The following is a 60,948-nucleotide window of genomic DNA, read 5'->3' on the forward strand; positions in this document are numbered from 1 at the left end:
GCTGGGGCTGGCTTTGAGCTTCAATGATCAGATCTCAGCCTCTTGAGTCACTAGCATTACAGATGTGAGCCACAAGTGTCCAGCCAAATTAAACTTTTTAAAATTGAGATTAAGTAACTACATATATTTCACAGTAAACATTTTAACTTTCACAGTGATTAAAATCATCATTCTAATCTATAAAGCTTACAAACTCTTTGAACTTTAACAATAAAACTGTTGTGGGGTCCGGGGGAGGTACCCCAAGTGGGACTCAAACCTACAACCCTCCAGAGTTCACCCCGCAGAGATAGACTTGGGTCTGTGATCAAAGGAATGAAACTGACCCAATGCAAAAGTATAACAAAGTTTATTTCACATCAAGCATCGAGATCACTAGCTGACCAGTCAGGGCCGCCTCCTTGGAGAACGGTTAATGTAGGGGGTAGAGCAAATCACAAATGGGTTAAGCAAGCCATTCACAGAAGCAGAATTTTGCAGTCAGGCTGACCAAGTACCAACTTTATTTTAACAATTGCTACCATGTTTCCCATTACCATTAAGCAAGCATGAGCGGGCTAGAACAATCCAGTACTCAATCATAAGTAAACCAACCCAAGAGTCACCAGTAGTAGTTACCTACTACTATTATGGTTATTTCTATAGTCTATGACTATGATCATTTTTTACTGTCTGTTGCTACCTAGGTACAGAGGGGAACAAGGGCTCCCTACATTTTTAAATGTCAAACTACAAGAAACTAGTCTCACAGATGGAGTCATCACCAAGGTTTAGGAGCTGTTATAATTTGAACACTAAAACTTACTATATTTAGTCACTCAGGTTTTCAGGTTAGTCCTTACAATAGTCTCAAGCAAAGGTGGATTTATTGGGGAAGTAAAAAGCAAAGTGACCGGCCAGGGACGCAGCACAGACTCAGAAGCAAACACTGTGGCAGTAAAAAGCGGTCTGACTGACCAGGGACACAGTGCAGACACTGGAGCTAACACTGTGTGTGACCCCTAACAGTCCTCGAGCTAAGGTTTATAAAGGTAAAAGCGTGGCACAGATGTAGGGGGTTGATGCAGGAGGTAGAGCAAGCAACAAACAAGTTAAGCAAGCCATTTACAGAAGCAGAATTTTGCAGTCAGAGTGGCCTAATATTTAACTTCATTTTAACAATTGCTACCACGTTTCCCTAACCAAGATGGAGTCAGCTCTACTCCCCCCAACAAAAACCATTTCTTTCAGATTGGGTGATATGTACATTTCTTTTTGTTTAGTATCATCTGTTCCCTCTTTCTCTAATTTCCGCCCCCCTCCCATCACTGCCCTTGAGTTGCTTAGTTCACTTTCATCAATGTCCAATGTAGCTGATGGGCCCCTCTGCTGTACTTTTTCACCTGCTTTCCTGTTCTGTGCCCTCCTCCCAGCTTCCCTCAGATGTGCACACGTATACACCATACATAAGGCAAAGAATATAGTCATTTAAAAATAAGACCATTTCAGAAGAGTAAACTTGTTTTTGCTAGAAAAAAAATTTAGTAACATACATTCTTAGGTAAAAGATAACCCATTTGTCATTGCAACATACCAGGAAGAGATTTGGAGCCCAATAGGTGGGATCCTTACGCTTCCATTTTCAAGGAAGAGTTTAAGTCTCTTTGCCTGAGAATGAGAATGATGCTTCCTCTTAAAAGGATCACTGTGAAAATTTAGTAATGTAATAGACAGGGCCTACACAGTAAAAACTGATTAAAATATAAGTAAATGATTTCCTAGAACACAACAGAAACACTAGGTCATCTATTTTCAGGTACACCTTGTTAGTTCACTCTCAAAGGCAATGTAAAACCACTTCACAAGAAGAAAATGCATATGAATCTTATTTATACTATTAATAATGCTTGGGCTGGGAATGTGGCTTAGTAGTAGAGTGCTTGCCTAGTATGCATGAGGGTTCGATTCCTCAGCACCCCATAAACGGAAAAAAGAAGTAGCGCTGTGGCTCAAGTGGTAGAGTACTAGCCTTGAGCAAAAGGAAGCCAGGGACAGTGCTCAGGCCCTGAGTTCAAGTCCCAGGACTGGCAAAATAAAATGTTAAAAAAAATAATGCTTGCCTAGAGTTATAAAAATATCTAATAGAAAGCTGGGTGCTGGTGGCTCATGCCTATAATCCTAGCTACTCAGAAAGTTGAGATCTGATGATTGCAGTTCAAAGCCAGCCTGGGCAGAATAGTCCCTGTGCGACTCTCTAATTTTCAGTTAACTACTCAAAAACCGGAAGTAGCACTGTGGCTCAAGTGGTAGAGCACTAGCCTTGAGCACAAAGAGTCAAAGGGACAGCACCCAGGCCTGGAGTTCAAGCCCCATGGCTAACCAAAAAAAAAAAATTAATAAACTGAACACATAAAAAGAAATTATAAGAGCTGAGCACTTGTAGCTTACAACTGTAATCCCAGCTACTTAGGAAGCTAAGATCTAGAAGACTGCAGTTCAAAGCCAGCTGAGGCACTAAAGTCTAAGAGACTCCATCTCCAAAAGAACCACAAAAATGTTGGGCTGGAGGTATGGCTCAAGTGGTAGATTGCAAAATGGAGAAAACGAGGTCATAAGTTTGAACACCAATATTGGCAAAAAAAAAAAAAGTAAAGACCAGGAGTGTCATTTAGGAGTCTCAGGCAGGAGGATTTACAATTCAAGGTCCAACATGGGCTAATTGCAAAACCTTACAAAAGAAAGAAAGAAGAAAGGAAGGGAAAGAAGGAGGGAGGGAGGGAAAGAGGGAGAGAGAGAGAGAAAGAGCGAACGAGAGAGTGAGAGAGCGAGCTGGGGGCTCACACCTGTAATCCTAGCTACTCTGGAGGCTGAGATCTGAGGATCTGCATTCAAAGCCAGCCCTGGAAGGAAAGTCATGAGACTCTTACCTCCAATTAATCACCAAAAAGCTGGAAGTGGAGCTGTGGCTCAAGTGGTAGAACACTAATCTGGAGCAAAAAACAGCTCAGGTATAGCACCCAGACCCTGAGTTCAAGCCCCAGGATCAGCACAAACAACAAAATATACAGAGACAGGCTTCTGGTTGCCCCAAGGTCAAGTCCCATGCCAGGAGGAAGGAGGGAAAGGAGGAAGGAAGAGAGGGAGGGAGGCAGGGAGGGAAGATGAATTGGGCATTTCTAAATAAGACTGTGAAAGTCAGAGTATGTACAAAGAAATACTTATTGCAGTTTATGAAAAGATATTTTTATTTCTTTACTATATACCCTATTAGTAAGTACACGAGATTGTATTCCCTCAAATGGCAAATGAAGCACAGGATAATCTCTCTCTCTGATTCTTCTTAGAACCTTGATATATCATCTGTCTTTTGGAGGATTCACTTTCTTACGACGTCTGTGGTACCTGGAAAAGAAAATAATGAAATAGGATTATTTTGACCAAAGTTAGTTACTCTTGAAATAATTCTTAAATTTTGAGGCTGGATCTTGCTGTTTGGATTAGAAATACTTGAAAAACTAAAATTTTATAACTATACTGTTGTAGATAGCAGATATTTATTAACATTAATCCACATTCCCCATTATGAAAACTATTTCTATGAGTAAAGCTTCTTGGGAAATTTTCCTTTATGTCATGATGATAATCTCAAAACAATCTGGATGACTGAGGTAAAAGGAATGTGTAAGAGAAGCCAGAATGAGCACAGATAAGAAAAGTAGGAAATGAGAAAGAAAGATAATGCAGAGTCATAGGATCTTGCAGGCCCATAGCTTTTCTGAACAAGATAATAAAAAAAAAAAAAGAAGAGAAATTCCAAGAGCTAATAACAGATTTAATAAGGATACTTTGGCTACTTGGTATAAACAAAATACAAGGAAGCAAAGCAAAAGCAAAGAAACTATTTCAATGAACCAGGCAAAGGATAGTGGCTTTTAGAACAGTAGCAGAAGAAATGGTAGTAAGTAGTGGAATCTGGGTAAATTTAGAGCTAATGGGCTTGCTGACCATGCTGGGGGTGAGACAAAAAGAAAAGTCATGAATGATATCAGAGGGTTTGGCCTATGCAGCAAGAAGAATAAAGCTGAGATTAACAGATACCGCAAAGGTTGCAGAAGATGGTTTACAGTGGAATATCAGAAAAGAGGTTAGAAACATAGTGAAGCCCTTGGTACAATTTTAATTTTTAAAAAAATGACAAGAGACGCTTATCTCTAATTAACCACCAAAAAGCTAGAAGTGGAGTTGTGGATCAAGCAGTAGAATGGGAGCCTTGAGCAAAACAAGGGACGGCACCCAGATCCTGAGTTCAAGCCTCAGGACCAGCACAAAAACAAACAAACAACAACAACAAAAAGAATAGGGGCTGGGAATATGGCCTAGTGGTAGAGTGCTTGCCTAGCATGCATGAAGCTCGGGGTTCAATTCTTCTGTACCACATACACAGGGGAAAAAAAAGCTGGAAGTGGTGCTGTGGTTCAAGAAGAAGAATGCTAGCCTTGAGCAGAGAGAGGGGCAGGGGCAATGCCCAGGACTGGTAAAAAAAAAAAAAAAAGAATAGTAATAGAGTGTTCAATTACTTGCTCCAACCCAACTCTTTTTTGCACTAACTCAAAATTTACTAAAGACAAAAAAGTTGATAAGATGATCATTACTTATCAGAAATATGAATAAAAACATAATAAATCACTATCACAAAATACAAGAATTTCTGAAGAAGCCTTATAAAACTCTTTAAAAGCTTTGGAGAGCCGGGCACCCATGTCTCAAGCCTATAAACCTAGTTATTCAGGAGGCTGAGATCTGACAATCATGGTTCAAAACCACCAAGAAAGTCCATGAGACTCTTATCTCCAATAAACCATCACCAGGAAATCAGAAGTAGCAGTGTCTCAAAGTGGTAGAGTGCTAGCCTTGAGCTAAAGAGCAGGGACAGCGCTCAGACCCAGAGTTCAAGCCCCACAACTGACCAAAAAAAAAGAAAAAAAAAAAAGCTTTGACTAAATCTAATTAAAATAAGGGGAAGGGGCTGGGGATATGGCCTAGTGGCAACAGTGCTTGACTTGTATACATGAGGCCCTGGGTTTGATTCCCCAGCACCACATATACAGAAAACGGCCAGAAGTGGTGCTGTGGCTCAAGTGGCAGAGTGCTAGCCTTGAGCAAAAGGAAGCCAGGGACAGTGCTCAGGCCCTGAGTTCAAGGCCCAGGACTGGTAAAAATAAATAAATAAATAAAATAAGGAGAAAACTAAGTATTATTTCATTGTAGGTATAGTACATGTAGATTAAAAATATGCTATAGTAGGGCTGAGAAGGTGGCTTAGTGGTAGAGTCCTTGGCTAGCATGTCCTGGGTTTGATTCCTCAGTACCACATACACAGAAAAAGCCAGAAGTGGCGCTGTGCCTCAAGTGGTAGAGTGGTAGCCTTGAGCAAAAGAAGCTCAGGGACAGTTTCCAGGCCATGAGTTGACTGGCCCCAGGACTGGCAAAAAAAAATTTTTTAAACATAAACAAAAACAATACGTGTGTATTAGTATGTAATCATACTTGTGGTGGTTTTTATCATGCACAATACCAATATGGACACTGTTAGCGAAAGGAAAGCTGTATGTTCTTTGAGTGTGTATAGTGAGCTGAATAAAGAAAATAAAACTTACTGTCCATATGGATACCAGCGATGCTTAGTAGTAAAGAACATTTTGCTAAGTTGTTCTATCATGGGTCCTTGCTCCAGGGGTTTATCTTTCTCTTCCAATCTGGTTTTTAGCACTTGATCATGTGTTTCTTCATTATTATGCACAGGATCTGGTCTAGGGATGGGCTATAAAATAATTCATAATAAATAACACACAAATGTAGCAACAATAGACAGGATTTGATGGACTCTAAAATAAGACAATTAACAGATGCAGTAATTCATTACAGTACATCAGCGTAAGTTATCAGGACAGTTTCACTTAGTTATATTAATAAAGTCAGAAATATTTTTCTTCCTACAACCAATTTTTGGTTTCTTTTCCAATAATAATTATTCAAGGGCTGGGGATATAGCCTAGTGGCAAGAGTGCCTGCCTCGGATACACGAGGCCCTAGGTTCGATTCCCCAGCACCACATATACAGAAAACAGCCAGAAGCGGCACTGTGGCTCAAGTGGCAGAGTGCTAGTCTTGAGCGGGAAGAAGCCAGGGACAGTGCTCAAGCCCTGAGTCCAAGGCCCAGGACTGGCAAAAAAAAAAAAAAATTATTCAAATAATTTTCCCAGTGATAAAGTCCTTGCAACTTTAGATTCATGTTTAAAAAGTACGAATTGTTAGGGTGGGAATGTGGCTCAGTGGTAGAGTGCTTGCCTAGCATGCATGAAGCCCTGGGTTCAATTCCTCAGCACTACATATATTTAAAAAAGCCAGAAGTGGCGCTGCGGCTCAATTGGCAGAGTGCTAGCCTTGAGCAAAAAGAAGCCAGGGACAGTGCTCAGGCCCTGAGTCCAAGCCCCAGGACTGGCAACAAAAACAAGACAAATAAACAAAATACATGGCAGTAACACAATTAAGTACTTCAGAAATGCAAAGTAAGGGCTGGGAATGTGGCTTAGCCATAGAGTGCTTGCCTGGCACAGCAAGCAAAAGAAAAACTGAATGAAAATAAAGAAACCGAGCAGTAATTTTGGAAGGCTTTAATGTGGCAAAATAATAATGGATCTCAAGTTCAATGACTCTATCACTATATATCTCTATCACTACATCCAAAACCAAACAATGTCATCGTATACCAACTGATGACATTCTAGTACACAGCATAAATCTAGCAAATTTCATAGACTTACTCAATTTCTCATGTGTTACTAGAAGTTTCCTATTTCATCTACTTTATGGATATTTACAGAAATGAATATTTTCAGGAGAATAGATCTCAGTTCAAGGTCAGTCTAGGCAGAAAAGTTTGAGAGAGCCTTTCTTAACCCAGGCACAATCCTGTTATCCTGAGGTTTAAGGGAGGGTGAGCTTGGGAGAACAGAAGTTTCAGGCCAGTCTGAGAAGCAAATTTCTGAGGCTCCATTTCAGTGGAAGAAACCGGATATGGTGGTGTTTATCATCCCAGCTATGACAAGAACCAAATATAGGCACTCTAGGCCTGCACCTGAGCAAAAAGTGAGTCACTAACTCAATCTTAACCAGTGCAGAAAAGAGCTGAAGGTGTGGGTGAGTGGTAGAGTGCATACTGAATTCAAAACACTAGTACTACCGAATGAATAATGAACTTAGTAAGTGAATAATGAACTTAGGTAAGAATGAATGAATAATGAACTTAGGTAAGAACACCAATAATGAAGTAATTTTTTAAAAAGAATCAGGGGAAGCCAGAAATGAAAAGTTTTAAATTTAGCAGTAAGGAAGTTAAGCAGTTAAGGAAGCACTTACTTATTAGTAGAGTAGGACTCCCTCCTAGTTCAGGAAAGAATGAGCAGGGAGTATAATGAGATATAAACATGCACTGTGGTCTCTGATTCAATTACTTAGTAGCTCTGTAGTTTGGGGAAAGTTATTTAAACTCTCAGCTTCACTGGCTATAAAATCAAAGAGGTGGGGAATATGGTCTAGTGGTAGAGTGCTTGCCTCCTATACATGAAGCCCTGGGTTCGATTCCTCAGCCACATATATAGGAAAAGCCAGAAGTGGTGCTGTGGCTCAAGTGGTAGAGTGCTAGCCTTGAGCAAAAAGAAGCCAGGGACAGTGCTCAGGCCCTGAGTCCAAGCCCCAGGACTGGCAAAAACCAAAACAAAACAAAAACAATCAAAGGGGTGAGAGGGCTTAACGAGGATTAAGTAAAATAACATTTAGTGTGCCTGGCTGTCTGTCATACACTTAAAAGATTATCTAAGTGGTAGGTAGCTATCTATATTTCTTTTAAGGCCCCAGACAGGAAAAAAGTGATAAGAATGTATTTTAAAGAAGTGCTCCTTAGACATTTAAAATAATTTTAAAAGATCATCTCTTTAGTAGGAAGTAACATGTTAAGCTAGGTGCTGGTGGTTACTCGGGAAGCTGAGATCTGAAGACTGAGATTCTAAGCATGGGCAGAAAAGTCTATCAGACTCCAATTAACCAGCAGAAAGCAGAAAGTGAAGGTGTGGATCAAATGGTAGAATGCCATCCTTGAACAAAAAAAGCTAAGCAACAGCATGAGACCCTGGGTTCAAGCCCCAGTACTGGCACAAAGCTAAAATGTTAGGTAAAATGTCTTTGCAATTGCTGTTATACCCTGTACTATACACAGGGTTAAAGCTGTAAAAGTTGTTATAATAGAACCACTTGTATCACTATTTAACAATAAATAAAGCTGGTAGGTATTGAAGGAGATTCCATATACATGTGCCTGATTTAGCAAGAACTAACACAGAGACTGCCAGAACTACAACCTTGCACAAAGGCCACTGGAACCTTCCACCAAAATTTACGTCATGAGTATGTCCATAAACTGTCTGATCAACCTTGAGCTAGTGCCACATTTATTGATTCTTATAGCCAAAGATTATTGCTGCAAAACAACATATGTAGTCCTTTTCACTTTGCCTTGAGAAATTTTCTCTTGCCCCAACCTCTTGAATATACTCTGTTTTCGCACTGCAACCCTCTGCAATACTCCTGAATCGATGAATAATCTTTTCTTGTTGTTATTTCGGTTGACTGAGCCTACAAACAAGTATGCTCACTTTTAGATTTTTATACTTGTCAGTCTTAATTAACAAAAGGTTATGGCAAGTGTTAACGAAAGTTGCCTCTTCATATTTCCTAGAAGACCTAGTTCTAATGTATCACAAATTCTCTGCTTTATATAGTTTAAATTTTTTCCAGGTGCATAGATAAAAAGACAGATAAAAAAGAAGCTGGGCACCAGTGGTTCATGCCTATAATCCTAGCTACTCAAGAACCTGAGATCTGAGGATCCTGGTTGGAAGCCAGCGCGGGCAGAAAAGTCCAGATATTCTTATCTACAATTAACCACCAAACAGCGAGAAGTAGAGGGATGGCTCAAATGGTAGAGTGTTAGCCTTGAGCACAAAAGCTCAGAAACGGTGCCCAGGCCCTGAGTTCAAGCCCCAGCACTGATATGCATGCGCACATACTCACACATACTTGCATGATGCACATGCACAAACACACACAGAGAGATATCATTGGAATTAACAGACTTGTTCAAATCTATCCCAAGAGCCCATAAAAGACTCAGAGCTTTTCTTTGAAAAACCAAAATACTGAATGGTTTTGTTTTTTTGTCTGTCCCTGAGCTCTTCAGCTCAAGGCTAGTACTCTACCACTTGAGCCACAGTGCCATTTCTGGTTTTCTGGTGTTTAATTGGAGATAAGAGTCTCATGGACTTTCCTGCCTGGGCTGGCTTTGAACTGCAATCCTCAGATCTCAGCCTCCTGAGTAGCTAGGATAACAGGTATGAGCCACCTACCGGCTTGCAAGACTCTTAACTCCAATAAAATACCAAAAAAGCAGTAAAGTAGGTCTTTCCCTTTGAGAGTACCCAAACTGTTGAGTGTGCCTCTGCCTTTCTGCTTGTCTATTTGTCTACTTCTTATCTGCTTGACTGCTTGCTTACTTACTCAATAAAGCTCAGCCAAGTTTTCTTGACATTTAAAAAAAAAAAAAGCTGAATGTGGCAATGTGGCTCAAGTAGTACAGAGCTAGCCTTGAGCAAAAAGAGCTCAGGGACAGTGCTTGGGGCTTGAGTTCAAGCCCCATGGCTGACAAGAAAAAAGTTATTCCCCAAACAAAAAAAATGATCAGAGTCAATAGAAATTATGAAACAGTGATCTAAAATTACAAGTTTTCATAATTTGCTGAAATTTTTTTGGCCAGTCCTGGGGCTTGGACTCAGGGCCTGAGCACTGTCCCTGGCTTCTTTTTGCTCAAGGCTAGCACTCTGCCACTTGAGCCACAGCACCACTTCTGGCCATTTTCTGTATATGTGGTGCTGGCGACTCGAACCTAGGGCCTCATGTATACGAGGCAAGCACTCTTGCCACTAGGCCATATCCCCAGCCCCAATTTGCTGAATTTTAATACATGGTAGTAGGGAAAATATATTTTCTAATTTTACAATAGATATATCTGATCTTTAGAAGTTACTAAACATTTTAGACCAGAAGTTACCTCTTAATTGCTTTTAAATGCTTTACTTTGTATACTGAGAAAAGTCTTTAAGGAAAGAAGATGGAAAAGAAATAAAAGAAGCAGGGTGCTGGTAGCTCATGCCTGTAGTGCTAGCTACTCAGGAGGCTGAGCTCTAAGGAGTGAAGTTCAAAGCCAGCCCAGGCAGGAAAGTCCAGGAGACTCTTATCTCCAATCAACCACCAGAAAACCTGAAAAGGCTCTGTGGCTTAAAGTGGTAGAGTACTAGCATTGAGCACAAAAGCTCAGAGACAGTGCCAAGGTCCAGAGTTTAAGCCCATGACTGACAAAAACAAGAAAAAGAAAAATCACAACAATGAAATAAAAAAGCCCAAAGAGGACATAGAAGGCTGAGATCTGAGAATAGCAAACCAGATAATTCCGTTATTTGTTTCTTTTTGGTTACTATAACAAAATATGAACATTTCCTTGGGGGGAGGGGGCGAGGGGGGAGTGGGAGAATAGAATTTGAACTGAGGGCTTCAAACTTGCTAGATAACACTCTACTACTGAGCCAAGACTCAAGCTCAGCAGTATAAATATTTCTAAATACTTCTAATAGCAAATTTAAAACTACAAGATAATTTTTTTTACATACTTTAGTGTGTTCATATGGGATGTCCACAGAAGGGTGGTAGCATACTATCGTCCTGCCATCAGATGTCAAAGCAAGCTCCACTTTGCTAAAAGAGAATGTTCCAGAAATATTATTCAAGATAAAAGTTACCCTTACAGCTAAAATTATTTTACGAATTGATTTTATAAAAAGATACTCTATTACTACATCAGCAAACCTGAGACCTATAAGACAGAAGACAAGTCAACACAATCTCACAGAGTAAGCTTCACTACCACACAGAACAACTGTTACATTACAAAATGCATTTTGTTTGGGAGGATAAAGCTTTAGCTTGTTTCACCATAATTGTATGATTTGAATACTGTATCACAACTGCAATGAACATTTCAACTGTCAAATAATCTTTTTGATAAAGGATGAAGTTTTACATAATGCTTTTAAAACACTTCTATGACTCAACATGTTCAGGTTCAGTCAATGTTGCCTAGTCTAACTCATCACTATCTACTTACCTTTGCACTCATTAAATATACAGTTAAAACCAGTATCAAAAGAAAAGAAAATGTATATTTTACTAAAATTTGCAGTAGAAATCATATGGCTCAAGAAAATATGTTACATCCAGGTGCTAGTGGCTCATGCCTACAATCCTAGCTACTCAGGAGGCTGAGATGTGAAGATAACGTTCCAAAGCCAATCCTGGGTAGGAAAATACATTAGACTCTTATCATCAATTAACTACCAAAAAAACCCCAGCCAGAACTGGAGCTGTGGCTCAGTGGTAGAACACTAGCTTTAAGCAGAAAAGCTCAAGGACAGCATGCAGGCCCAGAACCAAGAAGAAAGGAAGAAATTAGAGAGAGACAGAGAAAGAGAGAGACAGAGAGAGAGACAGAGAGAGAGAGAAATAGAGGAGAAAAGGAGAAAATGTGTTATGGTTTCAAGCACACTGACTCTGTTATAAAGAAAAACACATTGTCATAGGTTATACCTAGTTCTTAGGATACCGACAAGAACTGAATAAATACCAAGCAAATAGTACTGAATTCAGTATTTGTCATTTACAATCATTCAATATCAAACAAAAGATAAATAACTACTTAAGCTAATAGATATGAACACTAAAAGAAAACTATAAAAAAAAGAATTAACATTTCCCAAAAGCTAAAGCCTCAGAAAGAAAAGATAGGACTTCTAACTGCATGTATGTCTTATAACAAATTAAGCATTAACTGAAACACAATGGTAATGATTTTCATTTAAAACGTTTATAATTCCAGACACTGGGTAAATAAAATCATCAAAGTAAAATTAAAAACAAAATTAAAGAAACAATAACCTAAAAAGCAAGCAGAAAATAAAATTAAATTATTTCAAAAATAGCTAAGGTTGTTACTTTTCCAATTGAATTTTAATACATACCAATTATAGTCATCTGGAAGAGAAGAATAGGTAGATTTATGACAAACACAAGATAAAGCTCCATCTGCAAAAACCCAAGAGAATAAAAACGATTTAACCTGAGCATATGTTCTAACATAAATTTAAAGCTAATTTTACTCATCCAAACAATGTTTACTGTTTGCTCTAAAACAGGTCTGTATCAACTTCATGGACTCAACAACAAATGAGATTGAGTTCCCATTCTCAAGGGGTACAGTCTACTGATGCAAGAGACAATAAGAAATAATTCCATTAAAGAATATCTGTGCTATTAGGATTGGAGAGAGAAGGGTACACAGTCAGACTACCAGACAACACTGTATAAGTTCAAGAAAAGCCTTTCCAGTGGAGATGAAGATGTCTAAGGTTCTCTGAAGGAGGAGAAAATGAGCAGAAGTGATAAGGCGTGAGTAACAAGTAAGGAGCAGAGGTTAAAAAAGAAAAGAAAATGAAGTATATGGGTAGTCCAATCTTTCTAAGAAAAAACATGAAGTGTTTAGGCATTTCAAGATGCACAGTTTAGAAAGAAGGCATGCTAAGTAATTAAATTAAAATTATCTTGTTAACCAGGTGCCAGTGACTCACACCTGCAATCCTAGCTACTCAGGAGGCTGAGATCCAAGGATCTCTGTTCAAAGCTAGCCCAGGCAGGAAAGTCTGTGAGACTCTTACATCCAATAAACTACAAAATAGCCAGAAGTGGAGTACTGGCTCTCAAGTGTTAGAGCACTAGCCTAAAGCAAAAGAAGTTCAGGGACGCTGCCCAGGCCCTAATTTCAAATCCCATGACCAACATAAAAAAATTTTTTTTTAAATAATCTGGTTCAAAATTCACTATTCATATTCAAAATGCTCACTTCAAAACACATTTTTAAAAAATCTTTCATGAGTCTTGAACTCTGGACCTGAGCACTGTCCCTGAGCTCTTGAGCTCAAGGCTAGGGCTCTACCACTAGAGCCACAGCCCCACTTCCAGTTTTCTGGTGATTAATTGGAGATAAGAGTCTTATGGACTTTCCTGCCCTGGCTGGGTTCAGACTGGCTTTGAACCGATCCTCAAATCCTCCTCCAGCTGGCTCCTGGCAAAACACATTTTTAATTGTTACAAATTCAAGACCTGGGGCTGGGAACATAGCCTAGTGATAAAGTGCTCGCCTCCTATACATGAAGCCCTGGGTTCGATTCCTCAGCACCACATATATAGAAAAAGCCAGAAGTGGCACTGTGGCTCAAGAGGTAGAGTGCTAGCCTTGAGCAAAAAGAAGCCAGGGATGGTGCTCAGGCCCAGAGTTCAAGCCCCAGAACTGGCAAAAAACAAAACAAACAAATTCAAGACCTGTAATTGTTTAAAAAGTTTGCAAAAGGTCCTTTCATGTTAAAGAAAGAACATTTCTTTTAAATTCAAAGGGAATATATGTTGGGGTAGTTCATATACTTAAATGTAAATTAAGCATATGAGTTTCTCCTGTCTTTTCTTTTTTTTTTTTTTTGCCAGTCCCGGGCCTTGGACTCAAGGCCTGAGCACTGTCCCTGGCTTCTTTTTGCTCAAGGCTAGCACTCTGCCACTTGAGCCACAGCGCCCCTTCTGGCCGTTTTCTGTATATGTGGTGCTTGGGAATCGAACCCAGGGCTTTGTGTATAGGAGTCAAGCACTCTTGCCACTAGGCCATATTCCCAGCCTCTCCTGTCTTTTCTTTTCTTTTCTTTTCTTTTTTGGTGCCAGTCTTAGGGCTTGAATGTAGAGCCTGGGCAATATTCTTGAGGGTTTTTTTGGTTGTTATTGTTCAGGGCTAGCACTCTACCACTTGAACCACATTTCCACTTCCAGCATTTCTGGTGGTTAATTGGAGAAAAGAGTCTCATAGACTCCTTGCCTAGGCTGGATTTGAACCTTGATCCTCAGATCTCAGCCTCCTGAGTAGTCAGAATTACAGAAATGAGCCACTGGTACCAGCTTCAGGGAGGCCTTTTTATTTTCGTTCACTGTACTTTGTCCCTAAATCATGGGTTTAAATCATAGGTTTATCCATTCTCCTCCCTCTCCCATCCCCCCCACCTTTTTTTGGTTGGTCACTAATCTTGAACTTGGAGCCTAGGCACTGCACCTGAGCTCTTCTGCTCAAGGCTACCACTCTGAGCCAGAGCACTTCTGGTTTTCACACACTATTCTGCCCAGGCTGGCTTTGAACCTCCATCCTCAGACCTTAGCCTCCTGAATAGCTAGAATTGTATGCGTGAGCCATTGGCACCCAGCCTTCTATTCTCCTTTTGATTGACACTTAGGTTGTGTCTGCTTTTTATTATTGCAAACACTCCTGCAAATAAAAGGCACCTAGAGCAATTAAATGTTATAAATATTCATAATATTTGAAATAGCTTCAAACTGTGTGTGTGTCTATGTCTGTGTGTATCTGTGTCTGTGTGTGTGTCTGTGTCTCTGTGTGTGTGTGTGTGTGTGTGTGTGTATGTTGGTACTGGGGCTTACTCTCACTCTGCTATTTTGCATTTTGCTCATGGCTGGCACACTACCACTTGAGCCATGCCTCTACTTCCAGCTTCCTGCTGGTTAACTGGAGGAAAGAATTCACAAGATTTGTTGATATTGCCAGGCCAGCTCTGAACTGAGATCTAGTATCTTAAGCTAAGATGAGAGGCATAAGACACTGTACTAAGCTTAAAACTGCTTTGTTGTTTTTGTTGCTGTTGCTGTTGTTTTAGTCTCAGTCCTATGGCTTGAACTCAAGGCCAGGGTACTGTCTCTGAGCTTTCTACTCAAGACTAGCACTCTACTACTTGAGCCACATCTCCACTTCTGGCTTTTTTTTTCTTTTTGCCAGTCCTGGACCTTGGACTCAGGGCCTGAGCACTGTCCCTGGCTTCTTTTTGCTCAAGGCTAGCACTCTGCCACTTGAGCCACAGCGCCACTTCTGGCCATTTTCTATATATGTGGTGCTGGGGAATCAAACCCAGGGCTTCATGTATACGAGACAAGCGCTCTTGCCACTAGGCCATATTCCTAGCCCCTCACTTCTGGCTTTTTTTTTTTTTGCCAGTCCTGGGCCTTAGACTCAGGGCCTGAGCACTGTCCCTGGCTTCTTCCCGCTCAAGGCTAGCACTCTGCCACTTGAGCCACAGCGCCGCTTCTGGCCGTTTTCTGTATATGTGGTGCTGGGGAATCGAACCTAGGGCCTCGTGTATCCGAGGCAGGCACTCTTGCCGCTAGGCTATATCCCCAGCCCCCACTTCTGGCTTTTTTGATAGTTAATTGGAGGTAAGAGTCTCACAGACTTTCCTGCCCAGGGTTAGCTTCAAATCTTGATCCTCAAATCTTGGTCTCCTGAGTAGCTAGAATTACAGACATGTGCCACCAGATCCTGGCTTAAAACTCTTTTTAAACAGTTAATAAAATAAAATAAACCCTCACTTACTTTGGATTGGAAGTAAATGCTTCAAGATAGTTCCCTTTGATATTACCCACTTTATTGTTGCTGCCATTGTGAACCAGGATGCTTATCAGGCAGAATGAGAAGATATTTCAAAAGAAACTGCCTTTAAAATCTGCTTCTAGGAACACCAATTTTCATTCCTGTTAAGAGATTTAAAAAAAAAAATCAGTGCTACCTATGGTAAACTTAACATTCCAAGAACATGATAGGAGCCACTACCTAGTATCAGCCATTTAAAGCAAGGCTTTTGCCAGGCACCAGTGGCTTACACCTGTAATTTTAACTATTCAGGAGGCTGAGATCTGAAGATTGAGGTTTGAAGCCAGACCCAGAAGCAAAGTCTGTGAGACTCATATCTCTAGTCAACTACCAAAAAACGAGAAGTGAAGCTGTGGCTCAACTAGTAAAGTCGTAGCTTGAGCAAAAAAAAAAAAAAAAAAGCTCAGGAACAGCTACCCTTCCATGAGTTCAAGCCCTAGAACCAGTCCCCACAAACAAGGCTTTTAAACAACTTTGTAGTTCCACACAACTTAATATGACAGAGTAGTAACATCAAAATGTCATATGAGAAACCCCAGAACTATGTTCATTACTTATTTCTCTTACATGAAATCTTCTCAAAACCCAGTGCAGTTTTTTTCTATGTTCTGAGTACTCAATAAGTATGAAGTTACTCTTACAAAGTCACTCAGGATGAGAGTATCTCCACTTCATAATGCTAGTGTGTATAGCTGCCTGGCTGACACATAAAATATCTTATTAAAGCAGTGCATGTAATTGTAGCTACTTAAGAGCTGAGATTTGAGAATTGCAGTTCAATGACAGCCCGGGAAGACATTGGAGAGATTCTTTTTTTTTTCTTTTTTCTGCCAGTCCTGGGCTTGGACTCAGGGCCTGAGCACTGTCTCTGGCTTCTTTTTGCTCAAGGATACTCTGCAGCTTAGAGCCACACCGCCACTTCTGGCCATTTTCTATATATGTGGTGCTGGGGAATCGAACCCAGGGCTAAATGTATAGGAGGCAAGCACTCTTGCCACTAGGCCATATTCCCAGCTCCTTTTGGAGAGATTCTTATCTCCAACTCACCAGAAAAAAAAAAAAAAAAAGCCAGAAGTGGAGGTGTGGCTCAAGTGGTGGAGGGCCAAGCTTTGAGCACAAAAAGCTAAGTGAGAGCCAGAAACCCCGAGTTCAAGCTCCAACTCCAGTACCAGCACATGCATGCGCGCATGCGCGCGCATACACACACACTTAATTACATCATTTACAATATTATGTTTCTGATTAAATGGAGTACTAAACAAGAAGGCCTTGTCTGTTCCTCTTAAAACATAAATTTCACCATCTTACCAGACAGTGGTGTTCACCTGTAATCCTAGCATTAGGAGGCTAAAGAAAGGACAGTTAGTTCAATGATAACTTGGGTTACATAGATCATGTCTAAAAAACAAAAATAAATTTCACTATCTTATACTCTAAACTTTCCAACACGCTTTACCACCATTTTCTTCATATTAGTCATGTAAATCGTTCTTATTTTGACTCATACGAAACTAACAAAAGCTTAAAGGTATTATTTCTAAGGACTTGACACTTAAGTCACATACAAACTGTAAACTTTGGGCAAATAATTAAACGACTCTGTTTCTTCCATGGTAAAACTGGGTGAATAATCATAATCTCCATGGGATGTTGTGAATAAATAACATATAAACTACATTACCCATGTCCTTAATTTGCTTTAATGACTACTTGTGCTCTTCCTTGAATACTAATGAAAGGCTGAACTTGACACTGCTAACCTTAAATTCACACGTGGTGTTATTTCGGGTTTACAACCTACTTCCCTGTACATTATGTGCTCTTGAATTAAGTCTGTGAAGTAACACTTTATTTTACAGATGGAAATCAAATGTTCAGGGTTGGAGGCGTAGCTTGGGATATGGAGCCCCCAGCCCAGCGAGCTCTAGGCCCCAAGCCCAAGCTCAAATCCCAGCACCTCCAAGACGCCAGCACACGGTGGTCACACGATTTACTTGTTTATCGTCCCACAGCTTAACAGGAGGCACGAAGGGAAGAACACAAGCCCAAAATGATTGGGGGGGGGGGGGGAGAGAGGGAGGAAACATTACGTTCCTTCTGCCCCAAGGCCAGCACACCTATTGGTCGTCAAACTATTAACCTCAGACCCGTGGCATGGAATTCAACCCCAAAGCAAGCGCCGGAGAGAGGAGCAATCAGAGGGGTCCCCGGCATCACAAAGTCAATCGGACCCCGCCGGATGCCTGCTGGGGTGACCTTACAGGGTGCGCTCCACCACACGCGGGCCCTGTAAGTGGAGGGATTGGGCTGGGAGCCAGCAATAGCTTCCCCTGCGGGCAACAACAGGTGGAGGTAGAGCTCAGCACCCGGCCGAGCTCTCCGGACCTACTCAGGGGCTCCTCATCCGCAGACTGAGCGAGCCGCGGTTACCTTGACAGCTACTCACCGCGGAGCCCGCCATCTTGCCTCAATCCGGGTCCTACAAGGTGCCTCCACCCGCGCGCCCTTTCGTCTCGCAGAGCACTCTGGGGATTGTAGTCTCCGCAGGAAAGCTGCTCCAGGACTGAAGGAGGGCGGGACCTGCTTTTACCATCTCTCATCTTCAGTTGCCGCAGCTTGGCTTCCACTTCATCAGAGGTACTTTGGAAACAAAATCTCCGCTCCACTCATACATCAACTCGTACGCATTCCTTACTAAAAAGTACTTTGTTTAGTAGCATAAGTGCTACTTGCATACACGTGCGTGCACACACACACATTCCTTATGTTAATATTCAGAGGAATGCTAGCTTATTTCTTGGTGGATGAATTAAATTTTCCCAGGGAAAGAGGCATTCCAGAAGAGCCCTCAATTGCTAGGATGTGGACGTTTGAATTGGAAAGATCTTTCAAGCCGATTAATTGATAGGACGTGGGAGGTGAGAGGGACACACTTCAGGAGTGGCTTTGTTAGTTAAATAGCTTGATTGAGTAAGCCATTCATGAGCTAGGGAAAACTGACAGAACAGGTTTTTTGGGGGGAGAGGTTCTCAGATAGGGGTGGAAATGAATTCTTCTGTTAGGAAGTTAAAGTCAAAGATACCTCTGAACATCCAAATAGAGAATGAGGCAGGTCTGTAGGTGTGTAGGGAGGGTGGAGGTTGGGCTAGGTATAAATATATAAAATACCATGGGAAGGAAGAAAGTGTAGCTCAGTGGTAATAGTACTTGCCTAGCATGCCTGGGGCCCTGGGTTTGATCTCTAGCACCTCAATAAAATAAATAAGGCTGGAAGTATGGCTCAAGAAGGAGAGTACCTACCTAGCAAGCTAGAGGCTCTGAGTGCCTTTGTCAGTACCTGGCCCTCATCCCCACCAAAAAAAGAATATTAATGAAGCCAAGGGAATGGTGAGTGCTTGTAGCATGTGTAGTAAAAAGAAGAGCTCCAAACCTAGTCCCTGGGAAATCTAACATTTAGAAATCATGAAGAGGTCAGCTGCCTCTCAGAAGTGACTCTCCAAAAATATGAACTCAAAATCTCAGCAAATAACTTACACTGTCCTACCTACACTGTCAAAGAGATGGTATGTGTACAATGACTTCCCAGAACACATGGCTGATTATTTGTAGATTTTCATGCCAGTGCTTTTTCTATCAAAGCACTGTTTATTTCTAATTGGGAAACACTTTAGTAGAAGACATTTCATTCTCTTAGATATTAGTTGGAGGGGGGGGGCTATCTTTTTATAAAGCATTCCTACAAATATTTCTCATAGGGAGGAAAAAAAACTTCCAAATTAATGCTACTAAAATGATAAAACACACAAAATTGTAGAATTAACAAACCAAGCCCATGAGTCCTGAATTTTCTACTGCAAATTTTTACAAACAAGAAAAGTTCGCCTTTATCTTAGCCACTTTTATTTTGATTGTTTTTACTCACGGTGGAATCTAACCCTAACTGCAATCTAAGTAATTCAAATTATATGTGATTTAAGAAAAAATATAAAAAGAATTAATTAAAATGCAAGGTCACCTATGTTACTAAGTACAATACATATTTTCTCTTATATGCAGAAGCTAGGTCTAAAATACACCAGGACATGATAAATTACAAGATCCTAGGCATTCACACACAGTGAGACCAAAGGAGAATATCGTTAGGGGAAAGCAAAGGCACAATGCCTCTGTGCCTAAGTATCATATAAAATGATACTTATCAGCTGGGTGCTGATGGCTAACGCCTGTAATCCTAACTACTCTGGAGGTTGTGATCTGAGAATCTCAGTTCAAAGCCAGCCAGGGCTGGAAAGTCTGTGAGACTCTTACCTCCAATAAACTACTCAGGGAAGGCTCAAAGGGTAGAGCACTAACCTTGAGCACAGAGGCTTAGGAAAGTGCCCAGGCCCTGAGTTCAAGCTCCAGGACTGGAAAAAATAAAATAGTAGTCATTTTTGTTTGGTTTTGTTTTTGTAGCCAGTCCTGGGGTGTGGACTCAGGGCCTGAGCACGGTCCCTGGCTTCTTTCTGCTCAAGGCTAGCACTCTGCCACTTGAGCCACAGCGCCACTTCCAACTTTTTCTATATATGTGGTGCTGAGGAATCGAACCCAGGGCTTCATGTGTATGAGGCGAACACTTTACCACTAGGCCATATTAAAATAGTAATAGCAGTCATGGGCTGGGAATATGGCCTAGTGGTAAAGTGCTCGCCTCCTATACATGAAGCCCTGGGTTCGATTCCTCAGCACCACATATATAGAAAAAAGCCAGAACTGGAGCTGTGGCTTAAGAGGTAGAGTACTAGCCTTGAGCAGAAAGAAGCCAGGGACCGTGCCCAGGCCCTGAGTCCACGCCCCAGGACTGGCTACAAAAACAAAACAAATAAAACAGTAGTCATAATAATTAATATTTATTGAAATGAACTCCAGGAAATGGAAACGACATGGTTTGTTTTTTTATTTTAGTCTTATTTGTTCGTGAACCTGTCTTTGGGAGAGCAAAGGAGGGGGCAGCACAGAAATGGAGGAACAAAGGGAGAGCAAATACAGCAGTGGGACTCACTAGTCATTATGTTGAAAATAAGTTTTTTCCTCCCACAAGTAGTAACTTGTGGATGGGGATGGAAGGAAAAAACTGAGAGAGAGAGCAAAGGAAGGATGACATTCTCTAAAATAAAATATACTTATTACCTGATTTATGTAACTGTTACCCCTCTGTATATTACCTCAATAATAAAAAATAAATATAAATATAAAAAAGAAAATATGCTGAACTGGAGACATGGTTCAAATGTATAAGTGAGCAAAAAAGCCAAATGAGATTCTACAGCCCTGAGTTCAAGCCCCCAGTACCAGTAGGAAGAAAGTGGGGGAGGGAGGGAGGGAGGGAAGAGAGAGAAAGAGAGGAGAGAGAAAGAGAGGAAGAAAAAAAGTTTAAAAAAAAAAAAAAGAAAAAAGAATAATACATCTGGGCTGGGGATATGGCCTAGTGGCAAGAGAGCTTGCCTCGTATACATGAAGCCCTGGGTTCAATTCCCCAGCACCACATATACAGAAAACGGCCAGAAGTGGCGCTGTGGCTCAAGTGGCAGAGTGCTAGCCTTGAGCAAAGGGAAGCCAGGGACAGTGCTCAGGCCCTGAGTTCAAGGCCCAGGACTGGCCAAAAAAAAAAAAAAAAGAATAATACATCTACATTATCACTGAAGCTGAGGCTTCATGAGTTTGAGACCAGCGTGGGCACAGTGAACTCATCTTTAAAAAAACAAACAGTATAATAAAATCCTGAGTGTCTCTCATCAGCTTTATTTTATTTATTTATTTATTTATTTTTGGCCAGTCCTGGGGCTTGAACTCAGGGCCTGAGCACTGTCCCTGGCTTCTTTTTGCTCAAGGCTAGCACTCTGCCACTTGAGCCACAGCACCACTTCTGGCCATTTTCTGTATATGTGGTGCTGGGGAATTGAACCCAGGGCCTCATGTATACAAGGCAAGCATTCTTGCCACTAGGCCATATCCCCAGCTCCTCTCATCAGCTTTAGTAAGCATCAACTCATGTCCACTTTTGGTTCATCTCTACTCCTTCCAAATAACTTCTCCTGGTTTTTTTGTTGTAGTTGTTGTTTTGGTTTGAAGAGCTGAGAACTGAACTCAGGGTGCAGGCAACTGCTCTTCCACTGAGCTAAATCCCTAACCCCTCCTGTTTTATTTTGAAGCAAATTCTAAGTAGCCCATAATTCTATCTATAAATATCTTCGTACACCATGTGGATAGGCCCCCTGTCATGCAGGAAACTCTTTTGGTTCTAGCTGACCTTGCAGAGATCAAATGTCTGGCCAGCCGCCTCTACCAGATTCCAGTTCTGGAGTTCAGCAAACTGTAGTTTCTGCATCTCTGCCATGTGGCCCACTCACCAACTTGCAATTTCAGGTTAGTTAGCAATAGGATCATAGTGTATGAACATGGCTGTAGCTTAAAGAAACTTAAAGAGCCACTTGGAAGGGAAGAATGGAGATTATATTATGAGCCTCAAGTGTTTTGAAAATATATTAAGGGTCTGGGAATGTGCATGAAGCCCTGGGTTCCATTCCTCAGCACCACATAAACAGCAAAATCTGGAAGTGGCTTTGTGGCTCAAGTGGTAGATGTAAGGTCCACCCCCCGGAGGGCTCCTTGCAGATGCCCCCCACCTGTTTAAGTCTTCGCCCAGGACCTGCATTAGCTAGGTAACTGGCACACCTGGAGGCAGTTACCTCCCCATTCTCTGAGATCACATCAAATCCACCTGGCCATACCTCTGGCCTTTCCCTATATAATCCTGCTCAACATGAGTCCCTGTTCTCTTTCCTCTTCTCTTTCTCTCTTTCCTTTTCTCTCTTACTCTCTCTTGCTCTTTTCTCTCATTTTCCCCTCTTTCCCTTCTGTCTCCCCACGCCTCCATTTTGTGTGGGCTGGTGGTTTGCTTTCCTCCCAATAAATTCCTTTCTGACGGAACCATGTAGCACATTTCCTTTCTGGTGAACCTTGCAGTAGAGTGCTAACCCTGACCAAAAAGAAGTTCAGGGACAGCCCCCAGGGTGCTGAGTTCAAGCCCCAGGACTGGCAAAATAAAATAAATACATTAGGGGCTGGGAATATGGCCTAGTGGCAAGAGTGCTTGCCTCATATACATGAAGCCCTGGGTTCAATTCCCCAGCATCACATATACAGAAAACAGCCAGAAGTGGCGCTGTGGCTCAAGTGGCAGAGTGCTAGAGCAAAAAGAAGCCAGGGACAGTGCTCAGGCCCTGAGTTCAAGCCCTAGGACTGGCAAAAAAAAAAAAAAGTAGGGGATATGGCCTAGTGGCAAGAGTGCTTGCCTTGTATACATGAGGCCCTGGGTTCGATTCCCCAGCACCACATATACAGAAAACGGCCAGAAGTGGCACTGTGGCTCAAGTGGCAGAGTGCTAGCCTTGAGCAAAAAGAAGCCAGGGTCAGTGCTCAGGCCCTGAGTCCAAGGCCCAGGACTGGCCAAAAAAATATATCTATATATCTATATATCTATATATCTATATAGACCTATATATAGATATATAGAGAAATGTATTTCATTTTTCTTGTATTTTATTTACAAGATGTTTTATTTTTTATTTTGTTTTGGGGAGGGTTTTTTTTTTTTTTTTTTTTTGTCAGTCGTGGGGCTTGAGCTCAGGCTCTGGGCACTGTCCCGGAGCTGAGTCCAGGCTCACTTGTGGTGGCTCACTCCTGTAATCCTAGCTACTCAGGAGCCTGAGATTTGAGGTAGTGGTTTGAAGCTTGCTCAGCAGAAAGCCTGTGAGACTCTTACCTCCAATTAACCACCAGAAAACTGAAAGTGGCACTGTGGTTCCAAGGGGTAATGCAGTACCCTTGAGCAGAAGAGCTCAGAGACAGCTGGGAATAAGGCCTAGTGGCAAAGAGCTTGCCTTATATATATGAAGCCCTGGGTTCGATTCCTCAGCACCACATATGTAGAAAAAGCCAGAAATGGTGTTGTGGCCTAAGAGGTAGAGTGCTAGCCTTGAGCAAAAAGAAGCCAAGGGCAGTGCTCATTGTTAGCATTTCTCTAGCCCCAGATCGACCCATACCTAATGAGCCATGCCTACTCACTATTAAGACCTACCTACCTCCCCTTTACCCCCAGAGAGAAGCTGAGCTCCCTCTCCCATGGGAACTATGGCCCCACTAATAAACCTCCTTATGAACCTTCTTCTCCTGTCTGTGATTATCTCTGCACGGTCCCCTAGGATGGCCAAAACCCTATGGGTGGCACCAAGGCTCCAGATTGCTTCAAATACCTCCAGGCTTCAGTTTTTCAAATGCAAATGAAAAACTAAAGTGTAAGTGTTACAGCAGAACTCTGGCAAGTATTTGTTGTTCAATTCTCAACAAGTTACTGGTAAGCTCTACTCCTATCATTTTCCTGTTGCTTTAATTGGAAATAAAAAGGGCTTTTTTTGTGGCAAAGACTCCTTGGATTGCAGTTCGAAGCCACCCCTGGCAGAAGACAATCCCTCTAAAACTCCATCTCCCAACTAACCAGCAAAGAGCCAGGCTGGCAGCATGGTTCAAGAGACTTATCTCTAACCAGCCAAATGCTGGAAGTGGCACCATGGCTCAAGTAGTACAGCGCTAGCTTCAGGCAGAAGTGCTCAGGGACAGTGCCCAGGCCTTGAGTTCAAACCCCGTGAATGCCAACTGGGACAAGCTATCCAAGCAATGAGCACTTAGACCTTCAGGACGAGGTCATTCCTGACAATGAAGAACCATGGAGAGGAGTAAGAGGAGATGATGTATCATCTTAAATGGAGTCAATTTAAACTTGCCCTTTCAAAATTAATCACAGCCAGGAGATAAAAAGAAATAGCTGTTTACCCACCTAATGTCCATACCTGTCCATTTTCCACCTGGACAGAAACTTGCATTCTTGCCTTTGTTATTTGTGTGTATATATACATGCCTCTCACTGGTTACTCCCAACCAGTCCACTATCCCTAAACACTCCCTTCCTGCCCCCAGTCCAGGCATTCCTCCTTCCTTGTAATGGGCCACAATTGGGTTTATGTTCCAAATGGAACTTTTCTCGCTTGTGGCCAGGGTGTGTTTTCCCATGTCGTTTGTGTTAACTGGTCCAGTGAACTTGTCAGCCCTTTGCCTGACCTTTTCAAAAGTCTCTTTAAACAGGATAACATCCCTCACCCAGGATGTCAACTGGGAACTTGCAGTTCAAGGCCAACCTCTTACTACAGGCAACTGGAGGCTTCACTTACATTGCTCTGCCCAGAGCAGATCTGGATCCTGAAGACCCCAGCTTCAATGACTCCTTGATGTGCCCAAGCTGCAGGAGGTAGCCAGAGGAGACCATGGCCCTGATAACCGTTCTCATGGAAATGATGAGGACTTTTACCAACCAAACTGTTAAACAAATACTTCTTGGATGGTACCAGGTCAAATGATGAATCAGGCACTCCTGACTACTTAGCCCTTTACAGCAGGAAGTAGCTCCAGAAAAAACAACCTCTGCCCAGCCCATACTCCGGCCTGGTACCCCTCCTCTGTTATTAATAAAGAACAAATGGGGGAATGTTAGCACTTCTCTACCCTCAGGTCCTCAGCTCCTCCCATTAGCCCCAGATCCACCCATACCTAATGAGCCACTCCTACTCACTACCTACCTACTTCCCCTTTACCTCCAGAGAGAAGCTGCCACCCAGATAAGGTACAGACACCATGTAGCTCCCTCTCCCATGGGAACTATGGCCCCACTAATAAACCTCTTTATGAACCTTCTTCTCCTGTCTGTGATTATCTCTGCATGGTCCCCTGGGATGGCCAGGACATATCCTTTCACTCAGGCCCTGAGTTCTGTTATGGGTTATGGGGTTCGAGGGAGGGGACCCCCTGTCCATCCAAGATTCCACCACTCGGAGACAGTCTCAAGCAAAAAGATGAATTTATTGGGTAAGTTCCAGATGGACCGGTCCCAGATTTCAGAAAAACACATAACATGAAACAGGACAGAGACACAGAGGCTTACTTCTGGAAGATTTCTAAGTAACTCCTGCAGCCCACACATGCCCTTAACACTATCAAGAAACAGGAGAGAGAGAGAAACAGAAAGAGAAACAGAGAGAGAGGAAAGAACAAAAATGATACCAACAAACCAATTCAGCTCTGATGGAGAGCTGACTTGGGACACCATGGGGACGAGAGATGAGACAGGACACAGGACGCAAACATGGAGACAAGTGGCATGGAGTAATGGCACCTGAGCTGGCCTTGACCCCTCAAGTCAAGGGGTTGGGTCACAGGAAACTCCCAGTCCCAAGCACTTGACTGACAGGTTCAGTAACCTATAGGCCATGTGCCCGCCCCTCTCTCTTGGGATTCAGGAACTCCCATTACCTGGGAATGGGACTTCCCTTCCTGTAGGAATCCAGGCACACACAGCAAGACAAGATGCTAGATAGTACAACTTGCCATGTAGCCAATAATGGTGGTGCTGTCCAGATCTGACCTCCATATTACAGTGCAAGCCCCAGGACTGGCAAAAAAAAAAAAAAAAGAACTCAGGGACATTGCCTAGCCCTGAATTCGAGCCCCAAAACTGAGAGAGAGAGAGAGAGAGAGAGAGGTGTGAAGGTGGAGGAAGAAGGAACAACGCTGGGTTCTTAGGTATTCCTGGAGCCTGTTAAAAACCCAGATTCACAAGGCCTGTTGTAGAGCCATAAGGACCAGAACTTACTGTAAGTCCTAACCCCCCACACCCCTCGCTTCCCAGTAAAGACCATATCCAACCGTGAGTTATGAGTGGAATTTTCAGTATCTAATTGTGAGTGTGATTTCCAGTATTTGTGAGAGGGATTTCCAATATCCAATTGTGAGTGCAATTTCCAATATCTAATCAAAACCCTGCAGCTGTGCACGTACCCCCTTGCTACACCCCTATGGCTTAACCAATCAATTTTAAATGCATCAGTCCCTTGATCTGACCAATGACCCTTTCCAGATTCCTTCCTGCCACCAAATGCACCAAACATGCTTTAGGATTATTTTTTAATTTTCCGGCGGTGTGTGTTGATTTGTTAAAAGATGCTATGATGTATGCTAAGTCCCTGCCTTCCCCAAAGAATGTATAAAACAGCTGGGAGCCCAAGGCTCAGGGCCTCTTAGCGTCACCAGCGTGCTGAGTGCGCAAAGAGCTGAGCTAGCTCGAAATAAACGCCCTTTTTGCTGCTTGCATTGGTCTTGGTCTCTGGAGGTCTTTCGGGGGATCAGAACTCGAGCATTTCACTGTATGAAGGCTTAAAATAGGGTCACTTTACCCGCATGTTTCACCAAACTCTCAGAAGAAAAAGCACCATAAAGACTGAAAATCTCTGTTCCAGAATATATTTGGTCCCAAGTCATTGTACACAGAAGAAAAACAAAGATCTCAGAAACATCTCTAACATTCTATAACCAATGGGCACATTGAGAAGTAAGATTTGAGATAGATATGTGAGGTAAGGAAGAATAAAGTGATGAGCTACGTAATATGGAGGTCAGATCTGGCCAGTGCCTTCATTGGCTGTTGAGGGGTGTCAGAATGACTCCAACTCAGTTAAAGAGCGCAGAAGCTGAGTCCATCTTTACTAAGCTCTCCTCCGCCCCTGAGCCTCAGGGTTTGGAGTGTGCCCTGTCTGCTCAGAATCCAGGGAAGCTCCCCTTCACTATGACAAGATTGTGTAAACTGCTTGACCACCTGAGTTGTGGAAAGTTCAAGGAATGTTCAAGGTTAAACCTGTGACCTCCCCATGAGTAGGTGTATCCACCTGCATCATGTGAGCACCACCAAATCCATGTGCCAATTCTAACTAGAATGATAGGTTGGTTCAAACAGATACTATGAGACAGACTGTAACTCCATTGGCCACCTGCATGTGACCTAGCATGCTCTGTAAGTGTTGCAACACCATTGGCCACCTGCATGTGGCAGGTTTGCCTTTATAACCGGGCCTGGAAGGCTGCTCATGGTCGCAGGTTCAGCTCCTGAGTCTGGGCTGCGACCCTGGCCTGTGGGCTTGCTTTTTAGTTCCCCAATAAATCCATCCTTTTATCATCTTTTTGATGGAGACTGAGTGGTGGACTCTTGGAGGAGCCAGGAATCCCCCCCCCCCCCTCCCTTGGCCCGGGACTTTGTTACAAGCTATACAGAAAACATTTGGGTGGGGTACACCAGGTGAGAGGAAATGGAGAACAGTTTAGGCTGGGCTGGATGAGCATGCAGTCATAGAAGCCCCAGGACAGGAACACAATAATTCTGGGAACCTGAGAGGGTGGTACACAGAGGCAGGGGAAAACAACCTTGTTTCTGTTTGTTTCTGATAGTATTCGGGCCAAGTGTCCAGAGCTAATAGTCTGGAATCCTGCTTCCATTGGGAATTGGCTCAGAGAAAAGAGGAGACTCGGAATGTATGTGGAACACCTCTACTTTTTTTCTTTTCTTATACTATGGCTTAAACTCAGAGCCTGGGACTTGTCCTTTAGACTTTTTACTCAAGGCTGGTGCTCAAGGGACATCTTGAAGCTATGCCTCCATTTGGGGCTTTCTACTGGTTAACTGGAACTAAGAGTGTCTGGGTTTTGTATGCCTTGGGCTGGTTTGAACTTGGATCTCAACCTCAGATCTCAATCTCCTTAGTAGTTAGGATTATAAGTCTGAGCCACTAGCTCTTGGCCCCCTGTTTACTATTTTATTTATTTATTTGTTTGTTTTGTTTATTTTTAGGAGCATTGTAAAATCAATGAGGGGCTCTATGACCTACATCAGTGGTATGCACTTAGAGACTCTCCTTGGAGTTATATTTAAAAATGTTTAAAAAGCACATATTACTCCCAAAGGTAGGCCTTATGTTTTGGAATCAGCTTGGTTTCCTTTTATCTCCTCCTTCTCTCACCTTGAGATAATGCCAGTAGGGACTGCCCCTGTACAACCCTTTAAGATCTTCTTACAAGTACTTATCAGTGTTAGTTAACAGTTTCTAAGTGCTCAGCAACAAGTGGTAGAGATATGAATGCCAGCCAACCCAAGCTGTTCCTTTGTTTTAAATCAGCCGTCAGCCTTTTCTTTCTCCCCGCCCACTGCCTGAATCAGTGTACATGAACCTTCCTCTCACAGATATTTCTGTCTTGATCACCCACAAAAGTTTCCCTACACTGCAAGGAAACAATAAAGGGAACTCAAACAAATACTTCTGCTGGTGACTCTTGCTTATGAATTGAAACAGGGCCTCTATTAAAGGTGACACATACCATTTTCTAAACAGCTCTCTCTTTTTTTTTTTAAGTCAGGATCTTGTTATCTAGCCTAGACTGACCTCAATCTCATAATCCTCCTGCCTCACTCAGCTTGAGTGCTGGGATTAGAGACACGTATCACCATTCCTAGCTTCAGATTTGCCTGTAATGGGGACCCCCCAAGGGAGGGGACCACAATGTAACAGGGTCCGAGGGTGGGGGGAATCCCTCATCCTTCCAAGAGTCCACCACTCAGAGACAGTCTCAAGTAAAAAGATGGATTTATTGGGGGAAGTAAAAAGTATACTGACTGGCCATGGTCGTAACGGCCCAGACTCAGGAGCTGGAACCCCAACCGTAAAAAGCAGGCTGGCCGGCCAGGGCCACAGCCCACAGCCCACAGCTGGGACCGCGCGTCCTGGGCTACGCTCAGGGTCGGGTTATAAAGGCAAACACCACATGGTCAAGCCTGCCACACACAGGTGGCCAATGAGGTTACAACACTTACAGAGCATGCCAGGTCACACGCAGGTGGCCAATGGAGTTACAGTCTGTCTCATAGTATCTGTTTGAACCAACCTATTATTTTAGTTAGGCTTGATGCATGGATTTGGGGGGGCTCACATGATGCAGGTGGATACACCTACTCATGAGAGGGCACAGGTTTAACCTTGAACGTTCCTTGAAACTTCCATGCTTCAGGTGGTCAAGCAGTTTACACAATCTTCTCACAGCCAAGGGGAACTTCCCTGGATAGGGTGGGGGAGATCTTAGTGAAGATCGAGTTGGCTTCTGCTCTAATCTGACCTGGAGTCAATCTGACGCCCCTCCACAGTTAATGATGGCACTGGCCAGATCTGACCTCCCTATTACATTGCCCTATTTTGTCTTTGCAAAGTATGAGACAGTTTGTGGAAAAGGGCTGCCATGCCAAACATAGTGGTGCACTTCTGTAATCTCAATCCTTGACCTTGACAGAGGAGGATTTTGTTTGTTTGTTTGTTTGAGGTTAGTTTGAAGGTTAGCAAAACCTTTTCTCAGTCAAAAAACAAATGTCTGTCTGGTTCCCTAGGATGTCAAGGTGAAAAGATTAGGGATGAGCAAATATTCTGTGCTTTCTGTAAGCATCTACTTCTAGATCTCTATGTCAACACTCTCAAGCAGGTGTTTATTAACTCTCCCTATTTACTGACTCATTTTTTTCTTTTCTTTTTTCTTTTTGTGGCTGGTCCTGGTGCTTGAAGTTATGGCCAGGGTTCTGTCCTTTAGCTTTTTCACTCCAGGCTGGCTCTCTACTACTTGAACCACACCTCCACAGCCAGCTTTTGGATGGTTAATTAGAGATAAGAATCTGGCAGACTTTCTTGCCCTCGCTGGCTATAGTCTTCTCATGTCAGCCTCCAGAGTAGCTAGGATTACAGATGTGAAACACAGGCTCCCAGCTCATGTTTCAAGTTTCAAGACTTTTCCTACAAATCTACTTTTATCTCCTCTGACCCTCTACACACACACACACACACACACACACACACTCACACACACACACACACACACACTTTGTTTTCCATCTCTCCATTACATGTAGTAAATACGATTCTGTATCAGCCTGCTAAAGTGAGAATAAATCCCATCTCAGTCCTGTGACTATAGCCCGTCCTCTATATAAGCCTGTTTTGATCAGACATTTAGATTTTATTTTCACATGAGTATAGTGGGGGCTGCTCACAAGGGAGGAAGAAACCAGATAAAAACAATCAGGAGAGATATTTAAAAATATTTTAACTTAAATTTTGCAGTGCAGGGTCCCATATATGCTAGACAAGTGCTGTACTAGTGAGCTACATTTCACTCTCCCCTCAATCTAAACAAAATACCATTTAAAGGGTCAATGTTCTTTTTTTTTGCCAGTCCTGGGCCTTGGACTCAGGGCCTGAGCACTGTCCTTGGCTTCTTTTTGCTCAAGGCTAGCACTCTGCCACTTGAGTCACAGTGCCACTTCTGGCCATTTTTTGTATATGTGGTGCTGGGGAATCAAACCCAGGGCTTCATGTATATGAGGAAAGCGTTCTTGCCACTAGGCTATATCCCCAGTCCCAAGGGTCAATGTTCTAAGAGAATTTTATATGATCTGATCAATCTCTGCCAAACAAGTTCATATAGCTGAGATGTTGTTTTTTTTCTGCTGAGTTCTAAAAAGCCTGATTTTTTTTTTTTTTTTTTGTCAGTCCTGGGGCTTGGACTCAGGGCCTGAGCACTGTCCCTGGCTTCTTTTTGCTCAAGGCTAGCACTCTACCACTTGGGCCACAGCACCACTTCTGGCCACTTTCTGTATATGTGGTGCTGGGGAGTTGAACCCAGGGCTTCAAGTATACAAGACAAGCACTCTTGCCACTAGGCCATATTCCCAGCCCAAAAGTTTGATTTCTTGAAAGACAACGATACCTGCTCTTGTCAACTTTTTTTGGGGGGGCCAGTTCTGGGGCTTGGACTCAGGGCCTGAGCACTGTCCCTGGCTTCTTCTTGCTCAAGGCTAGCACTCTGCCACTTGAGCCACAGCACCACTTCTGGCCATTTTCTGTATATGTGGTGCTGGGGATTTGAACCCAGGGCCTCATGTATACGAGGCAAGCACTCTTGCCACTAGGCCATATCCCCAGCCAACTTTTTTTTTTTTTTAAAGCACTGACTAAAGGCCAGGTACTGTTCTTAGTAATTTATATGTTATGTCATTTAAACTTTACAACAACAGAAAGGTAGTATATTGTTTAGGTGGAGAAAATTAAGAACAGAGCGGATAAGCAAAAGTTAAGTTTCAAATCTGCTCCTTTAGTCTCCAAAGTATTTATTATTAACAGGCAAAACAAAGGGTTGGGGAAATAGGTCTGTAGTTGAGGTTTACACCTCTTAAGGGCAAAACTCTGGGGTTAGTCCCCAACACCACAAAAAACAATAGTCAAAACAAAGCAGCCAGCAACTCTTCCTGTTTATGTTTCTAAATTCTTGTTGTTCAGGATCTTTTGCTCTAAAAGTTTAGGTTCCAGGCTGGGAATGTGGCTTAGTGGTAGAGTGCTTGCCTAGCATGCAAGAAGTCCTGGGTTCGATTCTTCAGCACCACATAAACAGAAAAAGCCGGAAGTGGCACTGTGGCTCAAGTGGTAGAGTGCTAGTCTCTTGAGCAAAAGAAGTTCAGGGACAGTGCCCAGGCCCTGAGTTCAAGCCCTAGGACTGGCAAAAAAAAACAAAACAAAAAAATATTAGGTTTCATAAAAAATTTGCTTGACATCTAAATGTAGATTCCCAATTCCTAGCACCAATTTAGATTGCATCTCTAGGGAAAGGGCTTCAGGAATGCTTTTTCCCCCTTCTTTTAATCTTTTAGCCAGCATTCAAGGTGATTTGAAGGCAGGTGGCACTTTGACAAATATTGTAACTTTGACAGTTGTGTGTTTTCTGAAGTTGGCCACAACCAAAATTTCCATCATACATACTTTGCTAGTTTTGAGAATGTTGCCATTCTTTCAAGAGGTGGACTCCATCAATGACCTTTGTACTTGAAACTGGGTGGGCTTTTGTGGCTGGTTGACTAATAGATTATGATGTAAAGTGCTTAAAAAGCAGGACACTGGTGGCTCATGCCTGTAATTCTACCAACTCAGGAGGCTGAGATCCTAGGATCATGGTTTAAAGCCAGTCCAAGCAGACAAGTCAGAAGATTTCATCTCCAAATAACCAGCAAAATGCCAGAACTGAAGGTTTGGTTCAAGTGGTAGAGAGCCAGACATGAGTAAACAAGGCCCAATACTGGTACACACACACACACACACACACACACACATTTATAAACTGCTATTAAACTCATGAATTAATAAAAAACAGGAGAATAGCTTGGCATATCTACTTTTATATGTCTTTGCTCTAAGTCATTGAAACACCCTGGGTTCCAAGAATGGTAGTAACATGTTTGTGACTATGAACTACTCTTAAGGAATAGAGTTTCCTCAGGACAGAACATCTGCCAGGCACTGATGACTCCTGGCCAGGGATGACAGGATAACAAGTTCTCCTGAACCCCTCCCAAAATAAGAACTAAAATTATGATCAACTCTGCCATACCTGGGACTGGAAGTATTTAGTCATTAGGTATACCTTTTCCTCCCTGCCCTCAGTTGTCTATAAAACCTAAAGCTATGTTTACAGCTTGAAGACAGCTGATGGAGACAGTTGAAGAGGGGTTAAAGTACTGTCTGCCCATGGCATGCCTGAGCCTTTTAATGTCCTATCTTTGCCCCTCACCATGCATCTTTTGTTTTTGTTTTTGTTTTTTTTTTGCCAGTCCTGGGCCTTGAACTCAGGGTCTGAGCACTGTCCCTGGCTTCTTTTTGCTCAAGGCTAGCATTCTGCTATGTGAGCCACACCGCCACTTCTGGCCATTTTCTATATATGTGGTGCTGAGGAATCAAACCCAGGGCTTCATGTATATGAGCCAAGCATTCTTGTCACTAGACTATATTCCCAGCCCCTCACCATGCATCTCTATTTGGCATGTTGGAGTAAGTGGCCAGAACAGACACATGCAATTCCCAGAGTCTGGGTATAGAGTTTAATATGATGTTATGTAGTGTCCACAGATCAAAAGGCAATTCAGCATCTACTCAGGCTATTAGAACACTCACTCTTGGAATCATGCAGTGGGAAGGCCATGGTGCCCCAGGGTAAAACCCACTTGGAGATAACAGCCAGGACCAGCTTGAGACATTTTGGCCTGAGTCAAGCAGCCCAGACTAAGACATGGAGCAGAGATGTGTCTTCATTGCCAAGACATGCCCAAATTGCAAGTTTGAATGCTTCTAACCCAACAGTCACTGTGTCTCCTGACCCCTAAATATCCTGAAAGTATCTTTGTCCAGCTCACTTATCTTTCTTTTTTCTTTTTTTTTTTTCTAGGTTCTTCTAGTTACTGAACCACTCATTCCAGACTTCCAGTGATTTGCAGTTCTTTTTTTTTTTTTGGCCAGTCCTGGGACCTGGGCTCAGGGCCTGAGCACTGTCCCTGGCTTCTTTTTGCTCAAGGCTAACACTGCCACTTGAGCCACAGCGCCACTTCTGGCCGTTTTCTGTATATGTGGTACTGGGGAATTGAACCCAGGGCTTCATGTAGACGAGGCAAGCGCTCTTGCCACTAGGCCATATCCCCAGCCCCCGAGCCTTAGTTTTTTAATTTTAAAGGAACTGGGAATAGATGTAAGCTCTTATGTTTATAATCAAATAGGATAATCCATGTAGTCATTTAGTAATGTTCACAGCAGCGGATGTTTTTCACCATTCTTAGGTTTCCTGAATTCATACATTCATGTTCCTAGTTTCTCCCTGCCCCCAGTCTTGTGGCTTAAACTCAGATCCTCACTTGGCCCTCAACCTCTTGAGCCATACTCTATTTCTGTCTTTTTGCTAACTATATGTAGTTTAGGGTTTCAAAGATTTGGCTGCTGGGGGCTGGGAATATGGCCTAGTGGCAAGAGTGCTTGCCTCCTATACATGAAGCCCTAGGTTCGAATCCTCAGTACCACATATACAGAAAAGGCCAGAGTGGTACTGTGGCTCAAGTGGTAGAGTGGTAGTCTTGAGCAAAAAGAAGCCAGGGATAGTGCTCAGGCCCTGAGTTCAAGCCCCAGGACTTCCCCATTTTTCACAGTGCAATGTCATTTCACAGGCTATTTCTTATGCTTGCTAGGCTGCTCCCTACCATCCAGTAGCCCTTTAACATTTAGGATTTCTTTATGAATGAATTCTAAAGCAGTTTAATGCCTCTCAGTTTAAATTGCTCCTTGAAAGAGCCTCTATTATGGCCCTTAACACAATGGCTTATAATTGTCTCCTTCCTACCCTCTAACTAGGACACTTTGGTTAAGTAGTTAAGGTCTATGTCTTGGCAGACCTGTCAGGGTTAACAAGCTCTATTTTCTTCTGCTACAGCCCGGGAAAGGCTCAGAACTCTCAAGCATCATGTTAATAGTAGAAGCAACACTTTATAAGATTGTTGTGAAGGTGAAGTAAAATGCCTGTAAAAAGCAAAACGTCTCACAATCAACTCTGAGAATGAAATGTTTTCCCATCACTGGACATCCCTACTCTAATCCTTTAGTCCTCTCAACCCCCACAGCCTGTGGGTAAACCCACTTGAAGGGATTACTCTGCGTTCTCTAATCTTCTCCAGCAACTCTTGCGTCTCAACTTCTAATGGGGACCCTTACTCGCTTCAAATCCTTTTTCTTCAGTCTACCCTAGGTCTAGGGTATGCCAGAGAGGCTCGACTTATGTGCAATGTACACACCAAGCCTCCCTCGCTTAAGCTCAGGGTAACGAACGAGACCCACAGTTGGAAGCTTCCGCCCCGAGGTCCAGGCTAGGCTGGGCTTGGAGGTAAAGCGCCCGCGGCAGCAGCAACGTGCAGCGGGTTCTCGAAAACGTAGGGCCAGTCCGCGCCAGGCAGGCTCAGTTGAATGAACCAACTAACCAATGAATGAGCGTCCAAGGCTCGGCCTCTGTGACGTCACGCAAGCACGCGGGCGTGGCCGCACTTAATAAGGGACCAACGGGCACGGGCCGGCCAGTCCCACCTTGGCGCGCACGCTCGGCCCCGAGCGCCGGAGCGTGCTCCACCCGGCGCCACCTCCCTCCCCCCTCCCCCCTCCCTCCCTCCCGGCCAAGTCCCTGCCCCGCCGCGGCGCGTCACTTCCGCCAATCCTTGGCTGGGGTGGGAGCGGGGAGCGCGGGGGAGGGGGCCAGGTCTGAGGGAAACCCGTCCGAACCAACGCGCAAAGCAGGGACTACATTTCCCAAGGGGCCTCGGCAGCTGCAGCGGCGGCGGCGGCGGCGGGCGCGGCAACGTCCCCCGGAAGTGGAGCTCGGGACTTCCACTCGTGCGTGAGGCGAGCGGAGCCGGAGACGAGAGCTGAGGCCGAACTCGGGATTTGACAAGATGGCCGGGCTGCCCCGCAGGATCATTAAGGTAACCGCTCAAATTGGCCTCCGGCTCCTAACTCTGTTCCTCCTTTGCTGGCGGGGCGGGGCGGGGCGGGCTGCGCGCGACCCTGGGTGGGTTTCCTCGGGTCCGCGGCCCGCCACGGGAGGCCTGAGGCAGCGCGGAGAGGGAGCTGTGGCGGTGGTGGCGAGGGACGTCGGGCGCTGGGGAGGGGGCGCTGGGAAGACTTCCGGCCGCGGTGGGCCAGCCGGACGACGGGGAAGCGGGGCTTCCCGGTGACCGCGACGCTCGTAGGGGAAGGCCGGGTCCGCGCGGGGCAGAGGGTGGGGCGGCGGGGCAGTGGGAGATCGGCTGTCGCGCGCGGGCCTCCGTCCGCGGTCTCTCAGACCACCCCTGGGATGGAGGCCGCGGGCGCGCGGGAATCGCGGCCGGCCCGGACTCTGGGCCCAGGGGTTGCGGCCCAGCGCGGGCCCTCGGTCCCGGAGCCCCCCTCTGGTCCGCGGGCAGGAGCGTGGGGGTGCGGCAGCCTGGAGTGCAGAATGAATGAATCGGCCAAGTGAGGCCAGGCGGGGCCCTGCGCCCCGGGAGGCGGCTCCTGGAGAGCTGCGCGTCCTGCCGCCGTCGTGGGCACATGCTCGTCCCGGCTGCTGGGGGCTCCTCACCCGCGATCTTCTTGCCTTAGAGAACATTTCAGCTCGTCATGTCCGCGAAGTGATTTTACAACGATTAACAAACTCTTTCAGAGCTGCCTCCGTTCTGAGGAAATAATTTAATACCAATTCTGCGGTCGGTCACAGTTGAAGGTGGGGCGGGGGCTGTGAAACCTTTTCCTGGTATTCTTATATATACAAGTACGTTTGGAGCCGCGAAAAACTCGGTGTCTTGGTTTTGTAGTCTACATAATATTGAAGCCTCAAACACGATAGGTTTCCTGCGTTCGAATGAAAACTTACTTGGGGAGGTTAGTTTTTTTTATGAATATTAGTTTATTTACACTCCTCAATGCCATTTAAAGTAATTAAATTACAGGTTCATTCTGCTTGGTATAACCGGGTCGAACACGTATTTAGTCTTATTCGTTCTTTTAAAGCTTTAAGGGAGCAGTATACTGAATAGAAGACCCGTTAGGCCTTCGAGGAGCTTTTTTATGCAATCACAGATGTATCTGAAATGGGGAGTGTCACCTGCAGAAAGCTTGATTCGAGAAACAGGACCCTCTGTAAAGTAGAAGTTCTTAGAAATGAGGGTAGAACAGATTATCAGTGAACACAGGAGTCTTAATAATGTAAACCTTTATGTTGTATTATGTATTTGTTTCAGATTCTCTCAAAAGATGTTGTCATATATATTGGAAGGTCATTACAGTGTGGTGTTATAGTACAGTCACATAGTACCAGCAACCACTTTTTTTGTGTTTTTCTTTTTGGTTGGTCTTGGTGCTTGAACTCTGAGCCTAGTAACTGCCTCTGAGCTTTTCAAGGCTACTTGAGCCACAGAGCCACTTCCAGTTTTCTGGTGGTTAAGAGTCTCACGGACTTTCCTGCCCCAGCTGGCTTTGAATCTCCATCCTCAGATCTCAGCCTCCTAAGTAGCTAGGATTACAGGCATGAGCCACCAGCGCCCAGCTAGTGATCCCATTTATCCATGTCCTTTTTGAAAAATAAAAACTTCACACTAAATATTGTCTATTTATTGTTGCTGGGATTATGGACTAATTGCATAGTTAATTGACATGGAGGGAATTTTTCTAAAATACACAGAATTACATAGTACAAGGTGACACTGAAGACAGTTCTAAAATAGAAGGCTAATTTCACATGTATTTTTCTTTGGCTGCTAATGCTGAAGATTTTCTGCAGTAATATGAAAGCCCTATCAGATTTTACAGAAATGATTTAAAACATTAAGTTGACATCCTTATAATTCAATTCACTTGGCACACAATATTTTTACACTAAGCATTAATATTCTTCTGTTTAAACCAGAACAGTTCTCATGTTGTGATACATAATCTTAATTTCACAGTATCTTACTGTATATATTAGAGAGGACATCTCTAATGAGTGTGCCTTGAGTTTTATTTAATGTTAGGTAGTTTTAGTTTAATGTCACTTATAGCTTTAAAGAACACTTTTTTCCTAATCCCTGGATTAAAAGTTTTTTTTTTTTTTTTGCCAGTCCTGGAGCTTGGGACTCAGGGCCTGAGCATTGTCCCTAGCTTTTTTTTGCTCAAGGCCAGCGCTCTTCCTCCAGAGCCACAATGCCACTTCCAGCTCTTTTATGTGGTGCTGGGGAATTGAACCCAGGGCTTTGTGCATGCTAGGCAAGCACCCTACCACTTAGCCATATTCCCAGCCCTGTCTTAAGCTTTTTGTGATTAAGTCTAGTGCTCTACCACTTGAGCCACAGCTCTCCTTCTGGCATTTTGATGGTTTATTGGAGCTGGAAATCTCATAGACAGGGCTGGCTTTGAACCGTTATCCTCAGATCTTAGCCTCCTGAATAGCTAGGATTATAGGCATGAGCAAGATAAAGCTAATATTCATATGGCATTCTTGCTTAGATTCCGTTTTTCAGTACAGTAACAAATTCTGTAAGATCTACTTTCAAAATACATTCCAAATCAGGTACATTGTCCCACTTCCCTGAAACCCCTGTTCAGTTTTATCATAAGTTGCCTGGCCTACTATTTTATAGCCTGCTTCTAAGGAGCAGCTCATGTTATTTAAAAAATACAGATCATGCTACTCCCCTCGTATAAACTTGAGAGATTTTTCAATATATATAGAATTTTACGTTTTTCTTGTGTAGCAGATTGATCAACCCTCACACATTAGTTACTGAGTTTTGTAAAATTACCAAGCACTTTCTGAGTGTCCACCATACTACATGTTAGCGACATCAGAAATGTTATGTATTTGCTTTGTTGAACTTTAGAAGTTTTTTCTACATGTGTTGTGACTTTTTTGTTTTAAATGCCAATCCTGGAGCTTGAACTCAGAGCCTGAGCACTGTCTCTTAGCTTTTTTGCTCAATGCTAGTGCTCTACCTCTTGAGCCATAGCTGCACTTCTGGCTTCTTGGTGGTTAATTGGAGATGAATGGTTCCTCCCCCCCCCCCCCACCTGCCTATGCTGGCTTCAAACTGTGATCCTCATATCTCAGTCTCCTGAGTAGCTAGGATTAAGTGGCTGCCTTTTGACCACTTGCTATGGCTGTAGAGATTTCCACAATAAGTGAACATTATTTTTATACTTTTTTCCCTCTGGTAAGGAGTAAGGAATTTGTGGGCAAAAGTAGTTTCATCAATGACTAGTATTTCTGACTTGTAATTCATTCCTCCCCCCATATATTCTGTAGGATTTCTTTACGTGAATGGATTTAAAAAGAAAATAATTGTTTGTTATAATGAATCTTGGATGTATATGCACTATAGAAATAAATGCCAGAAACAACTGCAATGGCTTTGGACATTACAATTATAGTTATCACAATTCTAATGTTGCTGCTTAATTATTGCTTTATGTACTATTACTTTGTAGAAACAAATCTGAAAGAAATATTATATGTAGTTATAATGTTAAATCGAGATAATTTTTTTTTTTTTTTTTTTTTTTTTGGCCAGTCCTGGGTCTTGGACTCATGGCCTGAGCACTGTCCCTGGCTTCTTTTTTGCTCAAGGCTAGCACTCTGCCACTTGAGCCACAGGGCCAGTTCTGGCCATTTTCTGTATATGTGGTGCTGGGGAATCGAACCCAGGGCCTCATGTATACGAGGCAGGCACTCTTGCCACTAGGCCATATCCCCAGCCCCAATCGAGATAATTTTTACGTATGTAAAAAGTAAGTTGCAAATTTTTGCAATGTATTATATGAATATGGCCAGAGAAACACGAATTAGGAGAAATAGTGTCAGCTAAAACTTTTTTTTTTTGCCAGTCCTGGGCCTTGGACTTAGGGCCTGAGTGCTGTCCCTGGCTTCCTTTTGCTCAAGGCTAGCACTCTGCCACTTTAGCCACAGCGCCACTTCTGGTCGTTTTCTATATATGTGGTGCTGGGGAATCGAACCCAGGGCTTCATGTATATGAGGCAAGCACTCTTGCCACTAGGCCATATTCCCAGCCCTCAGCTAAAACTTTTAACTTAAAAATTCTTAAGTGATGCTTTTAAAAAAATATTCTTAAGCCAAGCTTTAGCAGTTTATACCTGTAATCCTGGGTACTTGAGAGGCTGAGACCAGAGACTGGGTTCAAAGCCAACCCTGCCAGAAAAGGCCTCAAGATTTCATCTCCAGTTAACTAGCAAAATGCTGGACTGGAAGTTCAGTTCAAGTGGCAGAGTGCCATAGTACTGCTTCCCTGTCATCATTTACCCCCCCCCCCCAGTTGTGTTCGGCACTGTCATCTTTAATCTGTGTGTTATATTGAATAACAACAGTAGTCCCGTAGATCCAGGACCATTGTCCTAATTAAAAGCCTTCAGAATCAATGAAAATATAGTTTGTTTGCTGGGCCTGGGGCTTGAACTCTGGGCCGGGGATACTGTCCCTGAACTTCTTTCGCTCAAGGCTTGCACTCTGCCACTTGAGTCACAGCACTACTTCCTGCTTCCCCCCCCCCCCCCCAGTAGTTTATTGGAGAGAAGAGTCTCACAGACTTCTGTCTCTGTTGGTGAACATCTCAGATCTCAGCCTCCTGAGTAGCTAGGATTACAGGTGTGAGCCACCGGTGCCCAGCTTAGAAATATTTTTTTGTTGCTCCTAAGCACTGCATAACACCATTAGGATAATTTTTTTTTTTTGTTAAAATCCTGGGTAAAGCTGTTCTAAAAATTCTCTTGAGTACATTTTTATAGTTTTGAATTGATTTGTAACTCAGATGTTTCTTATTTGGATGTTTTATAATTAGAATTATGCTGTAATTGAATCTTCTTCCCTTTCCTGCTCTCCCTCCTCCTCCCTTTCCCCAGTGTTTCACACATGCCTTATAAGCATAGGCTGCCACTGAGCTACATCCATCCCTAGGCCCCAAGGTACTTTAGAACACTGGTTTCAAACATTGCTTAAAAAAAAAGTTGTCCGTTTCTTCTTTGGATTTACAAACTCCTTTAGTTTTCAAATACCATTACTTGTTTTTTTGTTTTTTTTTTTGCGCCAGTCCTGGGCCTTGGACTCAGGGCCTGAGCACTGTCCCTGGCTTCTGTTTTGCTCAAGGCTAGCACTCTGCCACTTGAGCCACAGCGCCACTTCTGGCCGTTTTCTGTATATGTGGTGCTGGGGAATTGAACCCAGGGCCTCATGTATACGAGGCAAGCACTCTTGCCACTAGGCCATATCTCCAGCCCCCATTACTTGGTTTTAATTGGTTACTTTTACACAAGTTTATTTGTATTTTCAAAGTCTTTAAATTTATAAATCTAGGGATTAAAGTCATTGTAGTTAAGAAATTACTAGAAAGGTAGGTAACAAATGCTATTTGTCCTTATACTATGCATGATTTTTTTCCCCTACAAGTTTTAGGATTCCCTTATAGTTGACACTTTGTGTCTCTATGTCTATGCCACACACACACACACACACACACACACACACAATCACAATCCCACTCTTAAATCCAGAGGTAAAGTGGCTTAGGTGAGCTAGTAAAACCCAAAGGCAAAATTTCAGTCTTTGATAGCTTTGTGATTTGTCTACCATTTGTCATCTACTCATAAGATGTTTCAGCTTACTTGGACATTTGTTGAATGGGTTCAGCATTAAGGTAGGTAAATAGGATAAGCATCACCATCTAATTGTAAATTACTATAAAGTTTGTTATGCAACAGGGAATCCAGAAAATTTACTGTGGTCTTAGGGTCAAGGGAAGGTATCTATCTTTTGAGGTGTTCTTAAACTTGAAAGCAGGAGTCTGCCAGGATATGAGGAGAGCAAAGTGTGTGTTTGGGCCAAAGAAAATAGCAAATGTAAACTGAGAGATAGGAGATCTCCCAGAAACCTAGCATATGTGATATATAGTAGTTTATAAATTTTATAGTCCTATGGTAAACTTTTCTTTCTTTTCTTTTTTTTTTTTTTTTTTGTCATTCCTGAACTGGGCCTGGGCACTGTCCCTTAAGGGTAGCACTCTAGCACTGGAGCCACAGTGTTACTTCCAGCTTTTTCTCCTTATGTTTCTGAGGAATCAAACCCAGGGCTTCATGCATGCCAGGCAAGCACTCTACCACGAAGAGACATTTCCAGTCCTAAACTGTCACTTTTAATTGTTAAGTTCAGAGAGTTGGCATCAAGAACTTTCATGGCTGGATACTTAGTAGGCTGATGTAGGGAGGATCAAGAATTGGAGGCCAGTGCTGGGGATATGGCATAGTGGCAAAAGTGATTGCCTTGTATACATGAAGCCCTGGGTTCAATTCCCCAGCACCACATATACAGAAAACGGTCAGAAGTGGCCCTGTGGCTCAAGTGGCAGAGTGTTAGTCTTGAGCAAAAAGAAGCCAGGGACAGTGTTCAGGCCCTGAGTCTAAGGCCCAGGACTGGCAAAAAAAAAAAAATAAAAAAAATAAAATTGGAGGCCAGCCAGATGCTGGTGGCTCATACCTATAATCCTAGCTACTCAAAAGGCTAAGATCTGAAGTTTGTGGTTCAAAGCCAGTGCAGGCAAGACAGTCCATGAAACTCTATCTTCAAAAAGCTGGAAGTGGAGCTATGACTCAAATGCTAGAGTACTAGCTAGCCTTGAGCCACTGGCACTGGCTTTATTTTATCTTTTGTAGGTCGTGGGGCTTGAGCTTAGGACCTGGGTGCTTTTGCTGAGTCTTTTCACTCAAGACTAGCGCTTCACCATTTCAAGACACAGCACCACTTTTAGTTTTCTGGTGGTTAATTGGAGATGAGTTTCAGTGCACTTTCCGGCCCAGGCTAGCTTTGAACTGCAATTCTCTGGCTTCAGCTTCCTGAGTAGCTAGGATTACAGGTGTAAGCTACCAACTCTTGGCTTACTTTTATTTTTATAGTCTGTCCCCCCCCCTCCCCCCGGGAATGAGGCTTGAACTCATTGTCTGGTATTCTGGCTGGTGCCTTAGCACTTGAGCCACACCTTCACTTCCAGCTTTTTACTGGAAGATTGGAGATAACAGTCTCAAATTTATCTGCCTTGGCTGGCTTTGAACTATGATCCTTAGATCTCAGTCTCCTAAGTAGCTAGGTGAAATGCTATTTCCCTGAATTTGATAAAATTATTGTTTCTCTGATAAGGGACCTAGAAAGTAGTAATTCTTATATTTCCTGCTCCTTTTTTCTTTCTGCTTTTCTCTTCCTTCCCCATCTTTTTCCCTCCTCTCCCCTCCCTTCTATCTGGAATGGAGTCTCACTATATAGATCTCCCTGAATGCTGATCTATTTTCCTACATCTGCCTCCTCAGTGCTAATAGGTATATGCTACCCACTCACTTTCTGGCTATATATTTTTACAGCAGAATACATACAATGTGTAATGTGTCATAGGATCAAACTGAAGCCATCCTAATGTTAGCTTTAAACCACATTTAAAAAAAATTAAGCCTAAAAATAGGCCAAAATTATCTTGTACTCATATATATATATGTATATATATTGAATTGTATGCTTTCAACTCAAAGAGGGTATTTGTACCTGATTTAATTTCCTTACTCCTGTTTGGAGAGAGTACTGCCTTTCACTCTTATAAATAAAACTTTGGATTTTGCTTTGGAAAGTTTTTTTTTTTTTTTTTTAAGTTAGAGGCTCAGCGATTTACAACTATAAAAGTTGATTTTTCTGCCCCGTGCCGGTCGCTCATGCCTGTAATCCTAGCTACTCAGGAGACTGAGATCTGAGGATCTCAGTTCAAAGCCAGCTAGGACAGGAAAGTCTGTGAGACTCTCTTCTCCAATAAGAACTATTCAGAAAAAGCTGGAAGTGGCACTGTATGGCTCAAGCTAGCCTTGAGTACAGAGAGGCTCAGGGACAGAGCCTGAGTTCAAGCTTCAGGACTGGCAAAACAACAAAACCTTGATATTTCTTGTCTTTGACTGTAAGAGACCTATTCCTACCATAGTAACCTTTTTTCAAATAAAAAAGGCAGTGTCTTCAATGCTTTTGTTCTGGCTCAGGTAAAGGATTAAACTAAAAGTACTGGGAGCTGCAGTGGCTCCTACTTAGGTGGCTCCTACTAACTGGTTAGAATAGAAATGCTGATCCAAACCTTGCCTATTTCTTACAAAATTTCCTGGTTTTGTTGGCAGGCCTACTGATGTATTGATGAAGAGTGGTAGGACCCATTAAGGTGTTAATGCTGTATATCAGAATTATTTGGGAATGTTTGTAAATTTGCCAGTTGTAGCTCCAACCTGTTTTGTTTTAAGAACGCCAGATTTTAGTTTATATCTTGCAGAAACTGGTATGAGTGCTTGGCTTCAGTGCAAGCATGAGTAGAAATCATACAGCCAGTTCTGCCTTATATAGAATACAAAAGCTTTGGTGGTAATACTGAAGGAGCAAAAGGCTTGGCGGAACCCAAGGATTGATTTTAGGGAAAGAGAGTTTTAGAGGGTGGCATTTGAGCTGAATTTTGAAAGTAGAAGTCATGTGCAGGTATAGGATGTCATTTTAGACGCACCAAACTCTAGGGAGATATTTGAGTAGTTGTAAAACTTTTAACATGTGGTAGGAACACTTGTCTAGTCTAGCAAGCTCAAGATCTTTTTTTTTTTTTTTTGCCAGTCCTGGGTTTTGGACTCAGGGCCCGAGCACTGTTCCTGGCTTCTTTTTGCTCAAGGCTAGCACTCTGCCACTTGAGCCACAGCGCCACTTCTGGCCGTTTTCTATATATGTGGTGCTGAGGAATCGAACCCTGGGCTTCATGTATATGAGACAAGCACTCATGCCACTAGGCCATATTCCCAGCCCAGAAGCTCAGGATCTTGATTTCAATCAAACTCCAACCATTTCCCAAAATAAATACAGATAAAACATGTAACAGGAATTAACACTTCTGTACCACAGATAATTTGGTTTATTTTTGACAGAGGGTCTCACTCTGTAACCCATGCTGCCCTGGAACATGCAGTGCTCCTCTTCCAACCTCTCCAGTACTGGGGAGATAATAAGAATGTGCCACCACACGTGGCTTTACCTTCAGATTTTAGTTAGAAATCTTTCCTTTTCCCTTTTCCTTCCCTCCTTGTACTGGGCTGGTGCTCTACCACTTGGACCACACCTCTACTTCTGGCTGTTGCTGGTTAATTGGAAATTAAACTCTGTCTAGTGCTCCAGCTGGCTACGAACTTTAGTCCTCAGACCTGAGTTAGCTAGGATTACAGGTGTGAGAGCCCTTGGTTTCAGATTCTCCTATGTTGTAGCATCTTTGAGCACATCATTCGCTTGGATTTTAAATTTTTCTCTTTGTCAGTACTGAGATTTTAAACTCAGGTTTGGCACTCCACTGGCTGTTTGCTTGGCTTGTGCCTCCAACCCTAGGATTTTTTAAAATTTTTTTTTTATGGCTTATAAATACGTGTGTGTGTGTGTGTGTGTGTGTGTGTGTGTGTGTGTGTGTGTGTGTGTGTTGGTACTTGAGCCTGGGCACTGTCCCTTTGCTTTTTCACTCACGCATACCTGATTCTTCATTGTGTGATATTGGCACACAGTAGCAAATGTCTATAAGCCACACCTCACTAGCTCTTGGTGTATTCATTTTCTCTCTATCCCTTCTTTCTTCTTTCTTCTTCTTTCCTCCTCTCTTCCCTCTTACTTGTGCAGGGCGTGGGTACTGTCCCGTAGTTTTTTTTCTCTTAAGGCTGGCCCTCTACCACTTAAGTCACAGCTCTACTTCGGTCTGGGCTTTTTGCTGGTTAATTGGAGATGACAGTCTCTTAGATTTATTTGCCTGGGCTGGCTTTGGACTTCCATTCTCCATGCTTAGCCTCCTGAGTAGCTAGGATTAAAGATGGGAGCCATTGGCATCTAGCTTTGCCCCTCTTTTTTTCTCCTTCCAGTATTGACAAATTCTTGAAACACAATGCCTAACTAGTGTAATTTCTCCACCCAAATCCAAACTACTAACAAATTAAGATATATTTCTTCCCCTCAAGATGCACATAACGTTTTAAATTAAGGGTGTTTGTGTATGTGAGAGATTTTTTTTACTTGTTTTTTTGGGGGAGGATGATACTGAGAGTTTGAAGTCAGGGCTTTGAATTTGTGATCTGTGCCTCCAAGCCCTTTTTGCTTTCGTATTTTGAGTAGGGTCTTGTTTACTGCCTTGGACAGTCTGGACCATAATCTTCCTATTTATGTTTCCCATGTCGCTTGGGTTGAAAGGCTTTAAAATTAGGTAGAAGGTTTTTGATAAAGGAATTACAGTCTCCAGTGTTCTCCTTTGATTCCATTTAGTCCCTTTCATTTCCCCCATTCCCACGTAATTTATTAATCCCCTTTTCTTTGTATCTCTTACCAGGCAACGGAAGCCGGCTTTGACTAGTTGAGGAAAAAAATATTCATTAAGCATTAATAGAAGGTGGGAGCTGGTGGCTCACACCTTAATCCTAGCTACTCAGAAGGCTGAGATCTGAGGATTGTAGTTCGAAGTCAGCCTGGGCAGGATAGGCCATAAAACTTATCTCCAGAAAAACTGGGGCTGTGCTCAAAATGTTATAGTGCTAGTCTTGAGCAAAAGAGCTTAGGGACAGTGCCCAGGCCCTGAGTTCAAGGCCCACGACCCCCCCCCCCCCCAAAAAAAAAAAAGTTATTAGGTACCTGAACAATCTTCTGGAGAGCCAGAGAAAGACAGCCAGTAACAAACCTGGTTATAGTGGAATACTACCTACTGTGAGGTAGTTGCAAGTTCCATACCAGTTTGGGCAAAGTTAGCATGAGACTGTTTTTAAAAAAAGAAACCAAAAAAGGGGTTGGGGTATAGTTCAAGTAGTAGAGCACCTTATACAAGACTTACGTTCATTTCTCAGCATGAGAGGATGGGGAAGCCAGTAGCAAGGTTTAGAATTGCACCACAGTGTAGATTTCACTGCATTCATTATGTGCTATATACTCCAGTGTATTCACTTTGGTTGTGGATGCCAGTACAGGGTGCTACCAGTAGAACTCTTCCATTGTTGCCCTTCTGGTGACTGGGATTCTCTCCATGGTAAATTCTTTTGTATCTTAGATTCTGGTGCACAGATAATAACTGAACCTCGATCACAGGAAATAAAGCTTTAGCTTCTGTTGAGGGAAATGGGGATCCATAAAGTATATGAGTATATGAGTGTGAATATATGTGTTATGTGCACATGTGTATGTGTCTTAAGGATATGTGGATGTTTGAGCTGTGAGGTAGCCCAAAGAAACTATGAATGTGTACCATAGCCTTCATTTTGCCCATAGTACGGCCTTTTGTGTGACCATAGGTAAGTTTTTCTGTTTTTGCAAGTTCCCAGTTCTCTTAGCTCCCAACAATATATGAAGTAAGAAGAAAAAAGAATAGGGAAATTTTACTATAGTAGAAGTCCACTGGTTTTTTTTTGTTGTTGTTGTTGTTGCTGTTTTGTTAACTTCTTCCTTGTGATTTTAGTGTTTGCCACACAGAAATGGATTTAAACTTTCCTTAGTTTTCATTCAGGATGAATGCAGAAAACCTCTTATTCAACCAAAGTTTTAACTATTCTATCATAGAATCTAAAATAATTAAAGTTTTTTTTAAGCCATTTGATGGCTTTCTTAGTAGTACTGTGGTACAGATGAATTTCAGTGAAGTGTTGTTCAGCTAGTTTATTTATTTATTGCTTGTTTTGTTTTTTTGCCAGTCCTGGGCACTGTCCCTGGCTTCTTTTAGCTCAAGGCTAGCACTCTATCACTTGAGCCACAGCGCCACTTCCGGCCTTTTATATATATGTGGTGCTGAGGAATCTAACCCAGGGCTTCGTGCACACGAGGCATGCACTCTTCCTCTAGGCCATATTCCCAGCCCCTAAGCTAGGGTCTTTATTTTCATTGAGGGTTCTGAGATTGCTCAAGGCTAGTGTTCTTCCACTTGGACCACAGTGCAACAGTGGCCAATTGGAGATGAGTCTCATGGACTTTCCTGCCCAGGCTGTCTTTGAACCATGACTCTGAGATCTCTGCCTCCTGAGTAGCTAGGATTATAGGTATGAGCTACCTGCACCTAGCTCATCAGTGTTTTATAAAGGTGTAACTGACATTGTGTTTAACTGTGATGCCAGTATTCGGCAGATTAAAAAAGGAGATTTTTGTCTTGTTTTTGCCAGTCCTCGGGCTTGAACTCAGGGCCTGAGCACTGTCTCTGGCTGCTTTTTGCTCAAGGTTAGCACTCTGCCACTTGAGCCACAGGGCCATTTCTGGCCTTTTTCTATATATGTGGTGCCGAGGAATCGAACCCAGGACTTCATGTATATGAGGTAAGCACTCTTGCCACCAGACCATATTCCCAGTCCCTAAAAAAGGAGATTTTAAAAGTTCTTACCTCTCCAGAAAAAGTAAATGTCTAGAAATAGACACAAGTAGGCACTTAATCTGGTCTTGTTGTTTACAAAGTATTCTAACATTCACACCTTCTATATGTTTTCAAAGACTGACGTATAAATTCTGAAAGGCATCTTAAGACTGACTTTATATATACTTACTGCTTGAAATAAACTTGAATGAACAAGTGGAAGAACACTGTTTGCTGTACTCTAAGTTAGTTGATACCACAGTGCTATAATATAAAATTAAGAAATTTCAGTAAATTCAGAGTTCCATGAGGAATATTCATGGTTTCATGGAATATCAAAGATGGACAAATGGTTTGCCATTTTAAACATATAATAGATAATTCCAGGTCAGTATAATGCATATCAATTTTTCAGTCAGATCATTATTTTTCTATTTTATTTATCTTAAGATTGTGTATGTTTCATTTCTTAGTACAAAAAGTGGTGTGTTTATGACATAACTTGAGCCTTTTCATGATTATGAAGTGCTAAAAATAATCCTTTAACTCTTGTGCTGTTACTATCCCTTTTAAATCTGGTTTATACCTCATAGTTATTTTAATACATACTGTTGGGAAGATAGGGGTTCTAGACACAGATTGAGGCTTGAATCTTAACTGTCGCTCTGTTTTCTTGCTTTGGTTATATTGTAAGAGATTAGTTTTAGTTCCCCATTTATCAAATGAGTATGAGCATTGAGAGTTATTGCAGGTAGAACATTTGAATCAGTATTTGTTGGGGCATTGAATTTTTTTGTTTGTGTGTTCCATTCCTGGAGCTTGAACTCAAAGCCTGGGCACTGTTTTTGAGCTTTTTTTAAGTTCATGGCTACTGCTATATCATTAGCAGTTCTGCTTCCTGATCTTTTGGTGGTTAATTGGAGATAAGCCTCATGGACTTTACTGCCTGGGCTGGCTTTGAACTGCAATCTCACATCTCAGCCTTCTAAATAGCTAGAATTACAGATGTGAGCCATTGGTGCTAGGCTTTCTTGAACTTTTATTGATCCTTTGCATTATCTAGGAACAGGACACAGTGGGGTACACATGTGTGAAAATGTATATGTTGGGGGGTGCACAGACCACAAATACCGGTATATGTGGGGGGGGGCACAGACTACAAATACTGTTCTTGTGTTGGCAGATGTGATTAAGTGGGGCAAAAGAATCAGAAGATGATATGCAAGGAAATCAAAGTATGCAAGGAAATTAAAATATTTATCCTTTATAGTTACTGTTTTTGCAAGGACACACTTCATTAGTAGGATTTTCCTGATTTTGTTGTCAGTGGGTTAAACTTTTTTTGGTATGTGTGTGTGCGCATGTGTGCTTGTACCACCAGCATTGGATGTTGTCCTTAGTCCTTAACTTTTTTGCTAAAGGCTGAAATTCTACCCTAGCTTCACTTCAGGTTTTTTTGGTGTTACTGAAGCTAAAAGTCACATGGACTTTCTTGTCCTGGCTGACTTTGAACCATAATCCTCATATCTCAGCCTTCTGAGTAGCTAGGACTACAGGCATGAACCATCAATATCTGGTCTCAGTGGGTTAATCTGTTCTTGAAGTAGAAGTTACCAATCAGTTAACAGGAATAATAAAAACGGTGTGTGTTACTTAATGCATTTATGTGTTTATTCATGGAACAAGTAAGGATTTATTTTACACTATTTGCTAATGGGGCTCCTTGTCTTTATAATTTAGGTTCTGACAAGTACAATGATTTTTGTGCTACTTACTCTAGTAAGTAGAGTGTTGATAACAAAAAGGAAACTAGAAGTACATGGGGAAAGGCTGCCTTACTAATTTAATTTGTGATACATACTTTACCCTTCAGAAGTTATTCTGGCTCCCAGTCTCCATTCTTTTTTCTCTTAGCTTCATAGAAGTATTGATTCAATTTTGTGTTGAGAGGAAAAATTAAGGACATAGATTTTAACCCAGCTCATCTGGTCCCATCTCTTGGTTATTACTCTTAAGTGAGATAATGAATACTTTCCAAGCTGGCTGCTGGTAGTTTACGCCTATACGCTTTGCAACTCAGGAGGCTGAGGATCACAGTTCAAAGCCAGTTGGAGCAGAAAAGTGTGTGAGACTATTATCTCCAGTTAACACCAGAAAACTAGAAGTGGTGCTGTGTTCTAAGTGGTAGAGCACTAGCCTTGAGCAAAAGAGCTCAGGGACAGTGCCCAGGCTCTTGAGTTCAAGCTCCATGACCGACCAAAAAAAAGTATTTTCCTCTCAGTTACCTATTAGTCTGGAAATTGTGTGTGTGTGTGTGTGTGTGTGTGTGTGTGTGTGTGTGTGTGTGTGTGTGTTTAAGCCTATGACAAGATTAGGACAGGCCTTTTTCATGGATATGTCTGGTGAGTGCTAAGCTTTGTTTTGGTTTTGCAGTCTGATCATCTGGTTTAATTTTAAAAAATGGGGTGAAGTAATAAACTCTAAGGAGGGTAATTGTTTTCATTTGATAGGGGCAAGTTTGAAGTCAAGATGTCTGTCCACTAGGGGGTAGTGTGCACTGTAAAAGTTGAAATCGTTCATTTAACTTATTTCATCATGTAGTTGTTTCATCTAGGTTAATTTTTGTTCTGTACTTTTTTGTTTGTTTTTTTGGGGGGCACTATTGGGTTTTAACTAGAGGCTGGTGTTCTATCTAGCACTTGAGCCATGCCTCCAGACTGGCTTTACGCTGGTCTTTTAGAGATGGAATTTCTTTTTTTTGGCCAGTCCTGGGCCTTGGACTCAGGACCTGAGCACCATCCCTGGCTTCTTCCCGCTCAAGGCTAGCACTCTGCCACCTGAGCCACAGCGCCCCTTCTGGCCGTTTTCCATATATGCGGTGCTGGGGAATCGAACCCAGGGCTTCATGTGTAGGAGGCAAGCACTCTTGCCACTAGGCCATATTCCCAGCCCAGAGAGAGATGGAATCTCTTGACCTTTTCTTCATAGGTTTACTTGAACCATAGTCTCCCAGATTTCAGCCTCCTGAATAGCTAAGATCTCAGCTGCCAAAATAGCTAGGATTACAGTTATGAGCCACTAATAGCTGGAAAGTTTATCTTTTCTTGACACAAGTTAACACTACTTTGCTAGTAAGTACTGTTTGTCTCAAAATTCATTATATACAACTTAGTTATTATCCCCTTGCAAAATGTGTAAGACTATGTTATACTTTGAGGATACTATTAAGTAATGTCAGAGTTACTTGAACACACAAGTACTGGGCTATTGCTACAATTAGTCTGATAATCAGACTACAGATAGATGGCCACTAAGGTAACTAATGGGATCAGTACTGTATTCTTCATATATAGGCCAGACATAGAGGGATTACTCGAATCCAGGTGGGACTAGTGAGGCTTCATCATGGTACATACTGGATGCTACATTAGGATTTAAGTATGAGATTGTGCTCAAGGAGAAAAGTTTGTTGTTGGTGGTGGTTGTGGGCCTTGAACTCAGGATCTAAACATTCCCCCTGAGCTTTTTTTTGCTCAAGACTAGTGCTCTGCCACTTTAAGCACAGTGCTGCTTTGGTTTTTTTGGTGGTTAATTGGAGGAGGTAGGTCTCGTGGATTTTCCTGTTCTGTCTGGTTTCGAACCACAGTCCTCAGATCTCTGCTTCCTGAATAGTTATGGGCCGCCAGCTCCTGGTGGAGAAACTTTTTTTTTTATGAATTCTAAGTTGTAGAGTCAAAGTATAAGGTGAATAAGGCAGTAGAAATAAAACTATTGTTGGTTTTCATACTTACATTTTTGGAAATACCATTGTTCTAAACTTAAAAGGCATACCTAGGTATTCAAAATGCTGAAAATATATTAATAACATGTTAAACGTAATGTTGTCATCTGTTTTTCTTTTTCTTCTTTTTTTTTTGCCAGTCCTGGGGCTTGAACTCAGGGCCTGAGCACTGTTCCTGGCTTCTTTTTGCTCAAGGCTAGCACTCTGCCACTTGAGCCACAGCGCCGCTTTTGGCCGTTTTTCTATATATGTGGTGCTGGGGAATTGAACCCAGGGCTTCATGTATATGAGGTGAGCACTACTAGGCCATATTCCTAGCCCCTGTCATCTGTATATTAAATAATAAGTCTTTTTGGTTTAAATATAGCTAATCCTGGGGGCTGGGAATATGGCCTAGTGGTAACGAACTCGCCTTGTATACATGAAGCCCTGGGTTTGATTCCTTAGCACCACATACATATATAGAAAAAAGCAGGAAGTGTCGCTGTGGCTCAAGTGGTAGAGTGCTAGCCTTGAGTAAAAAGAAGCCAGGGACAGTGATTAGGTCCTGAGTCCAAGCCCCAGGACTGGCAAAACAAAACAAAACAAAGCTAAGGCTGTTTATACCTGCATATTTTTTTCTTTCCTTGCTTTAATGATAGTAAAGATGAAATTTTCATCCTAAAGTTCCTGCTTGTTAATTTTTTTTTTTTGCCAGTCCTGGCCTTGGACTTAGGGCCTGAGCACTGTCCCTGGCTTCTTTTTGCTCAAGGCCAGCACTCTGCCCCTTGAGCCACAGCGCCACTTCTGGCCATTTTTTATATATGTGGTGCTGGGGAATCGAACCCAGGGCTTCATGCATACGAGGCAAGCGCTCTTGCCACTAGGCCATATTCCCAGGCTGCTTGTTAATATTTAACCCACATATTTATTGGAAATCTATGGTATCAAGAGTTGTTCCAGGGCTGGGGATATGGCCTAGTGGCAAGAGTGCTTGCCTCGTATACATGAGGCCCTGGGTTCAATTCCCCAGCACCACATATACAGAAAATGGCCAGAAGTGGCGCTGTGGCTCAAGCGGCAGAGTGATGGCCTTGAGCAAAAAGAAGCCAGGGACAGTGCTCAGACCCTGAGTCCAAGCCCCAGGACTGGCAAAAAAAAAAAAAAAAAAAAAAGAGTTGTTCCAAATGCTAAGGACATAGCACTAAATAACATTTCAAATCCCTTTTTGTGGTGTTTATTTTTCAACAAAATAAGTGAGATATGTTATCTGTTAGTGCTGTGGAGATAAAATAGATGAGTAGGGATACAGTATGTACAGTGGGGTAGAATGTGATCTGTGTTTCAATTATGGCATTCACTGAGAAAAAGATGTTTGAAGTTTTTAGGAGCTGAGGGAACAAGCCATAAAAGGAAGCTAATATGGCTAGAAAAAAACAGGTATGGGAGAATAGTTTGAGATGCCGAAGATAAGCTAGGATATACACATGAGGGGCTCATAGGGTCACTTGGGGGTCCACTATAAATAAGGGCTTTAACTTTTTAGTGATCTGTGGAAAGTAGATGTAGGAAGTAGGGGTGTAACAAGATCAGAAGGAGATAGAGTGAGTTAGGTGGTGTATGCTAAATGAGAGCTGATGATAGGTAGCCTTGGTCAGAGATATAAGAGTACAGTGATGAGAACCAGTACAATCAAATTTTTCTTCCATTTCCTTTTCCTGTGTTGGGGATTCAGTGTGAAATGGGGAAGACAGGGGAGAAGAAAGTGAGAAGTGAAATTTTGATTGTATTAAGTGTCTAGTGCTGTATTAGTCTGTTTGCTGTGGCTATATACTTGAAAGATATTTATAGTTTGGGAGATTGAAATGTCAAGGTCAGGCCTTTTGTGAGTATATGTATAGTGAGGGCTTCTTCAGCTACATTAAAATATGGTGGAAAAGCCAGAAGGAAAATGACCATGTTCAGAAGAGACTACATATTATGGGATGGCTTCAGTTTAGTATAAGCAGGATGTTATAACCTGCTCTTGAGAGAAGCTTTTTTTTTGTTTTGTTTTTTGCTAGTCCTGGGGCTTGAACTCAGGGCCTGTCCCTGAGCACTGTCCCTGGCTTCTTTTTGCTCAAGGCCAGCTCATATATGTGGTGCTGAGGAATCGAACCCAGGGCTTCATGTATATGAGGCGAGCACTTTACCACCGGGCCATATCCCTAGCCCTTGAGAGAACTTTTTTTTTTTTTTTTTTTGGCCAGTCCTGGGCCTTGGACTCAGGGCCTGAGCACTGTCCCTGGCTTCTTCCCGCTCAAGGCTAGCACTCTGCCACTTGAGCCACAGCGCCGCTTCTGGCCGTTTTCTGTATATGTGGTGCTGGGGAATCGAACCTAGGGCCTCGTGTATCCGAGGCAGGCACTCTTGCCACTAGGCTATATCCCCAGCCCCTTGAGAGAACTTTTAAGACCAGCATTATTAATTCCTTCCAAAGATGGTGCTGCAGTGGCCTACTCACTTTCTACTAGGCCCCCTCCTCTACAGATTCAACCACTTCAACATGTCCACATTGTGCACCAGGTTTTCAGCACATAAACCCTTGGAGGACAAACCATATCCACACCATAGCAGATGCTTATTAGACTTTCATGAGAGGATGTCAAATAGATAAATATGAATAGAAGGGGCATTTTTTTCAGGGGAGAAGTTGGGCTGGATACAAATTACTTAAATGCATTGGATTACTACTACAAGAATGTATAGGCAGAGAAGAAATCCCCCCCTCCTCCCGATAGCCCTGGTGCATTTCAGTGCTGGGGAGATAGGGAGGAAACAAGGAGATTAAAAGAAATTGCTGTCAGCAGGATAGCAAGAGAACTGTGAGAGTGGTGGTAAAAAGTTGGATGAAGCCTTACAAAGAGAAAGATAAACAAGAAGTTACATTCAGGACAAGTAAAATAGTGATTAAGTATTGGCTATTAGATATAATTGTGTGTGAATCATTTGATGAGCTTAGTAAAGAAGGCTAGTGGCAACAACTGGATTGTGTTCAAGGTAGGAGGGGAAGAGAGAAATAGGAGACAATTTATATCACTTTTCCACCTGCCTCTGCCTTCTGAAAATTGGTAGGATAAGTCTTTATTCAGAAAACAACCACAGTTTTTATGGTTTGAGGAAAGACCCAATAAAGGGAACACTGATAATTCAGGAGAGGAGAGAAATGCTGGAACAGTGTCCTTGGATAGGTGAGGAGAGAACATTTAGTGCTCAAGAACAGGGTTGTTCTGGAGGTTGATTCATAGTGATGGGAAAAAAGAAGGAAGAATAGCACATGGGTACATGAAGGTAGGTACACAAATGCCTGCCACAGAATTTAGGGAAGTTTGTTTTCTCATGAAATATGAAGCAAGGAGTCAGCCAAAAGTGAGGATGAGGATGGAGATTTGGGCAGTTTAGAAACAGGAGAAAGAATGAAAGTTGAGAAATGACAGAGGAAAAAAAAACCCTAATGGTATGGTTATTGGAGGATATAAAGTTGTCAGTTTAGCATGGATATCCACCCACCCACCCTGTTCAGGTGCCCAGACTTGTTCTAACCTCTAACTTTTTTCATTTCATTATAGTTGGTCCCCCATACGTATTCACAGATTCCACCAGCTGCAGGTGGAAAGTATTGAGGAGTGGGGAGCTTGTATGTGCACTGAACACAAACTGTGCTTGTTAGTCCCTGAACAACACAGTATAACAACTATTTACATAACACATTGTATTAGGCATTATTAGCAGTCTATAGGTTAGTATATAAAGTATACAAGAGGATGTGTATAGGTTACAGATACTATGCCAACTTTCTTTTTTTTTTTTTTTTTTGGCTAGTCCTGGGGCTTGGACTCAGGGTCTGAGCACTGTTCCTGGCTTCTTTAATACTTATTTATTGTCAAAGTGATGTAATAGGGTTTTACAGTCTCATACATAAGGCAGTGGGTACATTTCTTGTACAATTTGTTACCTTCTCCCTCATTTCCCCCTCCTCTCCAGCTTATTTTCTTGATGTTGGGAATTGTTGCAGGACTGAGTAAATGTTAAGTAAGCACTGCCATTGAGCTGCATCCCCAGTTCTGCTATTCTATCAGTCCTTGAGTATCCAAGGATTTTGGTATTTTCTGAATCAAAGGGTACTGGAGAATCCTAGACCCAACACCAAGTAAAGACTTTTTCAGAGGGAGATTTCCTTGGCTTTAAAACTATTTACTTTGTAAACAGTTTGGTTTGGGTAGAGTTTAAAGTAAAGGAAGCTCCATTACCTATTGTGGTAATCCTGTTTTCATTCTTTTGAGTATAAAATAACTTTTGTGAACTTTATTATTATCATCTTATTTGTAGAAACATGTAGCTAGAAAATGTGGTAAGTCATTGGTATTCTCTTATAGATGGAATTTGGCTGATTGTGATTACTCTTTTTTTTGGGGTGGGGTGGGGTGCTGACACTGGGGCTTGAACTCAGCTTGGGCACTGTCCATAAGGTTTTTTTTCCCAAGGTTGGTCTTCTGCCACTTGAGTCACAGCTCCACTTCTGGCTTTTGTGCTGGTTATTGGAGTCTCAGACTTTCCTGCCTGGGCTGGCTTTGAACCATGGTCCACAGATTACAGCCTCCTGAATTTTGAATGGTCTTTTTTTTTTTTTTTATGAATTTTTCATGTTAGGAACTAAATAAAAATGTGTAAGTATATTGGAAAAAAGAGTCTTTTATTTTATTGTCTACTTCCAAGAGATGAGCTTTCTAATAGTTAATTTTGGTGTCTAGTGAAATGACATTTGTTTCACAAATGTGTTTATTTTTCTGTTGTAGGAAACCCAGCGCTTGCTGGCAGAACCAGTTCCTGGCATTAAAGCAGAACCAGATGAGAGCAACGCCCGTTATTTTCATGTGGTTATTGCTGGCCCTCAGGATTCCCCCTTTGAGGGAGGGACTTTTAAACTTGAACTATTCCTTCCAGAAGAATACCCAATGGCAGCACCTAAAGTACGTTTCATGACCAAAATTTATCATCCTAATGTAGACAAGTTGGGAAGAATATGTTTAGATATTTTGAAAGGTAAGTGTCATCATATGCTGTTAAAGATTTCTCCTTTGTCTCTTAAGCAGTCCATATTTAAAATTTAAACATTGTAAATCCTGTCTTAATATAAAACCACAAAGGTCTGTGGGAGGGAAATGCAGCAGTTCTGGGCCTGTTTTTTTTTTTTTTTCTTTCATGCTTTGTCATATTGGGCCTGTTGCCTTCATAGATAAATGGTCCCCAGCACTGCAGATCCGCACAGTTCTGCTATCCATCCAGGCTTTGTTAAGTGCTCCTAATCCAGACGATCCATTAGCAAATGATGTAGCGGAGCAGTGGAAGACCAATGAAGCCCAAGCCATAGAAACAGGTATTTGACATTTATTCTTCACATCTCTTATTTTTTAGAAACCATCTTTACTACCATTCTTAAAACACACTTTTGGCAAGAAAAAAATTAAATTAGATGCTTATTGTAGGCAAGTTTCCCCCAATCACCCCCCTCCCCCATGACATTGAATTATAGGCCTTGCAAAATGCCAAGGTTGTGTGTATGCTAGGCAGACATTCCATCAGTGGCTTACAATACCATCCATATAAAAAGCCTCTTAAAAAAATGCAGCGGGGTGGGGGGGGGGGGAGGGGGCTGGGGATATAGCCTAGTGGCAAGAGTGCCTGCCTCGGATACACGAGGCCCTAGGTTCGATTCCCCAGCACCACATATACAGAAAACGGCCAGAAGCGGCGCTGTGGCTCAAGTGGCAGAGTGCTAGCCTTGAGCGGGAAGAAGCCAGGGACGGTGCTCGGGCCCTGAGTCCAAGGCCCAGGACTGGCCAAAAAAAAAAAAAATGCAGCGGGGGGTGGGGGGGTGGGGGGGTGGGAGGGGCTCATGCCTGTAATCCTAGCTACTCAGGAGGTTGAGAGCTGAGGTTTGAAGGGCAGAAAAGTTTGTGAGAATTTAATCTCCAATAAACTACTCAGAAAAAGCTGGAAGTGGTGCTGTGGCTCAAGTGCTAGAGTGCTAACCTTGAGCACAAAGAGGCTCAGGGACAGCGACCAGGTCCTGAGTTCAAGCCCCAGGACTGCTCCCCCCCCCCAAAAAAAAATGTTCAAAATCCATCTTCTGTCTGCTTGTAAGACCCTTGAGTTTAAAGATAGCCAGAGTTAACAGGTTCTTAGGCTCTGAATTTAACAATAATTGTCACTTTAGAGTTCTTTTGAAGCTTGTTTTGTAATGCATTCTGTAAAAGCATGCAACAGTTTATAACTAGAGCGGAATCAACAGGCTGCTTCTGCTAGTTACACCAAAATTAGTAAGGAACATTATACATGTTGAAATGAAAGCTTATTATGGCTCTTTTTCATCATGTTGAACTTGATATGTAAACCTGAATTTCATTGCAGTGTTTTATAATTGGACATACAGAAAATCTTTCAGGCCTGATTCAGTTATAAGACAAGATTTGAATTTCAAGAGGTTAAAGCATGTCATTTCTGTAATTCACTGTTTGCTCTTTATAGTTTGGAAAGTAACCCGTTGAACTAAAGTAAAATAATAATAATTGCATGTTTGTTCTTGTCTACAGCTAGAGCATGGACTAGGCTATATGCCATGAATAATATTTAAGTCGATCTGATCATCCAATGTGCATCACTTCTCCTGTTCTGCCAAGACTTCTTCCTTTTTTGTTTGCATTTAATGGACACAGTCTTAGAAACATTACAGAATAAAAGCCAAGCCAGACATCTTCAGTACTTTGGTGATTAAATGCACATGCACATTAGCAAATTTATGTCTTGTCCTGATTCACTGTTGTTAAGCATGAGCAGAGGCTAGAAGTACCATCTGGATTGTTGCAAAACGTATAAAAGCAGTGGCTCTCTGCTTTTATCCATTTTCCCCATCATGGTTTAAGTATAAAGCACTGTGAATGAAGGTAGTTGTCAAGGTTAGCTGCAGGGGTTTGGGTGTTTTTCATTCTTTTTTTTTTTTTAAGGGGGAAAGTAGTTTTATTTTAATTTTATGGGATCCTTTCCCCCCCTTTATGGGAATCTAATTGTATTGGTTAAAAGCAGCTAACCAGTTCTTTAGAATACACTCTCTAGCCAAGTCTAACTTTAAACACCATAGATGGACAAGCTCAATTGTTTGAACCAACATGGGAATATTAAACATCATAGCCCTCACTAATATCATTGTGACTTTGCTGTCAAGTGTAGATTTTCTCCCTTCAAAAAAAGCTTGTGACCATTTTGTATGGCTTGTCTGGAAACTTCTGTAAATCTTATGTTTTAGTAAAATATTTTTTGTTATTCTACTTTGCCTTTGTACAGTTTATTTTATGGTGTTTATTTCATTTTCCCAAAGTGTGACAATCGTATTTAAAAACTGAAACTGATAGAACATTCTGGTTTATTCTTTACCATCTGACAAATTGAATGGTTATAGGTGGATTTTGCCAGTCTCTTCACTGATGCAAATTTGTTTTAAGATATTACTGGAATATTTATAAACTGGCCCTGAGCATGCATTAAAGCATCAGTATCTGACCTTTTTTTACCTCCAAGAAATTTGAAAAAAAAAAAGTGTGTTTGTATTGTCTGGTTAGGTCATCATTGACATCTTGCCACAATGTTTAAAAATTATAGGACAGTCACTAACTGACCTGTAGGACTTTCTTGTGCCACATTTTTGCCTCAAATGTGGGTTATGACTTTTTTTGGTTCTCATCTGAAAAGTTCATGTGTGTGCTATTAGGAAACACCAGTCTGAACATCCTTTGGGGTTTGCTAAAGCATTTGTGAGTCTTGCTCTAAGGCATTTGTGTCTTCCTTGGAGATATAATGAGCAAATCCCAAGCAACCAGTTTGCACAAGTATCATCAGAAGGGTTCTTCCTTGATAACATCATACCTTCAGGTAACAAGTTTTGTTTTCATCCTTGTAGCATTTACTATGGGAGCTCCTTTTGTTTTTACTTGGTATTAGTGATTTTTTTTCTCTATTGACAAGAGTTTTTCCCCCTCACCTATTGGTTTGTTCCCACTGTTCTCCACATCTTAAGTCCTGATTCTTGTTATTTTCAAATCATAAATGTAGCCAGCCATAAGTATGTAAAATATGTGTTAACATCAGGTTGGAATCTTTGTCTCTTGCAGTTTAAGGTAATGGATATTGTAGCCCATCTGAATTTTCCTCTCTTATTCCCATAACTTCTGGAGTTTCTTCAGAATGTGGTGTATTTTATTGTGCTCCTATGTAAGATGAATAATTATCTATTAAAATTACATTTTCAACATACAAGAGCTTTTGATGACTGGTAACTGGTATCCTTCCAAATAAATGTATTGTTTGGTAACATGTTAAATTCAGAATAAAATTGTTAAAAACCCTAATATTTAAATAATTTTAAGACTTAACAGCAGTTTTTGTATAATCCTTGGACTTAAAGGTATCATTACAGCTAAAAAACTGACTCATTAAAAAAAAAAAAACAAACTTCACAGGACTAGTTGAGAGATCAGCATTATTTTATTGCAACTAGCATTGCAAGTTACCTAAAGTAGGATTCCATTGTCCACTGAGTTTGAGTTTAAAGTACAGAAATGGAGTGGCGCCTGGTGCCTTGCGCCTGTAATCCTATAACTACTAGGGAGGCTGAGATCTGAGGATCGCCATTCAAAGCCAGCCTGCGCAGGAAAGTCTGTGAGACTCTTACCTCCAGTTAACCACCTGAAAACTGAAGTGGTGCTGTGG

At 42.3% G+C, this 60,948-nt stretch overlaps 2 protein-coding genes and 1 long non-coding RNA gene across 3 annotated transcripts; 2 read left to right on the plus strand and 1 right to left on the minus strand.

Moving 5' to 3' along the window:
* Positions 1 to 1,038: 1,038 nt before the first annotated feature.
* LOC125360258 lies at positions 1,039 to 7,272 on the plus strand. Its single transcript, XR_007212667.1, has 3 exons — positions 1,039 to 1,050; positions 2,983 to 2,987; positions 6,919 to 7,272. It is a non-coding gene; the product is annotated as an uncharacterized LOC125360258 (long non-coding RNA).
* Mrpl42 (mitochondrial ribosomal protein L42) lies at positions 3,201 to 18,180 on the minus strand. The gene is made up of 6 exons (XM_048358315.1): positions 18,113 to 18,180; positions 15,611 to 15,766; positions 12,162 to 12,225; positions 10,758 to 10,842; positions 5,637 to 5,800; positions 3,201 to 3,381 (listed from the first exon to the last, which is right to left on the minus strand). Exons 2-6 carry the CDS (start codon positions 15,675 to 15,677, stop codon positions 3,336 to 3,338), a joined length of 426 nt encoding a protein of 141 aa, XP_048214272.1. The 5' UTR covers positions 15,678 to 15,766; positions 18,113 to 18,180; the 3' UTR covers positions 3,201 to 3,335.
* Positions 18,181 to 35,683: 17,503 nt separating this feature from the next.
* Positions 35,684 to 59,510, plus strand: Ube2n (ubiquitin conjugating enzyme E2 N). The gene is made up of 4 exons (XM_048358336.1): positions 35,684 to 35,951; positions 56,982 to 57,228; positions 57,422 to 57,562; positions 58,779 to 59,510. Exons 1-4 carry the CDS (start codon positions 35,922 to 35,924, stop codon positions 58,817 to 58,819), a joined length of 459 nt encoding a protein of 152 aa, XP_048214293.1. The 5' UTR covers positions 35,684 to 35,921; the 3' UTR covers positions 58,820 to 59,510.
* Positions 59,511 to 60,948: the final 1,438 nt, after the last annotated feature.

This window comes from Perognathus longimembris, chromosome 1, assembly GCF_023159225.1.
Source record: "Perognathus longimembris pacificus isolate PPM17 chromosome 1, ASM2315922v1, whole genome shotgun sequence".
NCBI classification, from domain to species: Eukaryota; Metazoa; Chordata; class Mammalia; order Rodentia; family Heteromyidae; genus Perognathus; species Perognathus longimembris.

Excerpts from the sequence above, each read along its gene's own strand:
- Mrpl42 (XM_048358315.1), bottom strand. The coding sequence starts at position 15,677 with ATGGCAGCAACAATAAAGTGGGTAATATCAAAGGGAACTATCTTGAAG. Across the intron at positions 12,226-15,610 it reads GCATTTACTTCCAATCCAAA|ATGGAGCTTTATCTTGTGTT; the intron begins GTAAGTGAGGGT and ends GGGTTTTTGCAG. Across the intron at positions 3,382-5,636 it reads CGCTGGTATCCATATGGACA|GTACCACAGACGTCGTAAGA; the intron begins GTAAGTTTTATT and ends TTTCTTTTCCAG.
- Ube2n (XM_048358336.1), top strand. The coding sequence starts at position 35,922 with ATGGCCGGGCTGCCCCGCAGGATCATTAAG. Across the intron at positions 35,952-56,981 it reads TGCCCCGCAGGATCATTAAG|GAAACCCAGCGCTTGCTGGC; the intron begins GTAACCGCTCAA and ends TTTCTGTTGTAG. Across the intron at positions 57,229-57,421 it reads ATGTTTAGATATTTTGAAAG|ATAAATGGTCCCCAGCACTG; the intron begins GTAAGTGTCATC and ends TTGCCTTCATAG.